At 38.9% G+C, this 70,354-nt stretch overlaps 6 protein-coding genes across 7 annotated transcripts in view; 3 read left to right on the top strand and 3 right to left on the bottom strand.

The window, feature by feature from the left end:
• arg2 (arginase 2) overlaps positions 1-4,428 on the top strand; it is a 5,371-nt gene extending 943 nt beyond the window's left edge. The window contains exons 3-8 of the mRNA XM_084914968.1: positions 2,162-2,336; positions 2,461-2,620; positions 2,758-2,852; positions 2,945-3,049; positions 3,194-3,330; positions 3,413-4,428. Of these exons, the coding sequence (XP_084771094.1) occupies positions 2,162-2,336; positions 2,461-2,620; positions 2,758-2,852; positions 2,945-3,049; positions 3,194-3,330; positions 3,413-3,600 (860 nt within the window). The 3' untranslated portion in view covers positions 3,601-4,428. The remainder of the gene's footprint in view (positions 1-2,161; positions 2,337-2,460; positions 2,621-2,757; positions 2,853-2,944; positions 3,050-3,193; positions 3,331-3,412) is intronic.
• A 982-nt stretch (positions 4,429-5,410) lies between these two features.
• vti1b (vesicle transport through interaction with t-SNAREs 1B) lies at positions 5,411-9,133 on the bottom strand. Its single transcript, XM_084914969.1, has 6 exons — positions 8,887-9,133; positions 8,731-8,789; positions 7,645-7,839; positions 7,032-7,205; positions 6,387-6,448; positions 5,411-6,209 (listed from the first exon to the last, which is right to left on the bottom strand). The coding sequence occupies exons 1-6, from the start codon at positions 8,981-8,983 to the stop codon at positions 6,116-6,118; spliced, it is 681 nt and encodes a 226-aa protein (XP_084771095.1). The 5' UTR covers positions 8,984-9,133; the 3' UTR covers positions 5,411-6,115.
• Positions 9,134-11,413: 2,280 nt separating this feature from the next.
• On the top strand, positions 11,414-18,896 carry rdh12 (retinol dehydrogenase 12). The gene is made up of 7 exons (XM_084915021.1): positions 11,414-11,568; positions 12,157-12,275; positions 13,350-13,505; positions 13,603-13,707; positions 13,832-14,041; positions 14,336-14,525; positions 17,869-18,896. The coding sequence occupies exons 1-7, from the start codon at positions 11,492-11,494 to the stop codon at positions 17,969-17,971; spliced, it is 960 nt and encodes a 319-aa protein (XP_084771147.1). The 5' UTR covers positions 11,414-11,491; the 3' UTR covers positions 17,972-18,896.
• A 2,114-nt stretch (positions 18,897-21,010) lies between these two features.
• Positions 21,011-43,676, bottom strand: zfyve26 (zinc finger, FYVE domain containing 26). Of its 2 annotated transcripts, none has more exons than XM_084914788.1 (43): positions 43,557-43,676; positions 41,967-42,253; positions 41,793-41,868; positions 41,480-41,566; positions 41,233-41,382; positions 40,793-41,114; positions 39,200-39,324; positions 38,841-39,005; positions 38,630-38,718; positions 38,386-38,537; positions 38,057-38,263; positions 37,169-37,765; positions 36,840-37,004; positions 36,538-36,689; positions 35,951-36,194; positions 35,489-35,752; positions 35,270-35,389; positions 35,010-35,180; positions 34,643-34,876; positions 34,356-34,461; positions 33,228-34,072; positions 32,741-32,940; positions 32,362-32,466; positions 32,091-32,213; positions 31,506-31,682; positions 30,445-30,694; positions 30,064-30,159; positions 29,788-29,975; positions 29,384-29,520; positions 29,240-29,268; positions 28,924-29,066; positions 28,460-28,680; positions 27,557-27,704; positions 27,244-27,453; positions 26,035-26,250; positions 25,326-25,523; positions 24,745-24,825; positions 24,510-24,637; positions 24,189-24,348; positions 23,845-23,904; positions 23,337-23,519; positions 23,169-23,219; positions 21,011-22,916 (listed from the first exon to the last, which is right to left on the bottom strand). In XM_084914788.1, the coding sequence occupies exons 2-43, from the start codon at positions 42,155-42,157 to the stop codon at positions 22,716-22,718; spliced, it is 7,767 nt and encodes a 2,588-aa protein (XP_084770914.1). In that variant the 5' UTR covers positions 42,158-42,253; positions 43,557-43,676; the 3' UTR covers positions 21,011-22,715. The 2 variants fall into 2 exon arrangements, with proteins under 2 accessions (XP_084770914.1, XP_084770915.1); XM_084914789.1 differs by having other exon boundaries at positions 35,010-35,177.
• A 1,115-nt stretch (positions 43,677-44,791) lies between these two features.
• On the top strand, positions 44,792-50,236 carry LOC146365679 (galectin-related protein B). Its single transcript, XM_084915372.1, has 4 exons — positions 44,792-44,911; positions 45,272-45,357; positions 46,582-46,762; positions 49,316-50,236. The coding sequence occupies exons 1-4, from the start codon at positions 44,885-44,887 to the stop codon at positions 49,457-49,459; spliced, it is 438 nt and encodes a 145-aa protein (XP_084771498.1). The 5' UTR covers positions 44,792-44,884; the 3' UTR covers positions 49,460-50,236.
• A 2,034-nt stretch (positions 50,237-52,270) lies between these two features.
• On the bottom strand, positions 52,271-55,997 carry plek2 (pleckstrin 2). Its single transcript, XM_084913876.1, has 9 exons — positions 55,888-55,997; positions 55,641-55,805; positions 54,563-54,747; positions 54,379-54,470; positions 54,071-54,258; positions 53,821-53,922; positions 53,342-53,425; positions 53,039-53,117; positions 52,271-52,654 (listed from the first exon to the last, which is right to left on the bottom strand). The coding sequence occupies exons 1-9, from the start codon at positions 55,939-55,941 to the stop codon at positions 52,527-52,529; spliced, it is 1,077 nt and encodes a 358-aa protein (XP_084770002.1). The 5' UTR covers positions 55,942-55,997; the 3' UTR covers positions 52,271-52,526.
• Positions 55,998-70,354: the final 14,357 nt, after the last annotated feature.

Below are 70,354 nucleotides of genomic sequence, written 5' to 3'. Positions count from 1 at the left end.
CCTCGAACATCCTCTCCGATGTTTGATGTTAATCCTCGTCGAAATGTTATTGTATAATGGCTACAAACTCGTGCATAGGACTGAAAGACGAGACAATACAGGAGGGCATTGTGATAACTGTCAACATGGCACGCCGGCTTCTCGCTCTTCTCGTGAGAAATTACACGTATTGCTCATTCATTCTTGCCCCCAACCCCCCACCGCCGTTCTTGCACATGCTCGTAAGAGCCCAGAATGAAGATGACGGTGTTATTTCCATTATGTCGTCACTGCAGTGACAGACACTTTTACTTTTTATGTGGTCCAAATGAAAACTCCCACGCAGTCCGGTGTGAAAAGAAGTGGTACCTTTAACGTGAAAAGCACAGCAGGTGAAAAGAACCCCCTCTGTGCTCATGTCAGCGAGGTGCCATTGTAATTGAAATTCCACTAAGGATTCATGAATAAAGAGAGGAGGGCCTGCCAGTTCTTAACAGGCCATGATAAGGTCACAGCTATCCCAGGGTACTTAAATTCTATCTGTGATCCAGACATAGTTAAGTACCTTTGGAGTGATAAGGTTAATGTAGATTAATATTGTGCATGGAACAAACACAATGGAAATCACGATGGCCTCCATTAATTATTGTAGTAAAGGTAGTTCAAATTAATCTGTTTTATGCTTAATAAATATACTCAAAATGTCCAAAGTAATGTCTTGAAATTTCACCCAAAAAGTAACATGAAATGGAAATCTGCTGTCGTGATACTTCCTAGCTCACCAGAATCCCCATTTGTACCACAAACTGCTCCTGCCTCTATAAATATAACAGAAAAACCAATGAAGGTGTGTGACAATGGCAGCTTAATGCAGGCCTTTAGGTTGTAACTTCCTAACTTCCCTTACCTAACTACCCAGGTAATCCAGTTTGTTCTGTTCCACACATCAGCTCACGAGTCGTAAACATGTTGTGCAAAGGGAAGAGCGCTCCCTTTGTGTTACACATACATTATACAGTGCATCACTGGCTTACTTTCATTTTTCTGTATGGCCACTAAGTGGATCTGCACAATTACATATGACTATATTGTCCAAAATACCTTGAACTGTATCAAATGAGTGTATATATATACACACACACTCATCAGTTTGTTCTTACGTTGCTGAATCTCAAAGAGACTGTTGTAAGTTTTATAGTAAGTTTTTATAGTAACAACCTTGATGTTTATCACAAGTGGGTTTATAAAAAGTAAAATAAAACCTGAATATATGTAATCTAACGTAAAATGTTGGCCAGGAATCAATTCCCTGGTGGCCAAATTGGCAGCAATGAAATAAGATCTAGCTGCTATGTCACTAACAGAGGAGGACACATGAAACCAAACACTAAGAGAAGTAGCTGCCATGTACTCTTACATCTTCACACTCTCTATGTTTCCTGTCAATTTGTACAAATTGTTTAAATTAAAAATATATAGATATAATCAAACCAATAATCACTGGCATTTACAAACATTTAACATGCCTTTACATATGAATTATAGCGCTAGTAATCTTGCATTTAAAATTTAAAAGCTCATCCCTTTGACAAACTTATGAATTGTCTTGCAAGAGATGCTCACTGTTGCATCAAACAAGGGCTATTCCTGTCCTGTCTACGAATAGTCATGAACCGCATTGGTCACCCTTGGATCAGCAGAGTAATACTACACTACCATCAAGGCTCATATAGCTGGATGAACCCTAATATGGTGAAACACTTCACTTGTTTACTTCGCAGTCTATATCTAAACTTTTAAATCTTTTGCAACCACGTAGTATAAGGCAAACTACAGTCACTGAAACCTGACCCGATGTGGGAAACAAGACTAACGGAAAGTGCTCCGTCACTAGTTCCACTGGCATTGAATGACTCAAACCCATGAGAGTGCAAGGTCAGACAAACGCATGTTAAGTCACGGGAGCTACGGATTATGTAGGCTGCCTAACTGACACCTGCACATACCACGTCTGCTAATTACAAATCCCCAGGCTGTTTGAAACCATCAGGTTACCAGTTCCTTTGTTCAGATTTCCTGAAAAAATAGTGCACTTCTGTTCAATGCGTCATTGTAAACTGCAGCAAGTGTGACACAGCGCAAAGTAGTTTAAATGTATGGATGTTTGTTGTTGTGTTTTTAGACTTTTCTGTCCATGACTTTGGGGATCTGAACTTCCAACACCTGGAGGAGGATGAGCCCTACATGGATGTAAAGTTCCCTCGGACTGTGGGTGCAGCAAATAAAAAGCTGTCTGGAGCCGTGAGGAATGCTGTCAGTGCTGGCCACACTCTTCTTATGCTGGGAGGTGATCACAGGTAGGAACAGAAAATATTGGCAATACTACAAGATAGCCTACTCTGTACAACAAATCCAGTATTTGTATTAATATTATGAATCCATTGCACAGATATCTTTAAAGCTGCTCTACATCTGTTATAGCCTTGCTATTGGATCAGTGAGCGGCCATGCCCAGCATAGTCCTGACCTGTGCCTTATCTGGGTTGATGCTCATGCAGATATCAATACCCCTATGACCTCCCCTTCAGGAAACCTCCATGGCCAACCTGTAGCATTCATGCTCAAAGAGCTGCAAGACAAGGTGAGGAAAAACATTCAGCTTCACTAAAGATATATTAAAAAAATACTTACAAAAGGGATTCTGTTAATTAAAAAAAAGTATTATTGCTTTTTTAGTATCCTGTATGACATATTAAACAACCTCTTTTCACTCACCAGATGCCAGATATCCCTGGGTTCTCCTGGACTAAGCCATTTCTCAGCTCAAGAGACCTGGTGTACATTGGACTGCGGGATGTTGACCCTGGGGAGTAGTAAGTAATTACATTTAAAACGTTTTAGTACACGAAACTGGGGTGCACTCTGAAACATAGGTCTTGATGTATTTTAAAATTGTGCATTGCAGCCAATTCCTCAAGAGCTTCGGTATCCAGTATTTCACCATGAGAGATATCGACAGACTAGGCATCCAAAGGGTCATGGAAGTCACTTTCGACCATCTTCTGGCAAGGTATTATTATTAATAGATTTTGATTATAATAGATTTTAAAATGATAACACTAAAAATGTTCTTAATTTTTCAATTTTTAATTTATACAAAAAACAGTTATAGATGTTTGAACTGAGATGTTGAATTTTATTACCATCCTGACAGAAAACAACGACCAATACACTTGAGCTTTGACATCGATGCATTCGACCCGTCTCTGGCTCCCGCCACAGGAACACCAGTAAATGGAGGTCTGACCTACAGAGAGGGAATCTACATCGCAGAGGAAATTCATAACACAGGTACAGATCACTACATTTATGGCTTTCATTTCCTTTGACTGTCTGGCTTTCGAATCTAACTTGTCATCATCTTGGTGTGCAGGTCTGCTGTCAGTCATGGACATGGTAGAAGTAAATCCTGACCTTGGGGCAAGTCCTGAAGCTGTGGAGGCTACTGCCACGTTAGCAGTTGATGTCATTGCATCATCACTGGGACAGACGAGAGAAGGCGCTCACACATCCATGGACGAAATTCCCCCTGGGAAAAACGACACAGAGCTTCGCCTCTAAGGGCATGAAGCAAAGCTATGGACTTCAACACTGTCATCCCTGACCATTCCACAGATTTAAATACAAGACTGCAAAGACTATATCTATTTGAAAGGTGACAGTTTAAAGCTTTTTTTTCTATTTTTCTGCTGCTTGGTCTTTCACTTTGAAAGCTAAAATATGTCGAGATTCATGAAACTACGAAAGGGCTTTGCATAATCTTTCTTCATATTGATAATGCTGAGAAACGTCTTTGACAGAATTTAGACACCAATACAGCTATTGGGGATACAGCAATACTAACTTATTTTATTATTATTATTATGTGTAATAACTTGTCTGGCTATCTCTGATAGCGCCCTGCAAATCTCCAATAAGTGGCTAAGAAATGATGGGTGGGTGGTTAATCTTAGGTGTGCTTTGCCACAGCTGCCAAGTATCTATCATGTTTGGTTTATGAGAGAATTAGCTTGCATCAGCGGTACAAAAAGTATTGAGTATGGACGACTGAAGTTCACAGTCTACTTTGGACTGTTTTGTGGCTGTGCCAGTTAGTTAAAACTAGAAGTATGCTATCACTTCTGTGATAGTTGTAGTTACTGTATTTTCTTTAGAGTTTACTTTTGTATTTTTACTGTGAATCAATACATGGACTATAGTGATTTGTGCACCACTATTTCAGCATCCCTGGAAAAAGTAATAACTATTTGAATCATTATGCGTGAACTAAAGTATGGCTTGTTATCTATGTTTAGTTTAATGTGGCTACTGAATGACTATTGTCCTTGTAACAAAGAGCTTCTATTTTGGTCTTCCTTTATTATGATTAAAAATTTTTGTTTGTTTCTACGTGTGTCTTATCTCCTCATTATTTTGTGATCAAAGTAATATATTGCTTTAATTGATGAATGCACTAAATGAAGAACCAAAGAATAACCTTGAGGATGAACATGAATGCCTACCACATTTCACGTTAATTAACCTAAACCTGAACCTCATGGTTACTCTTCTATGGTGTACATTGGACTGGAAGAGCAGTCAACACGCCCCAGTGTGTGAAATAGAATGATTAAATAGAAATCATTACATTTCCCCACCAAGCTGGGGATTTACCAAAGATATTACTCATATTAATTCTTTAAAAAATAGCACAGGAACAATCAAAACACAGTATTTTTCGGGTAAGACCTTTTGTATTTCAGCAAGACCATACCCAAACACACCCTGTATGTATGACAGTAACATATGTATCCGTACCTACTCGAAAGTGCTAAACCAGCCAGCCTGCAATCCAAACATGTCACACTGAAAATATTTGCCAGCAGCATGTTTCGTTGTTGGACACATGTGAGCATGGAAAAAAATGGAAAAGTTATCTGAGTATTATTTTTTAACTAAATCACTGCATTCTGTTTGCATTTGTACTTTATACAGTGTCCTGGCTTTTTATTGAAAGAGATTTATTTTAAATTAGGTTATAAACCCTAGAATGTTCCCTTTGTGCTTAAGAAGATGGGAAGAAATTCGAAGGTAATATTTTAACACATTAAAATTATATTTCCTTCTTTCTACAATGTCCCTGTCATACATAACCAGGTCACCAAATTTGTTTGTATACTAGAACACACCAGGTGGGCATGATGGAATAGAAAAACATTGCAGCAGGTGTACCGTTTCCCTTAACACCACTGGAAATCACCATATGGTCAGTTATTTGAGAATCAACTCTATGGTAACAGGTGCTGTTTACCCTTTATTACCTGATCAGGGCTTCCACAGAGTATCTTTCTTAACTGTTTGGCTTCCTTCCTTAAAAATATCAGATGCAAACTGAGGTTAAAGATCAACTTTAATGTTGCGAAAGACATCAAATCGGAAACCAAAAACCTATTTATAACAGTGACTTTTGAATCGTACAGTAATTTTGCATGAACTGTATTAAGACATTGCATTAATTTATTTCACTGATATCTGATTTAAAACTTAAGTCTTTTTTTAAGCACACAACCACTTAAACACAGAAAAGAAATTATTTTGTTAGGTGCTTTTTCATCATATTGTAAAAGATATTCATACATCAGCAGTTGAATTTGAGCAGTTTTGTAACCCAATCTGAGACTTATAGCTTTCTAGAACTGTCAGTCACATTTCACAAGTGCTTTCACCCAGAGAGACATGTGGGCTCAATTAGCTTGTTTTCTGACTCAGCTATGATGCTACAAAGAATCATCCATGGGATCTGTAACAGCCAGCAGACAAGTCCAGATCATCATCCTGCAGGACATCAACGGCATCAAGTGACAGTGCAAATCTTAGTTCAAAGAGCTTCTGTAGGTTTGGTCCATTAGCAAGTTGGCAAATTGCCATTCACATCAAATAATGGACAGAATCCCCTGTCAGAGTTCAGGCCTTCATTGCCATCACAGACACAGATAGCTGAAAACAGCAGGACAGTGTTATTATTGCTACTGGATAGCCAGTAGAGACAGATAGAGTCTGAGTTTGCCCTGGATCCACAACTTAAACGTAAGTCTGCTCATTTTCGGAAAAACTTCAGGTAAATCACAGCACCCAGAATGGCCAGTTCCATTAAAATGATGATGCCCAGTAGCAACTTGTTTGTCACCAGCCTGTAAGACAGAAAAGAAGCAACAATAAGATGCTTACACTGTGCTCAAATGTTCCAAGAACATTTAAAAGAGACCCCAATCATCAGAATCATGAGACACACACAAAAAATATTGAATTTGCATTAAAAAAAACAAAGGAACTACTGTGGTGCAAGACGTCTTGTAGGGTGCACTTACCGCCTTGACATGGCACGAAGAATTTTTCTACTACGACTCAGGTTCTCTCCAGTATTCGCAAGCTACAAAAACAACAAAACAGAAGAGTTTTAACAAACCTACTAATCTCAGATCATATCGTCATCATACAGTCCTGTGCCAAAGTCTTGAGCCACTATTCGTTTCTTTATAGTTTGGTAGGAAGGAAGGAAATATATGCATCGATTTATTGAAACGTGCAAACATGCATGAAAATACAGCACACAAGGTAAAAACAGAGTTTTTAAAATGCTAATGAGCTTGGAAGTTAATATTTAAAGTTTTAGTTACGTTAAAATTTTTAAGGACTGCACAGGATAGTGAGATATGTCAAGCTGACAGGTAGTAGCTCTTTGGAAATCACATTTTTAGTGCAAAAATATTATTTTATGCCTGTTATATTTGGCATTTTTCATATTTAACTAAAAAATTAGAAACTAATAATGTGTTTTTGTGATAAGTTGTCTGTCACGTGTAGACACATCAACACTGGTTCATCATTTGATTTAGGTGCCTTTTTAAGCTTAAACGATTCATAGGTCAGTGACATATAGACATCACAGGTGGCTAAAGACTTTTGCACAGCACAGTACAACAATACAAGCGTAATAATGATTCTCAGCTCACTCTGTTTCTGGTTCGATCCAGCTGTTCCCTTTGTTCTCCCAACTCCTCGATGATATCTGTGCCAATTTGCTCCGTCTCAGCAGCGATGCGCTGGCTGCGCTCAATACTCTGGCTGGCGTTATTTAGAGCATCCGTACCTTGAAGAAGCAATGCTCTCTGGGACTGCAGGTGTGTCTGCAAAGATGGGGAAAAGGGACAAATGAAACCAAGTTTAAGCAGATTTATTCTGGAAATACACTTACATAGACATCCACAACGATCACTAGGAACCAGGGTTGACATTTTTCTCAGTCTAATACAGTCTGGATCTGTAAGTGCTGCTGAAAAATAAGCCCTAATAAGTTCAGAGGATTTCGTGTCAAATTGATGAAGATGTTTTCTTGATTTGTGTGTCTCCTATTTGCATTTTTTCTTATGTTACAGCGCACTGATATTCTTCAGCAAAAAGAGGAAGAAAAAAAACACACACCCAGAAAAAATCTTACCCTAGAAATGCAGTTTGACATAACAGCAGCATCATAAAATAATGTTTTGTGCATCGAAACAGACGCGTGACAGGGCCTGTCACACGTCTGCAACAGCAAACCCAAGCACCCCAAAGCCCCTAACTCACACTGTGCTGATTTTGTGAAGAGTAGATGCCATGATTTCCTGGCACTGTGTTGTACGAGGAGCCAAAGCCAGGTGCTGAGTTTTTCATGTCTCTCTGAAGCTTGCCGAGGTCTCGCCGGTACATACGCAGTTTTGTGCTCATTGAATTTCGATAGGACGGAGGGGCAACGCGCAGCTCCTCTTCCATTCCTTGTAACTGAAGAAAGACAAGAAAATGTTATTGTTTGAGAAAAAGACAAAAAAGGATCTTACTCTATAGAAACAAGCATATATTATCAATTTATTTACTAGTTTAGGCTTAACCTTCGTAAGCCAGAACATTTCAGTGCCATTTGAATTCATGCACAGTTAAAAATGGGGCATACTTAGAATACTAAAGAGAGCTGTAAACTAAATTTAATTAGAGGTTCTTCTATTTCGGTTTTATTCTTATACACTTGATGGCCAACATATTAGAAACACCCCTCAGATTTTAATAATATAGGTAATAAGGTCAGAATCTTGGAGGAAAAAAAACAAAATATGTATAAGTAAATATCCAACGCTGGTGCTAGCACAAGACTCAATCATGAAACCGCATCATTGCCATGTCATTCATTGTCTCGTCCTTTTCCAGGTTAAACAGGTGTTGGTAACGGATTTGCACATATGTTGTGGGACATAATTTGCAGTGCATAATTCTTAAATAACTACTTAAAATATGTTGATGCTAAAAGATGGAATAACAATTAGAAAAGGTTTGTGTCAATAAACAAAACACAAATAATAATAATAAAATAAAAATTGATTTTTAACTTCACTGTTTTACTTGAAATGCACTGTGGTTACCAAAAAGACTGGACAAGGGAAAAATTCCTTTTGGGGGGTAAAACGTACACTAGGTTTCCACTTTGTATTGACCAAGTGTTATTTGCACAACAAACGCGTGTATTATTTTGATAATTCACTATTTCTCTGGTGGTAAATTTCTTTAAAAGTTCATTTCAACCTCAATTTAAGAAAAAAAGTGTATTTACATGAAAAAGACATAGCTAGTAGTCAAGTGAACTTTAGCTAGCTGTAATGGGGGAAAAGATAAACAGCTCACCACTTCTTCAGCCTCCCCATGTCTCTCATCGAAGGTCCTCACCAGCCTCTTCCTCTCCTCTGCAGGAGTGACAGTACAAGTGTTACTTAGAAAGCACAGAACTTATATTCTAAGGCGTAGTTATTTTTGATCTCGGCTTTATGAGCAAGTATTTACCTCCGTGAGATTTCTGAGCCTTATCTGGCATCAGCTTCAGCTCCTCGTACAACGATCGGTACATTTCGTGCAACTTCTCGAATTCCTCCGACGACATTTTGCGTGTCGTTTAAATGTCCTTTCTTGTGAAATTATTTTTGTCTTTTATTGTAAAATACAACACTTTTTATGATCACAAGTTTAGGTATGTAGTTTTGCTATGACGATAATCAGATCCTCGGGATTCTTCCGGATGGCTTTCGACCGACCGTCGTAACTCCGGAACAAAACGCAAACGTACTAAAATGTAATTATTTTTACTAGATATGAAATTGAAAAAATATTTTAAAAAAACACAATTATGTAGGAATTTAAAACAAAATAGCGAAATGTTGTGAAAAGCGTGTTTTAAAATCACCTGGATAATTATTTAATGATTATTTCATTCCGGCGCTACAGAGACAACGTTAATAAGGCTTTCTGGGAAATGTAGTTTTTAAACCGAGCTACTTGGGAAATGTTTGTGTTTATTCTGTTAATGAAACTACATGGATTCAGAGTTCCTCTTGTTGAAGCTGGAGGAATTTCCTCATAGTAAGCGTCTATAACAAATTTTTAAGTACAGATCTATTTTGAATGTATAAATAGCCTGTCTAGCTAAATAAATGGGTGATTAATCATTGATTAATGTTTCAGAGAGCAGGGGGAGTATTATTTCGGGTTTATTGTTTTGTTTTGTTTTGTTCTTACCTAAGCCATCAAAACATCACTGTCAAAATTATTAAAATGTATCTTATTGAAAGTTAAAATGGCACATTATGAACCTCGGGATTTATTATATATATATTAGTGTATAACAAATACAACTGTTTAACACTGCCCTCACTACTATGTCATAAAAACATCCTCATAAAGGTTTACAAGATGGTAGAGGCAACCCGCTATGGGGAATGGTTTGGAGACAGTCCTGCGAGGTCTGCGAGGCAGGAGGAAAAAAGAATGACCACAGAACAGGTGTTCCCCACATTTGCTGAAATGGCAGCCTAGGTGCCTTTACAGCCTTATGACCCGACCAACCCCTGTGTTGATTTGCGTTTTAATCTCAGTTAGGTAAGAATAACACTACACACTTCAAGTGGTATCTCACATAGCCAGTTTAGAATTACTTGTTAACCTGAAACCCAATTCTTTAGGAGGAGGCCAGGATACCTTTAAAACACACAGTTTCAAGTTCCTAGGCGTGCACATAGACACAGACTCCCAATGAAGCTCAAAAACCTCGGCGGTTGAAAAGAAAGCCCAACCGTGTGTCCATTTTCTAAGAATCCTCAGAAAATTGGACCTGAAGGGGGAACTGCTGATTGTCTTCTACTGTTGCTACATTGAAAGTGTGCTGACATACTGTATCTCTGTATGGTTCTCCAACTGCACCATAGCACACAAAAAGGCACCTCAGAGGTTCATTATATAAATAAACTTGACCTTGACCTGTGTTTTGTTGTGTTTAGTATCGAGGTGGGACAGTTTCCAAATTCCTTGTACTATTGCACTATTTATGACTGTGCAATGACAATAAAGAGTTATTTTATCTCTTATCCTAACTTATCTTATATTACCTTGGTGCATTCGCTTTGATCACTTTCACTTTTACTATTTAATTGTTTAAAAGACCAGCAGATCGCTGTCTCTGCAGAAAAATAGACAGTTCTTGCAACAATGTGCGAGAACTGTCCCCTTTGAAGTCCATCACCACTTTCCCACAAAAAAATACACAAAGATGGCATCTACAGTTACATAAAACCACAATTTTCCTTGATTTGACCCAGAGTGGTGCAGCTAAAATCAATTTGAATAGATGAGGGTCTAATCGGGCTACCGTGGCTCAGGGGGTTGGGAAGCGCATCTGTAACCGGAAGGTCGCCGGTTAGATCCCCGGGCTCTCTGTCCTGGTCGTTGTGTCCTTGGGCAAGACACTTTACACTACTGCCTACCGATGTTGGCCAGAGGGGCCGATATGGCAGCCTTGCTTCTGTCAGTCTGCCCCAGGGAAGCTGTGGCTACAACTGTAGCCAGTGTGTGAATGTGAGAGTGTAAAGCGCTTTGGGTGCCTTGAAAAGCGCTATATAAATCCAATCCATTATTATTAATTTGACCCACAGCAGCCTCGATTTTTCTTTATTTTAGCAAAATGAATGAAGTTTCCGGCTTAAAATGACATTTAGGGGATTTTTACTGCTATCAAATGGCTAAAAAAATCATTAAATTGACTTTCTGTGCGTGCTTAAGAGGGGGCAGATTACATTTAACAAAAAAATTAGAAACATTTGAAACAAGTGACTCCGTCTTTGTCTTTTTGTTGTTAATAATTTATTAACTAAATGAGCTTAATTTCCTTTTATGACATTTCACTTTAAAATCACTGCCCCCAGCTGCAAACTCAGTGGACCCTGTTAAGCAGTAGCCATCTTGTCACGCATCGAACTACAATCCCATGATCCTGCGCGTGGTTCAACCTTCACCCCATCCGTTTGCAGCTCGCACCCCCATTCCCGCTTTGACATCAGCTGTTCCGCCTACACTTCGGTAGCATCCTGCTGGAAGAGGCAGAGGAGCGCACATCCATAGCATGATGTTCCTTTTATTAATTATCGCGGGCCTCGGAGTGGTGACGCTGCTGGTGATTTTATTTGCGCCACAAATAAGGTAAGCGCCCACTTCACGCGCTCAGTCATTAGAATTTAAACGCAGAGTTTAACACTGGATGTCAGGGCAGGTTATTACTTGGTTAACAAGACATTTAGGTGGTGTGGTGTAGTTATTACGATGAGGATCAGTTTGATTAATGAAGCCACATGATCGTTAATTGTGAATGCTTTACGTTAACGGTGATTTCACTCGAGGCTGCTGATCAATGAAATAGAAAAATTGAGCTGTGGGAGGGTGTTTTTTTTCTTGCACAGATGAACCGGGTGTCTTCCGTCTGAGCTGCTCGGGCCTATCAGCAGCCGGAGCGTGGGAGGAGTTATATATGCATACAACACTCCAAGAGAGCTATTGGTTATGTGGCGGCCCTGCTCACTGGCGTGTGTTTCGCACCACTTGCACACTTCACTATGCAAGTTTTTGTGTGAATAATTAACCCGGTTTCACCACAATGCCAGCTTTAACGGGGGCATAGCATTTAGAGACTGCAGAAGGGGCTGCTAGTCATTTAAATGGAGCTGTCTGCTGCATTTGATGATGCAGAATTTGTGTGGCATAAATCAGCCTTGTTTGTGTGTGTATGTGCAGAAAATATGCAGCAGGAAGAATGTGCAAGTCCACAACTCGTCTTGATGGGAAGACGGTCCTCATCACTGGAGCCAACACAGGAATTGGGAAGGAGACTGCCCTGGATCTGGCAATTCGAGGTGCCTCTTTAAACCCATAACCTGCTGCTGAGAGAAAGCAGCAGTCTCTTAAAGCAATAAGACTGAAATCAGCGTCCTTGTCCCATTTAAAATATTCATAATAAAATGGACCATGGTGTGACACAATTAGCTGTTGTGGTCTCAAGGAAATCCTCGCTTTAAATGTAGTCACATAAATACTTGACTTGTTTTATGATTATAATATGGTCAATATGCCATCACTCTGGGTTTGGAACAGGTATAAAGTTTTATTTTGGTTTAATTAAGAAAAAAACAACAACAATTCAATCCTATGAGTTGATCATGACCTCCAACCGTAGCTTCAACCCTAACTTCATGTATTAGGTGCGAGTGAAAGCGATTGATGCATGTCAGTTAGAATGATTCATTTTTTCTCACCTCAGTCCAAATACTCAGGGGCGTTAACAAAATGTTAAAGAAATATGTAAAAAACACTTAAATATTCTGAAAGCACAGGATTAGGACTGGGTTTGTCGCTGATGATGACTCACATGCCATTAAAATCTTAAGAATTTGAGATAGAAGGCAACTGGATTTCTTTAAAGTTTGTGAAGAGGCTTCTTTAGTTCTGAACTGAACAATTATTTTTTTCACTTCCAGCCAGGTCAGTTTAGATTGCTTCCCCCCCATTAATAAATTATATAATAATTTAAAAGCTTTTTTATTATATTTAAGCATGACAAATGTGCAGAAAAAATCTGAGGAATCAGGAAGGGGAATATGCTTTTTCCATGGCACTTTATACCTTACAGCATTAAGTTACTCTTTAATGCTTTTTAGTGGATGACATTGTAACAGATTAAATCTTTCAACAGTCTCAAATATTTCCTGCGTGTGGGACTTAGTAATTACTTGGCCTTTAAAAATAAAGTGCATTCTCTACAAAGTTTTCTGAGTCATCAGTGAAAATGCTTTTCTACATCACTGACTAACAGGTCAGCTACATAATTTCCCTACGGAGTAAATCTGATTCTTCCAAACCACACACCAAACCTCTATTTGGCTTCATCTCTTTGTTAATAGTTTAGTTGCTGCTTCTTTGTCACCTGGTAGGAGCTCGGGTGATCATGGCGTGTCGAGATGTGGAAAAGGGTGAGGAGGCTGCGGCCAGTATACGAGCCAGTTACCCCGAAGCACGAGTGGAGGTCCGGGAGCTCGATTTGGCAGATACGTGCTCTATACGAGCCTTCGCACAGAAATTCCTAAGAGGTGAGCACAGGTTAGCGTTTTAATACTCACATCTACAGAGCCCAAGTGTGTGGTTATTAAATAGGTTTTTTTTGTGTGATGCTCTCTTCTTTTTCAGAAGTCAACCAGCTACATATCCTTATAAACAACGCTGGGGTGATGATGTGCCCCTACACGAAAACTGTCGATGGCTTTGAGATGCATATCGGAGTCAATCATTTGGGTAGGGCTTTTATCGAACCTGTTGGAATCAGTGAATCGTTGCAATTAAATCAATTCGTCTCCAATGTGGGGATGGTTATTTCCAAAATAAAATACACTGAAAGGATGATTCTTACATGTTGCAGGCCACTTCCTTTTGACATCCCTTCTAATCGGGCTTTTAAAGCGCAGCGCTCCGGCTCGGATTGTGGTGGTCTCCTCTCTGGCACACAACTTTGGCTGGATCCGCTTCCATGACCTTCACAGCCAGGGCAGCTACAACAGCGGATTAGCATACTGCCAGAGCAAACTGGCAAACGTACTGTTCACCAGAGAGCTGGCTTCCAGACTCAAAGGTACACAAATACAAAACACTGTAACCAGCAACACAAAGTGTGGGAGAAACTATGTGACATTCATATCCGAGAAAGGAATGACGAGCATTTGTGCCAAGGGTGATCACGAGGTGTTCTGAGGCTTCTTAAATGGAAGACTCAACTATTAAATGTGACAACACAGTCTTTCATAAACACGCTTTTGAAATGGAAGTATGTCGCCAAAGCCAACATGAAAATTTACAGAAGAAATGTTTTTACCTAAAATTTAAGCTGATAAAATTGTGACAAAAAGTTGGTGCATTTCTTTCACAGGAACTAATGTCACAGTGAACTCTGTTCATCCGGGGACGGTAAACTCTGACCTGACCAGACATTCAACTCTGATGACGATATTGTTCACCGTCTTCTCCGTGTTCCTGAAAACTCCACGGGAAGGAGCACAGACTAGCATCTACTGTGCCATTGCAGAGGAACTGCACTCTATCTCTGGGAAACACTTCAGGTAGGACCAAAGAAAGACAAAGGAAGTGAAAAATCTGTATAAGCACCAACCTATAATTTGTTCGTGCTACCAAACTTTCCATCCTGACCACAGAGCATTTGACACCTTAATCTACACGAGTGACTCCAACATGGTTTTGCCATGAAAGACTTTGTCATTGTTATTAATTTATCAGCCTGGTTTTACACTTAAAGGAAATTTATTTTTCACTGCTGGGACCTTTTAGATGAATATTATATCACAACTTTTGTCAAAGGACCTTAGAAAAATCCTAAAACGTAGGCAGGAAGCTGGAAAAGGCTACAGTAGCATTTCTGGGTAACTAGTTTGTCCACACCACAATGACACACACTGTGTGTAAGAGTGAGATGTTTTTTATATTGTCATTTGTGCTTAGAAACATATAATCATTTGTATGCTGATAAAAATCATATCCTTATTAGGTCTGATAAGATTCTGTGTGCACTTGTGTACCATGAGATGATAGGAAGCAGTCTCGACATCATAAAAACCAGACTGTCCTGTTGTTTTCTTAAAAGTGCAAGAGTCACACCTTTAAATGTGCATTTGAGATATGGCCTATTGCAAGTCCCTGGTTTTATAGTTTAGCAAGACGCTTACATCTGCTTTTCTGCATACAGTTTAAGTTCATTGAAAGGCCGTATGTCTATGTATAGTATGGCTGGAAACACACACGCATGCACCTACACACACCCACACACACAGAATACAGACACTGATGTTGTTCAGATATGCCTGCTTAAGAACGCCACGTGTATTTGTAATTGCATATCCATGAATGATTGCTTGCTGACAATAAAAAGGGCTGTAGCGAAGGAATCAGTTGGAGTTGCTTGGACAGGCGAGTCGCAGCACTGCTCTCCAACGCTCCCCTTGCAAGTAAAATGTACACTGGTGTCTGTGTGCTTTCAGTAACAGGTTCTGTTTACCAGCAGGGTTGACTTAAACCCAACACTGTGTGCAAGTGGAGGATATTTAGGACCTTTGCTACTTATCCTTAGTGTGGTGGTCTGCATACACCAAGATGACAGTGTGTAATACCAGGTTGGAGCCCCTTTTGCCTTCAGAGCTGCCTTTATTTTTCATGGCATAGATTCAATAAGGTGCTGGAAACATTTGGTCCATATTCACATGAGAGTGCAGTGAACATACTGTCAGTCATAAAGGGATGGACATGGTCCGCAGTACTCAGGTAGGCTTTGATATTTAAACTCTCAGCTGGTACTAAGAAGTCCAAAATCTGCCAAGAAAATATTCCCCACCCCACATTATTGGTTGGTATAAGGCAGAATGGAGCCATAGACTTATGTTATTTATACCAGATATTGTCTCTACCATTTGAATCTCACGTCAGAAATCAAGATTAGATTGGAACAATCTTCTATTGTCCAATTTTGGTTAGCCTGTGTAAACTGTAGTCTCAGTTTCCTGTTCTTAGCTGATAGCCGTGGTATCAGGTATGGTATTCTGCTGCTGTAGGTTCAGCATGTTCTGTGCTCAGAGGTGCTTTTCTGCATACCTTGCGTGTAATAAGTGTAATTTGAGTTACTGTTGTCTTCCTATCAGCTCAGAGCAATTTGGCAGTTCTCCTCTGAGCTTAGTTTGTGACACTTTCACTCGGTGAACCGCTTCTCACTGGATATTCTTTAGTTTTTGGACCATTTTCTTTAAACTACAGAGATAGAAAATCCCAGTAGACACCAGTGGTTTCTGAAATATCAACCAGAAACTTTCAGAGTGACTTAAATCACCTTTCTTCCTCATTCTGATGTTCAGTTTAAAATTTATTTCATGTCTGCATCTTTAAATGCATTGAGTTGCTGCTATGTGATTGGACAGCTGTACCTAACAAATTAGCTGATACTCAAGTTTGCATAAGTCCGCCCGGATATTCCACAACAGTTATAAATTGTTTTGTTGCCTTAGAAAAAATATGTAGAAATGCAAAAATGTTAAGTTTGGAGTAAAAAAGACAGCAACACCAGAACCTTGCCCGCGCTGTTAAACTGGTTAACATGGCAGACTGGTTTGAAACCTGTACGCCTTGCAACACTTTTTACAAAACTGTAACAAATTTTACAGGGTAGTAGTCTATGATGGGAAGTTTAGAAGACGTCTGATACACAAAACAAGCATGCAAATAAAAGAACAATACATGGAAGCTAAAAAGGGAAGAAATGGTCAAGTCAAACCATGTACCTTAAACCAACTCGGGTGCTGTGGAATGAAATGAAGAAGAAAACAATGAACTGAAACAATTTTCCAGAATGTAATATTCACAGTTTCACTTTTAGCAGCCACACAAAACATCTGATGGAAGGCGTTACCTCTATAAGAACATTCCAGAAATTACTTGAGTCGTCTGTTAGTTTTGCCAGCCTGCTTTGCAAGTTCACTGAACACATGAGAAGTACAAATGCTTGTCTGCTATTAGTTTTGTCAGATTGTTTTCAGCTATAATTGTAACATTGATGAGCAGCTGAATGTTTTTTTATGTAAACTAATGCCAAAACTCTAGTGAACCTAAAGGTTTTCTTTTTTCCCTTTGCAGCTTGACTTTTTTTTTACTTTTTGAATTTTGATCAAAAATAAGGACGCATGTACCGATTGGATTTAATATTTGTTTTTGTAGTAGAGACTTTGCAATCTTAACCACTAATGTCCACTACCTGATGACACCTGAAGAAAAAAAATTCACAAGTCACACAGAATTTCAGCACATGGAGAAACTAACCTGTCGAATCAAATCCAGAAAAAGTAGGAGAAGCACAGTTTCAGCTCTAGTGGATGTAGTTGTGGTTTTTTTTTTTTTTCCATCTTTCCATTCCTCCTTTCTCTTGCACTTACCCGATTCAGGGTTGGGGGCCTATTCCGGCTGTCATAAGGCAAGAGTCGGGGTATACCCCTGCCAGGCTGTTGCAGGGTTAACACAGAAAGCCAAACAACCACTCACATTCATACCTAGAGGCAATTTAGAATCACCAATTAGCCTAACTGAACCCTGAAGGCCCCAGTCTGGTGGATTTGAACCCACTACCTTCTTGCTGTAAGGCACCATTGCGTTGGTTGTGCTTCTTTGCTTTTATTTTTACAACTTTGCACATAAAGATGTTCGGTGTCTTTGTAGGCAGACAGAGCACTGGATCCAATGTTTGGATCTGAGTAACTGATACTTCTTATGACTTAAAAAAAAGCTTCTTGGGGAAAAAAAAGATAATGCTTATACGATTACACAAGCTAAAAGAGATCCTTGTATCCAGGGTGATGACTCACAGCATCATAAGTTCTTATGTAATAACCACTCCTCCTCCTTTCATTTCAGTGACTGCACCCCTGCCTTTGTGGCCCCACAGGGAAGAAGTGCGGAGACGGCGAGGAGACTGTGGGACGTCAGCTGCGAGCTTCTTGGAATCGAGTGGGACTAATTAGGCTTTCGACCGTCATCTATCTCAGCTCTCCAAGGAGTCCTTAACATTAAAGTTTTTCATTGATTTAATTAATTCCATTATTGTTTTGATGTTCTGTACTTTCCTACCTAATAAGCAGTCAGGTAATTTAAGTAAGAGGTACTACAATGTGAAGTTGCTTTTTTGTGTAATAATATATTAATTACATTATAATAACTTGAGTATTTTGGTGCTCTGCAACAGTTTCTCAAACCAAAACCACTCAACCATATTATGATGTAAACACAAATACCTTTTCGACTTTATATTTTTTGTGACACAATGTGAATAGTGTAGGCAAAAAAGCAACTTGATGTGTTGTAATGCTGTAGGATACAGTAAGGAGTCAACACAGGGTAAAAGACCAGCATCTTTATCAAGTATTATGTTTTTTCCAAATGATTTTTTCCTGAATTCGCAGTTAAATTGCTTGACTTTAGTGCCAGCATTTCTTAACAACTGCAGGGGTTCTTACAGCGTTTCCAGGTTGATTAAAATTTATTAAAGTATTAAACATGCGCGACAGTCTGAGCCAAAATCACTGCTTAAATAGCATAAATGTATTTTGTCATAACTCTAATAGTCGATGTACAAGATAAGATTTTTTTTCTATTATAGACAACGAATAGTTGAGATTACATTCATATTTCCAAAGATTGTTTTTGTTTTGTTTGGTTTTTTTACCCCCTACTCAGTGCGATCTGCACATTCCTGTAAGAACTAGTTTGAAATTTATAAGGATCTCTTTAATCATGTTTTCTTTGCAGCATTCACATGCAGGTTTGCCAGGAGTTTACATTCTGTGTTTTATACAAGTCAAAACATGCCTTTTACTACATTTACATTCATGTTACCAGTTGAATGTTTACATTTTATGTAAATAAAACTGAAATATTACTAAAAAGTTTGTCATCTTCTTTAGGCTGCTCCCTTTAGGGGTCACCTGCCTCCATCTCACCCTATCCCTAGCATTCCTCATCTGTCGCACCAAGCTTCTCTTCCTTCCATCCAGAAACCATCTCTGTGGTTTTCTTCCAAACTGGGAGGCCCAAGTTCAACATTTGTTGTCCAATCTCCGCAGCCTTGTCTCTCCAGCTTTGTCTTTCATTTTTAATCCTGCGTCTCCTGGTCACTCGCAATGAAAATCTTCAACTCTGCCACTTCCTTGAACTCTTTTAGATCCAAAATTGAGAGAATGAAATGCACGAGTACCTAAGATTAGGTGGACAAAGATGATTTACACAGCACATGCTGTTACTGTTAATAAATAAACTAAAAGGGAAAATATTACAGGACTTAATGAAAATGTGGCAGCTTTTTTTTTAACAAGGCAACTATCCGGGGGCCTCAAAGGTCAGAAATTTTGCAAAACTCCATTCCCCATGTCAGTACATTCAAATCATCAAAATCTTAAAGCTATTTAAAAATAACGGCAAAGGCAACACATCCAGTTTTGAAACAGAAATGCTCGTTCTTTTTTTTTTTAAAATAGGCATGCTCATTTTTTATTTTATGTCAGTGTAACCGGTGTGATTCTGCGTTGTGTCTGATAAAAAAGTAAAAGAAAGAAAGACCTCCAAGTAAATAATTTGCCCACTCCAGCTTCTACGACCAAATACAAACAGTGGGGAAGAGGGTTAGCTCAACCCACCACAACTTCCAAGCTAGCAAGGAGTATATATTCATGCTAGCATTTATGGCGCCTAAAACACATTTATGATACACACATACTACACACTTATAACATCTAACAAAAAACAGGCTTAATAATGACAATAATTGAACTAAAATCGCAATCAGAAACATCAGGGTGGCTAAATCTGAATTATATGTGTGTTTTAAGGTGTTGGAAAGAAATGACACCCACCTCTCCCACAGGGGAATTGTAGAAAAGGGGAGAGGCAAAAGGGGTACACTGTATTTATAGGATTGCACCAAAGAAGAAGAAGAAAAGAATGAGGAGGGGCTCTAACTGATAATGAACATAACTACAGGCTTGGAGGTCCTAAAAGTCAGGTATAAAAGGAACGGTTTGAGGGTTTAGAACACATTTTGTGTAATTATAACAAGATGTGATTTATGACCCTGTTACATCAGCATAACATATAAAAAAAAAAAAAAAATTAAAGATAGTGGAAAAGTTGTGTAACACTCAAACAAAAACACCATTTAAAAACATCCCATAAGTGATTTGTTGCAACATGTCATAACACAACTGTGTTTAAAAAGAGGATCTAAGAGCCTCAGTCCTTTACCACAGTTTAACAAATTTAGAATAAAGTTTCTCAGTATTAAACTATGAATAAATAAACAGCGATTTTATCATATATTGGGCATAATATCACTAGAATTTAAGCGAATTGTGACTTATCTCACAATTTTATTTAAGAAATATGTTGCACAAACATGGGTAGGTTGCACATCTGTGGAGGCACTGTTAATGTTGCTATATGCACACACTCCACAGTTGGAGCAACAGTTGCTGGATGTACAGATGGCCTGTTTTTAATGCAAAGTATTGCAAGATAATGCCAAATTACAAGTATAACGCTCTGGAGTGAGAGGGTCAGCGTGGGTGGCAAACTGGCATGCCTGCAGCCAAACCCTGTCAATAAACAAATGCAACAAAGGAAGCACCAAACCATGGGACACTAAAAAAGCTACAGCATATGATCTCCTCCATTTTCTTACATAAGGCGCTAGTTTTTTGTATTTTGAGACAGAGTTGCTTTGTTTTTTCTATATTTACATATCCTAATAATGGAAAACTTTTACATTTAAATTACTGAATGTTGTTCTAAATCATCTATTGAATTTATATTTGTTAAACGTTTGTTTTTACATGATTTTTAACAAATTTTGATGTTTGCCTCAGGAAACAGTGCATAATTCCAGTAAGGCTAAAACTAACAGTGGCTTTCATTATTTATTTATCTCACAATCTTCTTCTTTAATAATAGATTGATTGTTCAGTGAATAACCCAAACTCTAAAATGATGAAAATAGAAAAAGGCACAGCAGTGTTACATATTTTATTTTATTTGATAAGGGATGGCAAAACAACTTACATTTTACATTTTTGAACCATTAGTCCCTGCATCATTAAAGCAGTTACCATATTACATACCTTCAAATTATTCAAAATATTTGATATTATTATTTATAAAGTGCGGCAGTGATGAGACAACAGTCAGAATTAGGGAGAATGAGAGTGGATCTCAAGTCTAAATTGGCTTGACACACTCACAATAACAGGAAGCTGGTTTTAGTCTTCTGACTAGTGCAGCAGAGCGAAGCAAGGCAAACAGACACCACAGTGTCAGATCTAAATGAAGACACACTTCACCACATCACCATGTAATCAGAACAGTTTCAAAGAACACATGAAAGGCAGCTTGAGCAATTTGGGTGATTGTCACATTATCCAGAAATTGCATTTGTGGTGCTATAAGAACATCACAGTTGCTCTTTTTCTTTCTCCAGGTTCCAGATTTGTGAAATCAAAAGGGAAAAAATGCATATCAAAAGAAAATATCTGGCAACAGTACAATCCCTTTTTCAAACATTGTTCAACTCATCTGTATATGTCAGTCTTTAGGAATTTAAATTGTTGAGACATCTGTCGTTCACATCTACCGTGAGAACGAAGCAAAAAGCATAATTTACAATCTGCCGCCCTCGGGATAATTATTACCAAAACACACATTAACAAACAAGAGACCTGAATTCTTGGAAACAAAGCAAACAAAATGCCCTCCAATATTTCAAAGTAATGTTATTATTATTATTATTCAATCAAAAAGAAACTTACACTGAAAGCTGGCCACAAAATGTGCTTCACATGTACAACACGTAAACATCTTCATTATGGTTACAAAAACAAGACAGTTTTGAAACATGTAACTTCTTGGCAGACAACACCTCATAAGTAAAAAGCTCACCTACACACAGAAACCTACAGGTAATAAATTTGTCAGTGGCCTTCTAGTCAATATATTTTCCCTTTAGGCTGAGGTAGGAAACAAATATTAAACATATACAGATTTACTATGAATACGTTTATATTTCAAGGGTGTAACTGTACCTATTAGCAACAGTTAGCAGTTCTGTTGTGTAACACCGGTTGCCGCTCAAATGCAGTAACTTTTTCCCTCACAAATACTGTGCAGATGAACAAAAAAAGCCAGCAAAAATATTTCCAGAATGGAAATAAAGCACAGTGGTGATCCGTTTGTTTTGCAATGGCATAAAGGTCACTCAACCAAAGAGTGAAGCTGATATCAGGGTTTTAAAAGAACCCAGTTCTTACACATATTTCAGATCTGTTCCAGGTTTAACTTGCATTTCCTCCACATTGAGACTCCACTGTGCCATGCCAACTCAACAGCAACACACAGAGTGATAGTAAGGGTCTAGTACAATATTAATTGATAATATAAATAATGTCCAACTAAATATGTAGTTTTAGTGTGAAGTACTGGTACATTTACACAAAATGCAATGCATCATCTAAAAGTGTATGCTGAAGTGTTAGCAGGGCAAATCTGGAGCCAAAAATCTAATAAGAGGATTCTTTAGTAAAATGGCAAATGTGATAAGCTTTGTATATCAGTTACATAAGTTAATCTTTCACCTTCCCAAAAAGTTGAATGCTCTCATTTGTCCTTAATGGGGGCTTATCTGTGTGCTCGCTGTGCAATCCCTTGTTATGCCCACTGTGCCTTTACCTGGTGCGCCCCTGACGCGGTTGAGATGACTTGTGTTCAGCCAGCCACTGGCGGCAGATATTCTGCATTACTGAGTCCTGTGCTTCTTCAGCGGCCTGAAGGACATCCTGGACCAACGGGCCCGCCCGGCTTGTCTCCAGCTTCACTGCCAGCAGGTACGCCGGCCTTAGCTTACTGCACATCAGGAAGGCTTTGATCTGAGGAAAAACCAGCGATGAAATTAGAAGGGAGCTTCCCCAAAAATGATACTCACTGAGGTCCAAAGATGCTAATAAGGGAGGGGAAAAAGCCAAATAACGACAGGCTTCAGAGGAAAAAATAAAGCAATATCGATTGTAAGGAAATACAGAGGAATACAGTGAGGGTAGTTTTTTTAAAGCAGCCTCTGGCCAGAAATGTAATCCCAGTGGAAGGCAAAGAAGGGTAAAACAAGGCAATTATTACTCTACCTTGCTTTCTGTGCTTTTTATCTCCAGAATGAGACTTTCCAGCTCCTTGGCCTAAACCATATCAAAGAGAATAGTCTTTAGGATGAGCGTACAACACTGTGCCTGAAGTATAGTTAGTATAATGAATATCCCTATCACATGCATCTCCATAGCAATTCTGTCACTCACATCAGCTGGTCCTTTCTCTGCACAGGAGATGTAGTTGAGGATGAGGGCGTCACAGTCGTTTTTAGTGGCAGTCCCTGATTCGCCCACACATTTGAGCAGCTGCCGCACGGACGCGTACTGCTTGCGTCGGATGAGCCACTGTCCAGCTCGCACATAGACAGCCTGAGCCTCCAACTGGAAGTCCTGAAGGAGAGGGAGACAACATCTATATTTTCATCTTTTAACTGAGAAAAAGATCACATCAGTAATTTGATTCTTCATTTTGCTCAGTTTTTGCTCCTGCTGTACTGTATTTTGTAAGTTACATTGGAAATCTCACTTCCATCATTTTTGGCTGTCTACACCAAGATAATTAAATTAATTACTGTGCTATCTCAGCTCGACTGGTGCTTACTTCCAATACTTATGTTGGCAAAATATTTCAAAGACTTCTGCACACAAAAAAACTGCTGTGTTTGCAGTCTTGAATTTTGGCCAAAAGCAGTTCTGATCTCAAACATGAACATACCTGTATGACTCTGTAAGCAATGCCAAACCCTTCTTCTATGTTTTTTCCTCCAAGCATCACCTGCAAAAACACATCATAAAACACTGTCCTGATTTTATGTAACAACAATGTACAAATATATAACATACAAAACCAGTTCTAGCAAAATATTTTGCATTATTTTTAACTACATACATATTCATACACACACATTAAGCGCCCTGCGGCAACTGTTGTACACATTTTTTTAAATTAAATATATAGTGCTTAATGAGTAACTTAAATATGCTAAATTGTGTTTTTTAGATTATCGATATCAGAAGATTATCACTTTATACAATTCCAAAAAAAACCCGCAGCCTAACCTTGCAGGCAACTTCTACTTTCATAGGGCTTCCTCCAAAAAGCGTAGGCAGTGAACTGGGTGCAGAGGGATTGGTCTGTGGGGCCTTGGAGGATGCTGCATTCTCACAGCGATGGAGAAAACGGGTTACCTCCAGCTGGAGCTCAATCGTATTCATGTGCCTAAAAGAAAAAAAAGAGAGGCGAAGATCAAAAGCTTGAAGTAAACATAGTAATAATGAGGCATTTTAAATAAAGTTTTCAGAGTTGTTTTTTTTTTTCAAATCATTGGTAGTCAAAAGTAGATTTCTATTTCATCAATTGCCATAAAGCTCTTAAATAACCTGGACACATCACTGGATGACATCATCTTCCTGAAAGAGTTGGGGTGTGACCGTCTCCTCCCAGAACCCCGACCTTGCTGCTCCTGCAAGTACGTCCTCAGGTGCTCTTTGGCTCTGACCAACCAACGCTGTGCAAAATAAAGTTCAAGTTCATCTTTCCCGTGTAAGAAGAGGAAATCAATTTTTAAAAAATATTTCCTTATTGCATAACTGTAGAGGAAAAAATAACAGATACCTGTTTTTCTCCCAGCTGTAGGTATGAACTGGCTCGATGTGTGAAGAATCGAATACAGGTCATGGCTGCACGCACGTGATCCTGTCCAGACAAACACAATTTTGAATCTTCCCCACCAAGAATCATGAGGACCTCAATTTGCAATCCTAAAGAATAAAATGCATTTCGGCTTGTGGCCTTCATCAAGGTCATGACCATGATGAAGGTCACAAGCCGAAACGCATTGGTAAATCAATAAAACTGTTCCTTTATTGATTGACCAACGCGTTTCGGCTTGTGACCTTCATCAGGGTCCTGATTAAGCCGAAAGAGAGATGGGCACGTAAACTGTTACTGGAACTGCAGGTCCATCAGTAAAAAACAGGAAACTTGACAATTATATAGTACTCAGCCTAATTACTGACCTGTTAGGATGACATTTTGAAACATTCACGTGGGAATATAAAGGTTTTTTCCCCCCCCGCTTGGAATAATAAGTTAGTCAAGTCTCAGACCATCCACCTATCATTTCAGTCTAATTATTATTTTAGTAGTTTGTAAGAAATCCTAAAAATGAGCATGAAGAAAAAAAGTCCTCAAACCGTCATGAACTGCTGAAACTGGTAGAGAGAGTGATAGTATCCCCGTCGCTGAAGAAACTGGCAGGAAGCAATGAGGTACCGGCTGCATGTCTCCAGGCTGGGGTCCTGCTTTTCCAGTATTCCCTGGAGCTTGCTCAGATGGCCCCGTTCCAGACTGGGCTGCAACACACCCTCTAGAAATACTTCCTCTGGACACTCCTGATCCACAATACAGCAAAAAAAGAAAAAAAAGAAAAAAAAAAAAGAAGACAAACTTGGATACAACTGATGCAATGACACATCCAGCAATAATTTCAGGCAAGTGAAGTCATGTACTACATGTGATGCTGCTTACTCAAGAAACAATCTTATGATACTAAGTACTATTACTCAATGTAATTTGTTGACTGTAGGCCAAATTGAAAACGAACCATCGCTAATAAATCAGTGTCACATAGACCTCATTGCCCACACATTATAGGTAACCTAACATCTCACAGGATCTGAGATCTTGGCAACAGATGGGTATCAAAGAATACCCGAAGGCGAGTTAGATAATCTCCTGACCACACAAAAGCTGCATCACAAAAGAGGACTGAGATTTCTGTTTTTGGCTTGTACCTTGTGCTGTTCACTCCTTTGACTTCTCCAGTTAAATGAAAGTAAAAATAATTTAATATTGATCCAAACATGCAAAGGATATGGACACCTTTAATAATTTAGGCCTCACCCTTTTAAGAAGGTATGCCAGAGCCTCTGTTACATAATCATGACGCATATAGAAGCTGATCAGTCCCAGGTGAGTGCCGTATGTATTCAGGTAGTAGAGACATTCCTGGTGGAGAACACTGTTCTGCATCAGCCCCTCCGGTCGCTCCACAGGACTGACCTCACACAGAGAGTCCTCTAGCTCCCGCAGGGATGCCAACACGTCTTCACCATAAGACTGATATATAGAAGAATACAAACAACAACACAAAGGTTTATGCATTTATTGTGTATAAAAGCAGGTACAAAAAAACCCCCAAAAAACTTCTGTGTATTTGTAGTTTGTCCTGATTTAACAAAGATTTTTGTTGTGCTTTTGCTTGAAAAGGAAAGGAAAGGTGTTCCCGAACTGAGAAAACAGTTTCTTAGGATTACTCAACATTAACATAGGTCTGTCTTTACTTTCTTTTAGTCTGGATTCTAGATGCAGTAGAATCCCAACACATGTAGTGTTGAATTCTACTGCTAACATGCACTAGAATCTGACACGTGTAGTTCTTCACATGCCAGAACTTACTAGGTTCGTCTAGCATGCAAGAAATGTTCTAGATGCCTAAGGTGTTAGGTAGCACAGCTGGTCTAGTCTTTCTGTCTGAGGATAAACTCTGCCTGACACTGCTGTATGCTCTTAAAAATACATGTTGGTAAAATTATAGTTTATTGCATTATTTTAAAAAGTGAAAAAACTGGAAATTATCAGAAAATGTTTATGGCTATATTTTTTTTAATGTTTTCAATTATTCTATTGCTACGTCAGACAGGCATTTGGTGTATCCTAATACATTTGTGCGTGTGACAGTGATCTTTTCAAATTCATTTAACAGGCAGGCACACATAGTAGTGTTTATCTTTGTGTGCAATACTGATTGCAAGAATGTAGCTGCTACTGTATACTTTCTTAACCATGACAGCTTCACAAAATGCCAGCACAAATTTTTTCTTGTACTTCAGCATTTGCATTCGTGTACAGTTTGATGTTTTAGATGCATGCAAAGCAATGCACTTATGTTAAAAATGTTCATATGGTTATATATCAAACTTTGAGAAGGAAGTGTTGTGCGATAACCTACTCTATTTGCAGACGGGAAGCATGTTACACATCTGCCCATTTCTTCCGTTTTTAATATGTTGTGGGCTGGAGGCTAGTGCCACCATGAAAGTAGCTACCTACCATAGCCAGAGAGGGCTGCACCATGGTTTCCAGGTGCTGGACAATCTCCTGTAATAATAAGGGACCTGAGTTGAGCTGGTTGCGGTCCACTGGGGGCTTCAGGCAGCGAGCAAATTTCTCCCGTGCCCCGGAAAGATTTCCTGCCTTCAGAGATGCCATTCCCCATGCCTGCCACACACCACCAGGGTCAAGACCACTCTTGGTTGACACCTAGCAACCAAACAAGAAGAGATGACAAATGCTTTGTGATTTAATTCTCTGCAACTTGTCATTTCCTTGAAATTAAACTTTAATTTAAAGAACAGCCTCTAACCTCCACAGCTAGCTGGTAGTGTTCTGCTTCTAGGAGCTGATTGCGGAGCCGTGTGACAGCGGAGGTCTCCAAAATTTCATCCAGAGAGGGAACATATTTGTAATTGGCTGTCACCAGAATTTTAAGCACATCCACTTTACTGATGTAACTGTTGAAAAAGAGAATAAGAAGCACAGTCAGACACCTGCTTTCATAATATCTTGTATTAGTCTGGTGAAATAAAGGGCTATTCACTGAGTGCTGGTAACCGTAAACTACTTCAGCATACTTCCTGTGACCTCATCTGTCCTCATTTAATGACAGCGAATCATCTTAAATCCAAACAAATGTGCCTGTATTACTCAATATTTTCAGAGCAAACACAAGTCATTGGCCAGGTGTCTTTTATGATGCCAACAATAGCGCTATGGCAACTTATCTCACTGTTTTGGAATGGGTGATTAAAAGTATAAAAAAAAAAGAAGAAAAACAAAAGAAAAAAAAAAAGAAAAATGCACAGAGCACATGGACACATGTATACATGTGGTGTACATATATAAATCACTTACTATGCTGTTATGTATCTGTGTGTTAATATGTTGCTCTGCATTAGCTGGTTGGTTTGTTAGCTGTATCAGCTTCATAGGTTTTATCATTTTCTCTGCATGTCTCTGGTTGAGCTGTGGTTATTCTGCCCACACACGCTCTAACCACTAGTCATGGGTTCTTTGTTTTCTGATTTTGCTGCATCTACTTTCGGTTTCTTATTAATGTGAAAGCTAACCTACATACATACATATACTCATCTACATTTTGCACAATATCTCACGCTCTTTCTCATCACCCTAATGATTGCACAGTGTGCATAATAACATGCAATTCTCAACTGCTGGTTAATCTAACTTACACAGGGTTTCATCTTACCTGTCACATAAGGCGAGGTCATGGCTGCGGCCTACTTTAACAAACATCAACTTGGCACTGAACAATAGCCGCCGCATGATGTCAGTGAGCAGGCAGGCATCCACCTCTGGATTGGTCAGTTTACGAGACAAGGAGCGGCAGTGGCTGATGAGCTGATGACCACAGGCGGTTTGGTCACTATGCAGAGATAAAATGGCCACGCAGAGGTATGCACTGGGAGCCTACGTGTTTTAGGGAAAGAGCATTATTACTTTTAAAATACTGACTTGGTTAATTCCACTAACTGAAAGCTATTAAAGTAGGCAGAGACAGAAATCACACAAAATTGTCAGCTAAATTTAGGCACTAGCTCAATATAAAGCTTTTGCTCTTTAAAAACAAAGTTACCCTCAATAAGCTGCTAATGACTAACATGTAAAGGTAACCTGCACACTGGGATGGATGGTGACTACACAAATCCAAACCTGTTCATAGTAGAACTCGTTCCGCAGATGCTGGTCCTGTGCAGGGTTTGTGCTGAGGAGAAACTGTCGATGGACCACTTCAGGCAGATGCAGCATCCCATCGAGGGGAAACTGCTCCGTGACCACAGGGCTACCATCCAATGCTAAAAAAGAAGAGAATACGTCATCATTATAGTCTACATTAATTGCGTATTTAAAAATGGCTGCATGTAAGTGGCTCTCCACCGTTTTAGCAAATTCAACATGTTGTAAAACTCTAATATTGCAAAAACCCAAAAGAAAGCACCAAAACACAACATAAAATTATTTAATTTACCTTCAGCAGGTTCCCACTCATCATCAGTACTGCAAATAGAGACAAATAAATTTTTTAGTTATATTCAAACCCTTCTTTTCCCTTATTACTCGGTTTCCGTAATTCATATGCATTTGGAACTAGTAGCTCTGATAAATGTCTTACTCTGGGTGAAAGTAGGTGTAACACTGATCACAGACTCTGACTTCCTCTCCTGGACAACCGTCAACAGGCATCTTCTTTTCTGAACACGCATTACAAACAAGACGGCCACATCTCCGACAATGATGACGTCTGTTGAACTAAAACCAGAAAAGCAAAGGAAAAATCCCAGCTGAGCATACATGAAAACTGTATTTCTGTAATCTGTCGAGGAGATCCAACATTAACAGTCATGTTTTCTCCATAAAAATGTCATACAGAGGCCAATTATTCTTCACATCAAAGAAATGGAGTGTGAAATGGAAAGGGCAGGATGACAAAAAAAAAAAAAAAAAAAAAGAATAAATAAAATAATACACTTGAACTTGAGCAGGTAACTCTCTTTCATTGGTAACTACATCACTCACCATGGTGAACCTCTCACGCTTGCAAACCATGCACACATGCTGCTGGGTGTCTGGGACCCAATCTTTGCGGGCTGGGGGTTGATCTGGAGGCTGGAACTTTGCAGGTGAGTGACGTTTTTTCCCTGCTGAACCACGATCCTTCTCTCTGTCTGTGCTGCTTCCCGAGGCTGTGTGTGTAGGGGTACTGCCTGTAATTAAAATAAACACTCACAATGATTAAAAAACAAAAAACTACACTACAGCAATATCATCATTAAACATATCCAAATATCTCACATCTGGAGGGTGCTGGCGATTCAACTCGACTGGAAGAGAGCGAGCTGTCTTGAGCAGGACACTGTATTAGCGCTTCCTGAAGACTGATTACAGAATCTGGAAAATAAAGTGTTATATGTTTAAACACAACCAGTTGGTAAGGTGGATGGTTCTTTACCCATCTAACAAGTGAAATATTTATTACAGGAGTACATAACCAAGACAAGAATACATAAACTAGAACTGTATTTCTCCATCAATTCCACCGAGTCTCACAACAATTCAGTTTCGTTTTCAGGAGTTTACTAAAACCTTTGCATTACAAACATTTAACTCAAGTGGCTGCCCATCTCTGATATGTTCGTCTACTTGGCAACCGTATGCTGTAAGATTAGCACTGACCAGATCGAGCCCTCTCTCTGGGGGCGCAGGAGAAGTCGAGAGCCTTGCCGGCGTAGTCTGCTAGAAGCGTATCAATGTCCTCAGCGCTGAAGCCAGCCTCCTGGCCAACCAACAAGCTCCGCAGGGTCCGCACCGCCACATCAGCCCAGTCTACCTTCAGATTCATCAACAGCTGCTCGAGCATGAGCAGTGGATCTGACAGCAAGGGGAAGTAGTCCTGCCTGGCAGCTGGGGGCAGAGTCAGCAACACCTGGAGGAGGATGCACATTTAATAAACCCAAAGATAGGAAGCAGCTCAATTGGAGAACAATGCAGAACAACTTAAAAAGTGTAAAACTAAAATTTGGGGCCAGATTCATTCAAACCTGGCAATAGTAACATTACTATGATTATTAATAAACAGGTTTAAAACATTTTCAGTGTTACGCAAAAAAAATAATTATTTATTTATTTATTTAAAAAACACACACAAACAAAAAAACAAACACCCTGACACAGAACACCAATCACATGCAGACATCATCTGGTCATTTACAGAAAAAATTCAGATTTGGAAAACAGGATCACATGTTTAACTGGATTACTTTGTATTAGAGGAATATTCTCTACATATTAAGATATTTTTCTCATTAATTGAAAGAGCTTATGGTTTCCTGTGAATCTATTACAATTTTAGAATTGAAAAGTTGCAAAAGTATTTTCAACAAACCAAGGTTTACAGAATTACGCAGACTTGTGGAAGTCTCTATTGTAAGAAGGGAAATTTACAAACAGCTGAGGGGAAATTGCAATTGACACAAAAACAATGTGCAGTATTACAATCATTATTATTATTGTTTTCTGATTATGAATTGAATCACACTATGTGGATACAATATTACTTAAAAGATATTTTTGAAATTAAACAACACATCCAAAAGATGTTTTTTTAGAAGATTTTACCCAAGTTATGATTGTTCAATGGTCATTATGCACCTCAAGTCTACTAATTACTAATGCTGTTTATCATTTATTTATCATCTTTATGTTAACATACTAGTGCAAACTTCCCAATCACAAACCTTAGAGCCAAGATGAAGTGCGTGGATGTATCGGCGACGTGCAGGAGACACCTGCCTCTGGAAATGAAGGGTGAGGTAGTCTGCCAGGAAGTGACATGCATCCAGTCCAGGGCGACGATCGAGGGCACGCTCACAAACATCTAGACCAGCTGCAAAATCTGAGAGCCCGTCGAGTAACTAAACAAACCAAGGGAGGGACAAAGGATATTAACTAGGAGAGAAGAACACATAGTAATAGAGGAAAAAGGTTTGAGAGGGTAAATGAGTTCTGAAAATGTTCTGAAATGTTAAAAAAAAAAAAAGTCTTCTAAGATCTTAGAAGACCTTAAAAAAAATCATATGCTTTCTCTACTTTATGTTACGTAGAAAAAAAATGCAAAGCTAATTAGTTGCAAAAGAAGAGACACAAGCATATGATGCTGATTTTAAGTTAGTATTACATAAAGAGTTTTCTGTGTTTGAACAGAGCTGAGTTATACCAGTTCAAGGATAGATTTAATGATACATGACCACACTCTAACAAATGTTTATACATCTCAAAATGGACTTCAATCTAAATCTCCAAAGAAGTTGAACAATCTGGACCTGAAAAGCCTCATTTGTCTGTTCCTTTTCCAGTAGATGAAGCAAATGCTCAGTTTGCAGCTGCAGTCTCAGCTGATCTGATACAGGATACAGCTCTGTCCACTGTGCACAAAGATGAAATTCCTGCAAAAACATAAAAACCAATTATAATGATAAGAATATACATAAACAACTGCATACTATGGAGAATAAGGTCTGTGTTAAGTTTTGGTGATAGTAATTTCCTGTCTAATGTCCTGTCAATAAATTGTTATAACTAAGCTGCACCTACCTTTGCCTCGAGTATCATAGATGACACCGACTCAGAGTTTGTCATGGATTCATTTCTCAGCTCCTGCCAAGTGCCCCAGGGCAACGAAGGCTGTAAATTCAACATCTGTGACAAGGAAGAAGACCACAAACAGTTGGCAGGATAGAATGGAAAGTCAAATAAAGTGTCTGAGTGGTATATTATATAATACATGTACACCATGCTGAACTCCATTAAGAATTGGAGTCACTAAACTACCAAATACTGATTTTCAAAGTTGCAGAAGCCTTTTATAAGAAAGTCTACAAGCACATGTCTGAACTGTATTTCTGCAACTACTTTGTTAGAATATAGATTTTTTTTCCCAATAACAAAAAAAAGTAACTAAATTCTGCACTACCTGGTGGTAAAGGTCCAGTTCTTTCTTCTTGAGCTCTAGATCTGTTTTGAATGAGGTCTCTGTGCTCGGGTCATTAAGGCAAAACTCGAGCAGCTCCAGGCAGGCCAACAGTGGCCACCGCTCCAGAGCCTGGAGGGCAACTCGGGCTCGCAGATTAGGATCCTGTACTCTGAACAGATGACCTATACCTTCATCTCCATCTGAGCAAAAACAACAAGCACTTTAGTTAAAGTTGAAACAAATGGTACATTAAATAAGTATATTTTTAATTTTAAGATTTTTATGCTACATGGTTGCGATGACTAAATTTGACCTCAAGTATTTAATAAAATGTTTTATTCTCTTCGTATTCTGTTGATGCATAAAAATCTAACTTTCCAAGAGGCATCACTGGTAACTTAAAATGTTTAGTTTTGTGTGAGCAATAGTTACAAACTTTCTCTACAAATATATAAAAAAAAAAAAATAGAGAAAATTAGTTCCTTACCTTCTAAAGCAGCACATGCAAGCAAGCGGTCTCTTAGCGCCCCCTCCTGGCTGCAACTCTGCCCATAGAGCTCCAGCAGACTGAGGGCTCGGCTCAGATCTCTGGAGGCAAGAGCCTTCTGGAAGGCGTCAGCAGCAACACCCTGAGCAGCAAGTTCTTGCGGCCCAGACAGCAGGAGACTGATGAGTGGTTTCCCGCAGACAACTGCCCCAAATCCAACGGAGCTTTCCTCATTCTCGCTTAATGACATGCCCAGCACTGGTTCAGCCATGGTGTGAAGGTAAGCCTGGAGAATAGGGAACTCCCTCAGGAGGTTATCAGCTTCACGAGAAATCTGCTCACCATCTAAGACAACTTCTTTACGTCCGCTGCGGAAATATCCAGACCATCCAGAAGATTGTGTCCGGGCAGTTTCTCCTTTACAGGCGCTTAAACATGTCAGTGTGGCCAGTAAAGGGGAGCGAGACTTAAGGAAAGACAGAGCCGATGGTGTGAGAAGAAAAGAATTCAAGGAGGAAGAAGAAGAGGATGATGAAGACGAGGGTGGAGATGTGGAGAGGTGTGTGGGTGTAGAAGAATGATCCTCCACTGAGGCGTCAGACTCGGAGCTCACATCAGACTCAGACTCGGCAAGTCCCAGGATTGTCATGTGATCCTGAGCATGGCATTGGAGTAGGTTAGACAATGCAGCAACACCAAACACACCATCTTCTTTCTTGCCCTCATCTGACTCTTTTCCATCATCTGGACAGAAGATCCACAGAGGAAGAGCCTCACAGCATCGCTGAACAATCACTTTTTGGATGCTCAGTCGCAGCCCTTCCTGTTCCAGCAAAGAAAGTACTCTGGAAACATAACAGGGTATAAAAAGTCAGCATGTTGCTCCTAAAAAAAATATTTCTGTAGTTTTAAACCAAGATTTTCTTACAGGACAATCATGAGATTTCTTTTTTGGAAAATTTGAAGATGCTTAACTGAAATCTTTATTGTGAGGTAAATAGTTTAGCTGCTCTGTTTACATTTGTTTATTCTCAAGAAAAAGATACCGTACAAACTACACACACACACACACACACACACACACACACACACGTGTATATAGTGATGGGGAATAACCACTATACATACTTGTCAGGAGATACTTGTCGGTCAAACAGCAGGTGAGAGAGAAGTTGAAATGGGGCTTGAAGCAACACTAGCAGTGGGTTCCCAAGCTTCACTTCAGTGTTCTGGTCTATTAGAAACAGCAAGAGATGCAAATCAGAGCAAGACCAGGGAGTTGAAGAGAAACACTCTACATTCACAATTTAGACAGGACTTAAAAGCTGTAAACATCACTCTAAGAATCAGAGATAACAGGTGGTGGAAGTAGGTATCAAGTAGTTATGACTGAAATGTAAAAGTCTTCATTTTACCTTCTGAACTGAGGCTACGCACTAACACAGATGCTAGTGTGTTGATGTAGTCAAAGAAACTGCGCACATAATCTGGTCTGCTAAGGTCTCTATCTGGCTCGAAGGGACAGAGGCTGTCAAGAGAACGAAGTAGCTGCTTCATGCTGGAGCGCACCGGATGAACATCTAGTTCTGACTGCTTCAGACTGGCCTGCTCCACCAGAAGTGCCAGTAGAGCGCTCCCCACACTGCCCTCTATTATAAGTTAAAATGAGAAAACAAAAAACAGGAGAATACTTGTTTAGCTTTTTAAAAATAGAGGGGGTTTTAAGTTAAATATTTAAATTAAACTGTTTGATCAAATGTAGCATATGTTAACTGTGCCAACCTGTGCCATCTGTAGCAGCACTCAGATTGTGCAAAGTGTTTTCCAAACGCTGCACCAGACTAAGCCGAGCAGAAATAAATTCTTCACTCAGTGTTGGATAGCAACAGAGCAGTACTTCCTGGATGCAGCAACCAAATGGGCTGGCAAACACCTGGTCTTCCCCAACAGCTTCTACGAAGAAGAGTGAATCAGTAACAAAGACACTATTCTGCAAACTCAATTCATTCAGTTAACTCAAGTGTTTAAAACTGTGCATTCACCTGTTTTTATAGAACTTTTACTGGCGGTTGAATGATTTAGGATTTTGTTGATCTGTTGTAATACCATGGGAAATCCACAGATCCCCTCAGAATGAGGCACTTTAAGGTCAACTATTACTCCTGGGGAAGCAGACAGGGATAAACACAAGACACCATTTGTTCTCATTCCCATCACCATGTCAAAATTAATTCTTCCAGATAGAAATTTGGGCTTCATACCTCGACCCTCCAGGCTGCTGTTGAGTCTGCGTTCAGCTGTGTCCAGCAGCTGTCGAGACGTCTTCCAGAGCTGACAGTGGCAACATGCCAGGTCAAAAGCAGCCATGGCTGCTGGACTGAGCTCCTCCAGCAATGTGTAAAGAAGGCCAGAGGCATCTGATGAGCACTGACTTAGCCAGTAGCCTTCCTCCAGTGAGGGCAGTTTGTGAGCATGGGTGCTGAGGAGACGGTCTGCTATGTCTGAGATGGAGTAGAAAGCCACTCCTGAAGAAAAACATATGCATGTGTCAGTTGTCATGGTGCACAGATGCCTGTGAGTCTTTGCTGTGCTTTGCTATACTAATCTCTTCTAAAACCAATATAAAAAGAGGCCAGACTACTGCAAACAGGTATACCAAGTTAAAACGCACACTTGAACTGAAAAGCAAAATGGGGAGAAAACTTTAGAACAAAAAGTCAAACCTGCAGCAGCAGCACTTCCAATGGCCTGCAGTGTCGATCGGCCACTACTGCCCAGCCGACTCCTCCCTGTCCCTGACCCAGCTGCTGTCCCCAAGCCCTCTGATGAGGATGAGGATGAAGACATGGATTGACTCTCCATCTTTTGCTCCACCTGTGCCAACTCCACCAGGACTTCTTTGTAGCGCTCCATGAACACCAGCTCGCCACAACAGGCAGACGCTTCCAGATCAAAAACCACAGACACCTGTCAAGAAGCAAATGTTGTTAACTGAATGGAAAAAACTCTGACAATACTTACAAACGTCGCCAGTGATCAAAAATCAGGTTAATCAAAAAAGTTATTAACTGTAGTTCTGGTAAAGTGTAAACATGGCTAATGACCAACACAAAAGTGAACTTCTAATGTGTTATAAATGATGCTTGTAATCATATAATTAGTATGAGTGAGGTTGGATTTAATAATAATAATAATATAATGTCAATAATTTGAAGTGAGATAACTGCTCTAACAATAAAGAGGAAAATGATTTTTTTTAGCTTTGTTCAAACAAATAAGCAGAAAGTTGCATTCAAATTTTATTAGAGACCTGATGAGCTTCCATGAAGTTTCCTCGTCGGATGCAGGACATTAGCAGAGACTCTGGAGGAGACAGCATGGCAGGAACCAGCCAACTGTGGGGACCTCCACATGGACAAAACTCCACTTCCACAGAGCCTGTTGTCATTCCTCCTCCACCATCTCACAAAGTATTAATAAATGATAATAAATCAACAACAACAGAAAAATGACTTTGAAGACAGAGGCAGACAAAAATACATTTCTCCTACAGCTTTAAGACTTTAAGGAGTATTTACATATGTAAAGAAGAGCCAGATGTTTTTCCCTTACCTGATGTGCTTGTGCTGACCTCTCCATTGTGTTTTTCTGTGGAGGAGTGTCTCTCTATGGTATGCCTTCCTGGTTTCCTTCGCCTCCTCAGGCTCGAGCTCTTGCGGGGTCCCAGAGGAGTGACAGTGCAGCCTACTGTTGACGTTGTAAGAGGACTTTCTGAACCTGCGGTTAAAACAACGTAACATCAAAGCTCCAAGAATTTATGATGAATAATTACCTAAGTATTAACATAGTCATACGTACTGGGTACAGTACATATGTCAGTTCCCAGTCAAATATGTTATTTAAACATACAGAAGAATAAAGAAAATAAATTGCTAGCTCACCATTTCCAGTGCTCTGGTTGCTGGTAATAATCTGCAGCCTCCACTGAGCCTCTGCAGTGCGTTTGGTCAACCTCTGCAAGCGTGACCCAAATGACTCAGCAGTCACTGAGCAGCCCAAAGTTGCTGCTGCCTCTGCTTCTCGAGGCAATGCTCTTCCTTCCTCCTGTCCATCCTGCTGACCCACCACACACATTCCCTCCAGTCCTTCCTTCAACAGCTTTAAAAAACCCTCCATGCCAGTCACATCAACCAGAAACCCCTTGCAGCTCTGGATAAAGTGTCCGAGGTCCAGGTGACTAGAGTCTGCTGTTGGACTTGAACATAGCTTTTGATTCCCCTTTTTTCTCTCCTCAGTGTTATCCATCTGTCCTTTGTTTTCTGAATCTGTATTTTTGTTTCCTGTATTTGGAAAGCAAGTGTCATTCCCTACATTCTGATTTGAGTTTGCATCTTTTTGACTCTGCTGAGCAAAGTCACTGGTGGACAGAAAGAGAAGAGAAAAGATATTTTCCAGGAGCTCCAAGCGGAACATGGCCGGCACTGCCTCCAGATAGAGCTGACACTCAGACAGGTAGTGTTGAAACACCAAATGGCAATCTGAAAAACAACACAACCAAAAAAAGTGAAAACATTAGTAAACGGTAAACAACCTTGATGGCTTTAATACGTAGGAGTGGAAGTCCTTGTTCTGGGTCCCAGCTTGACCTTTAATGCAATTTCCTGGCTTCTAGAAGAAATTTGCCATTAAAACTTGGTTTGTAAACTGTAATGTGACTGATGCAGAAAAAATGTGTACGTTTTTGCCAAAAGACTGTAATGAGAAAACATCTATTATCATCTATTATCAAAGTAAAGCTTCATTTTATAAAAGAAAGACGGCCTTGTTACCTTCTGAGGAAGCTGAGGTTTTATTTTGGTCCTTTTCTGCATCAGAGGACTGGTACTGCTGCATGGGATCACACTTGGTGCAGTTTGAGTATTTATGTGCATTTACACAGAGTGCATAGATGGCATACTTCATGGCACAGAACCCCTGGAACAAAACTATGTTTCTTTGTACAACAGGGCTGAGAGTGCCAACTGCCCCAGCACCCTCTGCAAGAAACACACATACACACAAATAAAAGAACCACAGACACCTTTAAATGTAAATACTATGCAGCATCAAATTCATTATTTTTTTACTCATTTGAACAAACAAAATGCATAACGCAAACCTGCTTCTGGTAAATTTGGCAGTTGCTGTAATAGATCTAATATCCTGCGTTCTTCAAACTGAGCCAAAGGAGTCAGAGAATGCAGGATATAGAGGGCTGAGTGGTTGTCCAGAGTGTGAAGCTTTGCCAACAATGCCTCCATGGAAATCCCTCTAGAGACACAAAACACAAATATATTAAAAGCTAAAAAGTAACTAGTTAAAAATGACAGCAAGACTTAAATCTAGAGAAAGCCAGTGCTTACGGATTGTTATTTTTACACCATTCAAGTATTCCAAGCTGAGTTGACAAAAGATTAGAAAACTCTTGTAGAACTGAGTCATTGGCTGCTGCCTGAAAAGGTGAAAACAGAGTATCAGTAAAGCACTACCGCCAAATATTAAAAAGATGGAAAATGTCTTTAGAGGTTGAGGTGCATGTAGATGTGTGGAGAGCTAAATGATTCTGGCTGTGACCTGTTCTTTGTGAAGGATGCTGAGCAGCTTTTGAGCCGAGCTCAGACTGCGACACTGAGTCCATCCCAGCAGCAGCAGCAGACGGGACAAGGGCTGGAACTCCAGCTGCAGCAAGTTTTTCAGCTGACTGAATTCCTCGTGTTTAATCAGGTCAAGTGCAGTAACCTACAGGAAGAACCCAGCTTTATTACATTACTCTATTTTATCTCATGCTGTTGGTTTACTAGACCATCAAGATACAGTATGCATTATAAAAATAATACCACCGAAGCAATACTCTGTGCACTTTTTATTACATCTTGGAGGAATTTATATCTGGTTACTAAACTAGTATTACCAGTTTCCAGTTATTTACGTACCAAGACTTGCTCCAGGAAGTGCTTTCCACTACTAAGGCACTCAAAGTAGATGGTCTTCCAAATGGATGGACGATCTTTGTGGCAACATAAACTGATGGTAAGTTGCTCTGCTTCAGGCAGCTCAACTAACAGGGGAAGATAAAAATAGCAACTGAATTCATAACAGAATGAAAATGAATTTTTTTAAGCAAAACATAAAAAATAAAAATAAAAGAAATCCACACAACCCTGACTTTTATAGACTTTAGTAAAATGTTTTTGATTAGATTTAGTGGGTTAAAATACAGCCAATGCAAAAGACAAAAACGATTAAAAACAAAACACCAACCCTATTTTAAGTAATAATAAAATCTAAATCACAATAGTCAAAACAGAAACCAACAAAAACAAAACAAAAAGAAAAGAGGAAATCTTCTTCAGAGCCAGTTAAATCTGCCACAGCTTTACACCCACAGATGCAGAAGTGTGACTGAAAGAGGAAAGAGGTGATGCTAGCATTTCTCTTTGAGCACAATAAAGCAGAGGATGTCTGGTTTTTAAACTATAAATATATCATCAGTATAAAACTATAAAACAAAATGTCAAAGTACCACAAAAACAGCTCATGGGGGAATTGACTTATAGGAACATGTGCTTGTACTTCAAAGCAATTTGTCAAACTAACCAACAAGGAAACTGCTTAAAGTCTAATCACATATTCGAGCTAAAAACAAGTAGTTTTTTTGGATTGCATTGGCATCATACTGATCCTAAGGATCAAGCTAGAATACGTTTTGATGCATGCTCAATATCAACCCTTAGTGATCCTCTATGTACCAGGAGTATGGAAACAGTTGAGATGCATTTTTTCTAAACACTGCGTCTCCATGGCTTTTAAACCCCCAAAACATGCTGCGCCAAAAAATGGTCCACCCCAAGGATCGGGTCCCCCGACACAGTAATACAGTGCCCGCTGTTAAGTGCCAGAAGGATTGCTGTGATTTATACAGTGGGGAAACCAAACAACCTCTGGCGAAGCAGATGGCACAACACAGAAGAGTTAACTCATCAGGCCAGGACTCCACGGTCTATTTACACCTAGAGGCCAGTGGTTTCTTTTTCAATGATGAAGATGTTCACATCCTGGACAGGGAGGAACGCTGGTTTGAGCGGGGAGTCAAGGAGGCCATTTACATGAAAAGGGAAAGGCCACCTCTGAATCAAGGAGGAAGCCTAAGGGTACATATTTTGCCATCTTACAATGCTGTGATTGCAGCATTCCCCAACTCTCTGTGAATGGTACTCATGGCCATTGATCAGTGGTTGTTGATCAATGGTCATGACAATTTGCATATTAATGATTAAGGAACTGACCTCACAGCCCACTGTTCTTTCAGTGGGCTAGTTTCAGTTATTGTGCAAATGTACAGTTTGTAAGATTGGGGAAAGCTGGAGTCAGCTGAGACTGAAGAAGTCACTTGGATGCGTGACGAACTGTTTCTTCCACTTAGAATGCTACATCCAGATGAACAGAATCAACCTTTTAAGCTAGAATAAGGTTTATAGGACATGGAATGGTTGGCAGAATAATGTAAATTTCCTTAAACGGACTACCTTGTATGTGAGGTGAGCTTCTCAGCAGATGATCTCTCTGCAGCCTGAGAGCAGTAGAGCAGTATGTCGAGACAAGTGCGTCACATTGAGGGCGAAGCAAGGAGCTGAGGATCCTCTCCTCTTTCAGGGGGCCCACTCTGGCTGCCCACAGTGCTTCACAAAGTGCCTCCAACTGCCCATCGCTTTTACGGGAGCTCCATGGCATCACAGCCAACACAGCGTATATCTCCTCCACCCACTCCTCCACATTCTCTGGCCTTCTCAGTTTCCTTATCAAGTGCTGGATGAATGCATTCTGTAAAGTATGGTCCTCTGTGCATGCCTGGTCAATGGATGAAATTAGGAAAACCGAAATTATTTTTTTTAAGATATGATAATTACACTGATACATTTTTTCAAGTACTTTTAGTCATACATGGTAACAATATATTTGACTTTACCTGTAAGAAATGTGCTAAAGATTGAGCGAGTCTTTGCTTTTTTTTCTCCAACAGAGTTAACAAACAAGACTCAACAGTAGCAGCAGTTGTTCTTGAACTCTCCACCACCTTTTGCTCAGACTGCTTATCCAAGAAAGCATGTTGCAATTCCTACAGAAACATTGTGGTCATATAATTACAGAATAGCAAAAAGGTTTTATTGTCAAATGTAAGCTCGACTCTAGTTGGCAATAAAAAGCAAATTAACCTTGAGAACAGTCTCGGGTATGCCCTCTGACCCCAGTTCCTCCAGAAGTAACAAAAACTCCAGCTCTCTTCTGACATTAGGAGAAACCTAAAGTTAAAGAAAAAGTTTTATATAGGTGTTTTTTCTGCTCTCATACTGTTCAGCTGTGATGTTTTAAATGCCTTTTCACATTATTTACACAACAAAATATTATCTCTTTTTTTTCAAGAGCAAAAAATTTATTTTTTAATGTTCAATATTAGTTTTAAAAATATGTCAATAATAAAATAATAACACAACAGAAAATCATTTTTATTATATCTGTGACAGTTACCTGTTCTTCTGTCCATTTCTCCAAGACCTGCAGCCAAATCCAAGCCAGTCTATGTGGACTCCCTACTGACTCCCATCTACAAAAAACATTATTGGCACTCAATCATTTAAAGAAGCTCAAATACAAAATGTCTTCATAGCCTTTATTTCTTATTATAATTTACTTCTGACTCACTTTAAGCTGTAAGGATGGCTGACAATAGCCTTGATTATGTCCCGTAAATTTTCGGAAAGTCCTCCCTCAGAGTTAACCAGCTGTGGCACACAGGCCCTTGCCAGCTCCCACTCTCCATGCTGCAGGCACCTCTTGAAGTACTCAAACAGATCCTGAAGCGATGTCTCGGCTTCACAGCCAAAGGGATGCATGGTCACTTTCCCAGTGACGCTTTCTGCTCAGCAGTCACACCTGAAGACACAACCTCACTACCAGGTAGCCAAGTAGCACCCTTGAGCTTTCTTTACCTGAAACACACGATGATATTTATTTAGGTTTTTCATAAATATTAATACTAACAGACTATTTGTTACATTAGTCCAAAAACCCACATCGACTGTTTTCTTTTAAAACAGCTGCAAAAGCATTGGGACAACACTTCTGTATTTCTTCATATTTTGCTCCCAAGGAGGCAGAATTTCTTGTCATTTTTAACGTGGTCTTGAGGAATAGTTCTCCACATTTTTGAAGGTTTTCTAGTGGTTTTTTCTTTGGCTGCCTTTTCACTCTTTTTCAGTCCAGTCTTTGTACCTGAATATTTTTACAAGAATGTTTCAGTGTTTGTTTGGTTATAAAGCCACTTCACAAAAGTGGCCGTCAAGAAGCCTTAAGGAAGTGAAACAGAGAGAAAAGGCTGAGGTATGCCAAATTACACATGGACTGGACTGAAAGTGAGTGGCATCAGGTCTGGTGGAGTGATGAATCCAAATGTGATATTTCTGTTTTAAAATGTGTAATACTACAGAGAAGGCCTGGGGGGAGTTACAAAAGTGAGTAGCTACAGCCATCTGTAAAACACGCTGCAGCTGCTAGAAAGCCAGTGGTTAATTCAGTTAATGCAAAGCCATTATTAATGCAGAAAAGTATCATTAGATTTTGAGCCACCATACCATCTGATAAGCAGCAGCTTCATTTTTCAGCATCACAATGATCCCAAACACACTGATAACGCACTCGAATGCAGAAAAAGCACACCAGAAAAAACAGACCTTGGAAGACCTGCCCTAAGCCCGGAATTTATACATTTCACATACATTTTAAACGGTATGAAAGAAGAAGTTAAAACTGTACCGACCCTTTTACATAGCAGATCGTGAATGGCAGAACACAAGCAAGAGATAAAAAGAAAGTTTGTTGTGGGTCTCGAAATTAGTCTTAAACATTTATGGGGCGCTTACACATTTATTTTCAATAGCAGTCTACTTATCACATTATTACCTAAAGTGAATTTATATGTTCTTCACTGACTCAACCCAAAAGCAGAATTTATACCAAATGTCTGAAAAGCTACAAACTGTAATTGAATAAGCTGTACATCTTAATCGCTGTAGAGAGTGAAATGCTTCCCGTCCAAAGTGAAAACGATAACTTCACTTTACAAAACGGTTTCCTTCTTTGACAGTTATCTCACTAGTTAGCATTAGCTTTTGTTAGACATCAATGTGATTGGATGTAGCTTAAAAATGTCGGATAACTTCCGTAACAGTTGGCAGGGCCGTATCGTTGCACTCACATTAATTATTGAGAAATAAATTCAGAAAAGTTACTTACTCATTTCGTTGAGCCGTTTTTTGTTCAAGCTGGGTGCAAATTACTCCTACCTACGACTTTCTCTCGGCCTGTTATGCTGGCTGCATACAGGCTGCATAACGAGAGTCATGTGATCAAATCAGCTGACTCTCCTACTCCGATTGGGCAAAGGTTGGTACGAAGAGGGCGTTACGGATGTTTTGTTTTTTTAATTGATGCCTTAAAGTGCAGTCGGAAATACTGGTACTTAAAAAAAGGCAACTTAAAAAAGGGCGGGGGTTGTCATAGGGGAGGTATTTGACTTTTTTTTAATAATATGATGCTGTGATTTGGGCTATAAAACACTGCAGTCAAGCAAAAGCCTCAGTGACTGGAAAAACTTTGTGATTATTTCTTCTTTCAGTTAATCCCTTTAGCGGTCACCACAGCGGATCATCTGCCTTCATCTCACTCTTATCCACAGCATCCTCCTTTGTCACACCAAAGGATTTTGTCCTCCCACCCAAAATCCATGATTTTTTTTCTCCATTTCTATTAATTAGCCTTCTAACGTTCAAATTTCACAATCAGGATGGTATGATTATTATTCTAAATGAAGTGCTTGATTATTGTATCCAATATAGATGTACTTATCAAAAAGACACAGCAGAGATGATGACAAAGATTTCCTCACACCCTGGACAAAAACTGTTTCAGTGCCTTCTCTCTGGTACCAACCACTGCAAATCAAAACATCTGTACAGGTTCTTCCCACAGACCGTCACTCTGATCGAAATTCACATAGTGTCTATACCTAAACATCATACCTGCTGCTCATGTATATACTGTATATATAGTAACAGGCTATATATGCTGAGATTGTCACTTTTGTCTGTTGTTTAGTCTGCTACTGACACTGAGAGGAAAGAAATAACCGGAGTCCAACTACATGTATGTGTACACATACTTGCTCAATAAAGCAGATTCTGATTCTAAGATCTGTGGTAAACCATGGCCAGTAAACACATCGTCCTGAGGTTGATCAAGCTGAATACTTTGTCATTAAAAATGTTGATAGGGACCTCAGACATCAAAGAGGAAGAAAATTTGTGAGATAACAGTCAACAGATACAAGAAAAGCTGACTGACCTTTAACCAGATTCCTTCACTATTAAAAAGAATGAATGTATGAGTGTGCATTCGGCCGCTCCATCCCTTACTCTCTGTCTGCCTCTCCCACTATCATCACTGGGAGCCAGTCTCTATGACAACGTAGTGCAGGCGGGGTTTGCCAGCTGGAGGCAGAGTCAGTCCGTCCTCAGTGTGTATCGCCGCTCCAAACCTCCACACTGCATCACGCCCTGAGTGGAATGGAAGAAAAGGACAATAAAGAAAATGTACGTAGCTTTCGTTTTGCTTTCGGTTTTATTCCCCGTTCTTTTAAGCAGCTCGTGCATTGTGACATATCTGCATGCAACAGTATTATTTGAATCGGGGCACGCGGTAGATATACAAATATAGTTTGTGCAGCTGAGTCACTGACTGTTTAAATCCGGGATCAATAAAGCTATTGTTCCGGCCGGTGCAACAGACTGCAACTGACCGCAGATTAAGACATCAGCACGGAGCAGGGATTAGGAGACAGCTTTTATACACATGTATCCTCAGAATAATAAACTCAAGGAGACTCAGGAGAAAAAAGAGCTGTCTTTTGTATCGCTATAGGCCTCATCTGGCTCATCTCTATTGTTTCACAGGGGGAGTATATCGGAGAGATAAAAGGTGGGCTGCGGCCTTCAATGAAACTGGTTGTGATGGGAATTGTTGACAAAAAAGCCAAGAGGTTAGTGCACACCTGTTTTCATTTTAAGCGTCTAAATGTAGGGGGGGAGTGATTACATTACTATTAAGCTACTGTTGCGCACATTTCAGGATTGCCAATGAAATTTTAGAGGGAAAGATGCTCATTTAAAGCAGCTGATGTCTGCAAGTGCTTATGCCAGTCAGCTAGTTCCTGTTTTGGGAATGTCTTGGCAGTGCCAATGCATTTCCTAATTAGGGTTAGTCTGTGAAATGTGCGTGGGAGAGGAGCAAATCCCATGAAATCTAAAGAGTCACTGGAATTTCTTTTGGTTGATAACATCGGCTAGCTATTTTTCCTTAGTAATTTAATAGCCTGAGTGCAATAAGAATTAAAATAAATAGATAGGACAGATTTTACAGTAAGATTAAGCACAAAATAAACTGTGACAGACTTTATTTTAAATAAGATTTTTCAAAAACTTTATTTTTGGTCGAAGTATCTTTAAAGAGTTTGAGGCCAAATGCTGTTAAGTTACATCTTTGTTGTCCATTTAAGGCTATAGATTTTCTAAGCTTCCCTTGTGGATTTATCCAAACAAAGTGCTAATACACTGCATCCTGATAATAAATACCTCATCATCATCATCATAAAAAAAAAAAAAAACTGATGCCACACACACACTTACTTAATTATGCTGGTTCCGAGAGAGTATGGAAATAGATTTAAAATGCTGAAGGCAAAATTTAAATTGTCACTGACGCAAAGTTTTGTTGTTTTTTCCACACGAAAAAACTGATTTGACTCAAATCTATAATTTAGAAAACATACAGTCTCCTGCAGGGATTAACTAGCATGCCTTTTGCCTGTTGTCTAGATAGTCACTATGTTCTGAAATGGTCTAACACTAATCAATACACTATGTAATTCAGGAGTGGGGACTTAATTTTCCCAATGGGTCACATGAAATTGTGACTAGCTAATACAATTTTTTCTGTTTATGAGCTAGTGGTGCCAGTCTCTGCAACAATCTCAGTTTCTTATGTGGCCCCTTGGGAAAATGAATTGCCCACTCCAGATGTAATTTGCTATTCAGTTATCTCCTTCTTACCTCGTTGACTAATACAACTAATTGTAACAGAGACCAGAGGATGTCACTGTTCTGCTGATGACTGAACTACTTCCTTTAGAAGAATGATGACAGAAAATCTGTCACTCCTATCTTTAAACTTTGTCTTTGTTTATGTCTGATTTGGCTTTCTGCAGCATTGAGGTGACTCTTTCCACTAAGCCACAGGAAGAGGAAACCGAGGGTGATGTGGGTCTACAGTTAAAAGTCAACTTTAGAGATAAGGCCGTCCAAAGAAATGCGCGTTTGGATGGAAAATGGGGCTCTTCTGAAAATACCCTCTCCTTCTTTCCCTTTGCACCTGGAGAATCCTTCAAGGTAAAGATCAAAGAAAAAAATTTTGGGACAAAATTAAGGAAGGTGCTGGAGAAGCACAATACTATTGATAACTTTCAATCTGATTTTAGAAAGTTAAACTCAATGGAAACAGCTTTCCTGAAAGTCTTTTGATGGCTACAGATGAAGTGATTGCTCGGTCGTTGTTTTGCTGGACTTTAGCTCAATTGCCTTTGAAACAACTGATACTAATTCATCAGTTAAGCCACATGGTGGGGAACTCCAGCCCTGTCTTGGAGTGGTTCACATCACTTTGGCTCACAGCTGGAAATTTTGGTCTGATGTGGCTGCATTTTCATATGGCGTTCCACAAGGATCCTGTTTAAGTTCCTTGTTATTTTCTATTTTTATTAGTTGTTTTAACCCCATTTTTTTCATCATCTGTATGAAGATGACATTCAACTGTACCTCTCCTTTAAAGCTTGGATAAGCTATCCATTTTAACTGACCGTCCTAATGCTATGAATAGTTTGATAGCAAGTAATCTTTAGCGAGTTAGCACAGGAAAGAGACAGAGTGTCTAATTCTTGCTTTGGAGAGCGTTTTCCCCAAATTAGAGAATGTCTGGGTTCTATCCACTGCAAAGCTAATCAACAAAATCTTGGGTTTGTTTTTGAAAAATTGCTAAACTCAGGACCATTGGCTAAAAATGTGAACTGGAAAATCTTGTTCATGACCTCACCTCCTCCCACTTGGATTATTGTAATGCTCTATTTTCTTGTGTGTCTAAAGCATCTATTAATCACCTCCAATCTGTCCAAGATGCTGCCGCTCACACTCATAAATTCTCTAATATTTCCCTATTCCTAAAGTGTCTACAATGACTTCCGATTAGGTTTAGATATCAGTTTAAAATCTTGATTCTTACTATTATGACTTTACAAAGTGAGACCCCCCCACTCACATCAATCTACTCCATCCATATTCTCCAAACTGGAGACCCACAGATGAGGTCTTCCCGTCATCTGAAAACTAAGGGAGATTGTGCATTCCAAACCTTAGCACCAAAACTGTGGAAAAGCCTATCTTTCTCTGCCCCCGCTACCTTGTGGCACCTTTTTTTATAAAAAGAAAAAGAAAAAGAAAAGAAAAGCTGAAAATACATCCATTCAGACAAGCAGAGTAATGTTTCTTTTTTTTGTATTGTTTCACTTGATTCAGGTGTCTTTATTTGACCTTGTTTTTGATACCCTTATAAAGTACTCCGTGGCAGCTTCTTGTCTTAAAAACTGCTATATAAATTAACTTTACTTACTAGGTACCTTTATAATCTCTGGATTAAGATTTCAAGAGTTCAATAAGCTTCAACGCTACAATGTTAAATGTTGTCTAAGTTTAGTCTGTAAAACAGCATCCATGTATTTCTTACTGCTGCACCCAAAGGTGAGAGTGAAACATGGTTCACATGTTTACACAGTTTTATCTTTCTTTTTTTTAACTTGTTGCCATAACAACACTGAATCTTGTAGTAGTGTGTATGATCTGGCAGTTACTTTTACCTTCATTTTGCATAGTCAGCATTTAAAGCTGTATTATAGCTGTTTGTTTTGCTGCCTCAGTAACAAGTTACTGTTTGCCACTGTTTCCCCAGCATGAGAGAGTGCAAGAGGGGATATGACTGATAGAAAGAAATGCCAGTTATGCTTCTGCTCTGAATTTTCTGCATCATAAAACATTTACAAAAGATGTTTGTGCAAGACTTTGAGTCATGATGCATGGTTGTAAAAATGAATGGGAACTGGACGCTAAAGCCAAAAATGGCAACTGTTCACTTGAATAATAATAGTAAAAAAAATTTCTAGCTTCCAGGTTTGCTCATGTTGGTGACTTATAAAAAAATACTCTGTGGGCCACAGGGCATTTTTCCATTGCGATATTGGATATAGGCTGAATAGGATGGATATTTTTAGAATAATTGGATTCTGGATGGCCTCTAATCTGGTCATGGAGAGGTGTTATATATTTGTAAAAAGCTATATATCTGTAAAAGCTTAAAAACCAAACACGTTTGCAGTTGAAGGTATTGTAACAACAGTTTCCCACACAGTGTCTAATGGGATTCCCCCCCCCCCTGTAATATAATGAATGGCAGCTGGAAAAAAATGTCTGCAACTGATCCAGCTTCCTAATCCATCAGCGGTTGTTACATCCAGGGGTCTTCCTCAGTCCTGCCTTTGCTTACTGTTTCTTGGCACATTACTGCTACCAGCTGTCAGTACAAAAAGAAGTAACCATCATGTGGCTGCATGCTTGTGCATACAAGATGTACAAGGCAAAATAGGCCCTACTAACAAAAAGAATTCTCTGCCTTGCAGATAAAGGCTGATAGCGCTAGTGAGTTTAAGTTATAATAAATAGATTTAAATGTATTAATCATCTTAGAGTCATATTAGCAGATGTCATTTTCTGTGAATGGTATTTCTCTTATTATTTTCTCTGATGCAGCATTAGTTTGTGGTTCAGGCTCTAGCAGTTTGTTTTTTCACATAAACCTACATGTAAAAACTAACTTTGACTGAATCTATATTTTCTTAGATGGAGATCGTTTGTGAACACCAGCAGTTTCGTATTTTGGTGGATGGGCAGCCTCTGTGCGGCTTCACTCACCGCCTCTCCCAGCTCGCCTCCCTCACAGCCTTAAGAGTTTTTGGCGATCTACAGCTTACCAAGGTGGCCTAACTCCAGCGCCTCATACGCAGATACCTAACATGAGGATGCCCTGGGACAGAATACTATACAATAAATAAGATTAGAATAGACTACTACTTTCTGAGTGCATAAATTTCCCCATGAGGGGAATGTTGTGTTTCCAATTTCAGACAAAGTTACACCTGCCTCGTAATCACATGTTAAGACAAAGTGCCTTCACTAAGATTACCTGTCTGGAGACTTGAAGATCTTGACTGAATGTACCAGTCATTGATCTCTCAAGTCAAATGAGGAATGTGATTTTAACTAAAGTGAATTAAGTTATAAAAAATGCGATCTGAGCTCTACTATTTTTCCTGAATGAACATTTGTACAAACATGATGTGTTACATCAAAAATGAAGTTTTTGTGATCTAAGAAAAAGAGATTTCAGGCATTTTGTCTTTGATTTCTCTGGGGTTAACCTTTGAAAGCACTTATGTTTACGAGCGCCCGCATCAAGGTGAATGTTTCTGAAACTGAATACCTAACAAAGATTGTCATTCTGTGCCAACGAAGTACTGTAACAGGAATAATAATGTAAAACAAAAAAAGTTACCCGCCATTACTGCATGCTAGTGTGACAGTGTGCTTGTGTCCTGATTAAACACAATGGTGGATGGATGTGAGTCTGTCAAACCTTCAGTTTTTACCAACTTTGGCTTTGAAAACACCCGACAGTTTGTGTGCTTCATTTACAACTAGCACTTTTTATGTGAATGTCTCATAATGACTTTAATTCATTGCAATAAATCAAATTTGTTGTTATGTTTTTGATGTCTGGATTTTTTCCAAAACACAGCATCATCTATACAGCTTCATATATAGTATTCCTGTGGAAACTGCATCATGATTGCTGTGAAAACAAGCATTAAAACACCGCCACCTCAGCTTGAGTCATTCAAATAAAGGCCCGAGTCAGCTTGCTGAGTGGGAGTGTCTGTCTATGATTCCTGGGAGTGTCTCATGCATGCACCTCTTGAGGCTTTTCTAGTCTGTACTTGTATTAAACTTCCCCTTGATGTCATACCCTTTACTTAAGAAAAAGCACCATTGAAAAATAGGCTCACTATTTAGGGATTGCCAGATTAGATTTATGACTTTTAAGAAAATTTGGCACAACATAGAATGTAATTTAACGCCAATTACACGCTCATGTGGGCCTAAGCATGAAGCTATAGCTAAAACCAGTTATAATCTATAACTGTTTCTGAGCAGTATGCGACTATTAAGTTGTGCACCTGGACAAACTGTAAGAATAAAGGACAGGGTTTCCAACGAAAAGGACTGATTAGTCACCTTTTTGATAAAATACACACCTTTGGTACAATAAACCTCCACTACACCGGCAGTAACTGTGATTCATACAGGTTTTAAGGTGCTGATAGAAAATGATTAAACAGGCTCTGTAAGCACCATGCACTTGCACGTGCTTTTAGTTTCTTGTATGTATATAACTCCCTCCAACAGTATGCAATAGGATACATGTGCTTTTTATATGTAGTTTAGTTTATTTCATTAAACACTGTTTAATAATGTCTAAAGAATTTCTTGAAGGCATCAAAGTCCAAACTTCTTGTTCGGGCAAAAATATGTTTGTTTTTGACTGATATGTTATCATGTGATGCTTGAATAGGTTGTTTTTCATTGTTGCATCAGGTCTTTTGAAGCTATTCCAGGTGGAGTAAGCGTAATGATCTATTACACAGGTAGTTTAATCCAGTGATTCACAAAGTGTGGGGGTTAGGCCTTATTTACTTTAGTCACAAAGTAAAGCCGAGGCAAACCTGAAACTGTTCAAGCAGTTTGTTTTCCTCTTAAGGCCTTGGCTGTTATTCAAATTAAATAATCTGAGATGTTTGTGACAGCAAAATGTCTCTCAAAGACCTCTATCAACCTCAAAGTCGACTTTTGTAACTGATTAAATGTGAAAATGTTCAAAACCACTCTTTTCATAGTAATTTTTTTTTATTGTAACTTGTATTTGAATGTTTTTAAGAAAGAATCTTCACTTGAAAACCAGTCAAATGTAAAAGGACAAAATACAACCCCAGTTTAAAAAAAAAAAAAAAAAAAAAGTAGTGGCACTGTGTAAAATGTAAATAATAAACAAATGTAAAAATGAGCAAATCTCATAAACCCATTTTATTCACAAAAGAACGGAGAAAACAAATCGAGTCGAATCAAATCAAAATGTACCAATTCAATAAAAATGTTGGCTTATTTTCAATTTCATTGCAGGAACAAGTCTCAAAAAACTTTGGACAGGGCCATGTTTACATCCGTGTAGCATCCATTCTTCAGTTAACAACACTTCATAAATGTCTGGTAACTGAGGAGACCAGTTTTTGTTTTCCAGTTTTTCCTCAGTCATTTTAAATGAGCTTTGGCAAGGAAAAGACGACGGGATTTCTGGATCATGTTCACATATGGCTTCTTCTTTACTTGATTTTTGCTGATTAGTTGCCGCTTCTTTTTAGTACCACTTACTTTTCCAGCCTTTTGTCGCTCCTGTCCAAACTTTTTTGAGACACAATGCTGCCATTTAACACAAAATAAGCTAATATTTGTCATGAAATTGCAGAATGCCTCAGTTTCAACATCTGATATGGTTTCATTTATTGTGACTAAAATGTGGTTTATTAGAAACACAATGCAAAATATTGCATTCTGTTTTTATTTATGTGGCAGAAAATGGAACTGAGAAAAAAAGTAAAGGAAATGTACAGTAACATTTTTTGTAAATGTACTTTTCACTACTATGTTGTATAAAATTCAGCAAGAGACACAATGTTCATATAATTATGTTTAATCATGTGCATTTTATTAACACGTAAAAAAAGGTTTAACTTAAACTGTTTACAAGATACACTGCTACAACTTTCAAAACATTCATATCCATTCGTATACTCACAAAGAAAACAATCAAACCAAAAATTGTATTATAGGCACAAATGTACAGAAATGTTATGGAACCAGTAGCTCTGACACTGCTACACATTCTCTGAATATTTAACTTGAATCGTCTTCACCTGCTGAAACATGTTTTTAACATGAATCAGCACTGTGATCTTATTGCATCTAACCAGTGCATTTTCTCCTGGTGAGTTGGCGCCTGGATGAAGTAATGTGTGTCTGTCTGAGTTATAATTTTAAACAAGTTGCCTTGAACGTTGCCTTTAACACCTGCATGGGAAGAGAAAATAAGGTTGGTGAAGTGCATCTGCATGGATATATCAAACCTGATTTGGATGGAGAGACTGGCAAATAAAACAGACAAAAGCTTAAAATGCTTTTTTATTTCGCTGAGCTTTTTGATCTTAAATAATATAAAAGATAAGATAAATTTTATTAGGAGAACAGGTCTGTAATTGGATTACACAGAAACTTAGCATTGATACACAGATAGTGGCTAGTAGGAGCATGTTAGCACACTCACCTTTTTAGTCTTCATCTCAAAAAATGACAAAAACTTAAACATAGTCTTATTTAAACTGCATTTCTGATAGTTGTTGGTCCTATTTTGTAATTGTTTGACAAAATGAAACTAGATATTAGAGGGTAACTCACCTGAGGGAACGCCGTTATCCTCTAAAGATGACACAAGGCACCCTCGGAGTGAGAAACCACCAACAGGGCTGATGTCATCCTGCCAAATGACATAAGACAGGAAGTAGATCAGACTGAGTCACTCATGTAGAAGAATTATTGCTAATTATGAGTAGTTACGTAGTTTCCAACACATGAAAACACAACAGTTTGGGCAGTTCAGTTTTTCTTATCAAACATATTAGAATTGTATGTCTTTCGTTGGTTAGCTGGTTTAAATTTTCTAACAGGTATTTTACTCATTAGCATTGACTTTGCACTCACCTTGGTCGGATCATAATAGTGAAGGAAAGCAGGTTCTGATCGCAAAACAAACAGTCTCACTTTCCAGTTCTTTCTTCTGTGTCCCTGCGTTTAAAGATGAATAAAGTTTGACTAATTCGTTCAAACACAGTGCAAACAAATGACCACCTTTAAGTCAAAGTACATGCACATGGTGCAATGCTAATTTTTGAGCTGCTACGACAGTGTTAATAATATTTTGAATGGTTGATATATTTAGTTTCTTCAGCATATTCTGTGCCCTCTTTCTTAGGAATTATTAAAAGGTCCAGTCACCCAGTAGTGTTTTCACAACCTGACAACTCAAAGTTGTTATTAATGGCTATTAAGTGACCAATGAAGTCACATCAAATTATTTAATAACCATTAAAACTACTATTCATAACTTAGTTTTCTTGTATAAAATTCATAAATATTATTATTTATAGCATCTTAACACATCTTCAATACAGTAGTTTTACCTGTTTAAGCAGATATCCTCTTTTTATCACCTTCCCACTTAGCTCCACTGCAGACAACGATGTCTCTGCTTTCACACTGCCTCTCTTCTTTAAGCTGTCAGACTGTAATAAATCACAAAATATATTCTAAACCAAGAAAACGCCAAGTTTTCATTTACTCTCTCAGATCAATGTGATTAATTAATTAACACTAAAAAGCCACACTCAGTGTTCAGAGCCTGCTAGTTTGCCATTATCCAGTGCTACATACAAAGCTGTACAGAGCAGTGGAGTCATCCATGAATTGCTCGCTGAGGCCGGCAGTGCGAAGTGCCTCCACACTCTTCTGACCAACAGTTCGCAGGAAACCCTCCTCCAACAGGGCCGAGGCCAGCGTCACAGCCTCCACACGGGTAAGAACCAGCTGCATGAACACCAGCCAGTCCACCACCGCTGAACCTGTGGGAGGATCACACATGATAGCGCATCCATAGTATAAGATCAAAACAGCTTTGCAATTAGTATGAGGCTGAAAAACATTGCAGAAGGTCAAAGGTGCGCCTTATTTCAAATGCTCACCTGAGAAGCAGTTACTATAAGTGCTGCCCTGCTCCACATGGTTGCTCAGCTTGATGCCACTGTGCACGTCATACATTGAGTCCAACACCTTGCTTTTTGAAAGAAGACAAAACAAGATTGAGACATTTGGAACAAAATATACTAAATAAATTCAATCAGGAGACAGTGAAAACTTGTTTTTTACCTCAAGCTAATGTTGTTCAACTGGGATTCAGCCAGGTCTGGCTTGTCTGTCTTGGACTTGCCATTAGTTGTTTGCAGATTGTTGACTGCAGCAGTGATATCAGCTGCCCACTCATCTCTCTCCTCCCTGGAACAAGCCTCCAAATAGTGATCCACCCCATGCTTTGTCTGGAGCTTCATCACCAACTATTACAACAACAAAAAGAGACAGATGTTTGCTTTAATTGGTGCCAAAAAAAGAAACGAAAACAAACTGTTCTCGGCAGAGGATGGAAATCAAGTCCAGGCAAAAAAGAAACCTGGAGCAATAAATTATCTCTCTGAGTAGGGTATAAGCCTCACCTGGAGAAACACACCTTCAAAGTGGCTTCTAGCTATAAGGAAATGAACAAAGGACTGACTAGAAAATTAAAGAAACAGTACTGGGAACTATGATTTAAAACAGCGGTCCCCAACCTTTTTTGCGCCACGGACCGGTTTATGCCCGACAATATTTTCACGGACCGGCCTTTAAGGTGTCGCGGATAAATACAACAAAATAAAACTAGTACCGGTACCGAAAAAAAGAAGATTTATTCATAACACACATGAAAAGACCCAGGAAAACCGAGTTAACGATAACAAAATAACGCTGAAAACCGATAAAAACCCTGAAAACCATACATTTCACACCTGAGCCTCAACTCTCGCTGCCCGGTACCAAACGACTCACGGACCGGTACCGGTCCGAGGCCCAGGGGTTGGGGACCGCTGATTTAAAAAGTACAATATTATATGAATGAACAATAAACTCTTTGTGCATACTAGAGTAGAAAAAAGCTTTGCTCTATCTGCACTTAAAGCAGACTTAAATTTACTAGTTAACTCCTATGTTTTTAATAATTCTTATGGCAATTTTATTATTACGTTAAAGTTTGGAACTTTATTTGATCAATCCACACACATATTATGTCATATTTTTTCAATCTTTAAATGAAATGTTCCCTTTAAATCTATTTTTATTTTATCTATTTTGTAATCTTTTGAATTTTTTGCAACTCTCTCTTTTTATTTGCAGAACCCAGTCTACAGTAACCTACCGGCCGATTTTCATACTCCAGGAAAGGACATGTTATCACACAGTCCTTCAGCAGGATTTCCCCTCGCTGGCATGAGTCCCTTTTACTTCCTTCATATTTGTAATACAACAACTTGTCTGGGGTCAGCACAAACCAGCGTGCCTTCCAGTTTTGTACAACATGACCCTGTGAAGAGATCCAAAGTTGGAGTTAAAGTTATTAATCATGTCTTATGTGCCAGAGAGCAACTCAATGAAATCTGTCTTACCCTTTTCACCAGAAATCCTTCTCGAAGAATATTGAGTTGCTTGTCTGTATCCATGCTCCTCAGTGGGATCTCGACAACTGAGCTTGCCTGTACATGTAAGCTCAGGCTTTTAATGCAGATGGTAAATGTGTCACCCGGTCTACACCCACATTCACACCCACACACTGAGCTTGCTAAACAGTGTGAATAATCATATATTCTGCAATTTCTACTCATTACCACATGAGGGTACTCTGACTCACTTAGAAACTGAGAGACATTGTTTTCTAATGGTATCCACAGATTTAGTTTTCCATCAGTTATAGTATGTGAAAAATTCAGATTTAAGGCATGTGACTGTAGGGAACATCCTCCCGACAGACCAGAAAATTTTATCCTATTATGATTTTAAAAACACCAGCTGGTGGTCCACCACAGCCCTTAGGAGCAGCTGTGCCCAATAGGAATAGAGTTTCATTCACGTCTCCTACAGATGTTTATTACTGCACAGAGCACATCTGCCCAGTTAATGAGACTCCAAGAAACAAGCATTTTACTCAGACCCCTGCTTTCACAACCATCTGTGGCACTGTCTGCTTCATTTTCCTTTTCTGATTCCTGGTTCTAACAAAACTGATAACTTTTGTGGCGCTTTGGAATACATACATTAAAATAATAATATAGTTTGTGTTTATTTATTTAGACTTCGATGTATTATGGCTGTTGTAGTTCTCTAATGAATCAAAATGCTATATATACACACAATATAATAGACATGAAATTCCAGAAAATTACTTTTCAAAAATGATTTATTTAATATTGTATTAATAAGTGAACAAAGTGCCCTTTTCACATTAAACTGGTGAAGATGTTTTAGGAAAGATTTAAGCTAAATATAGACCTGTTTTTTTCATTGTGACTACTCAAGCTTGTTCTACACAAGTGGGGACTTTATGAACAGAACATTGGTTTTGAATTGTATTTGTTGTAATATTGCATTTTGTATTAGATGCATTGATGTGCAATATTAAACATTTGGTTGAACTTCTGATCATTCTTTGAAAATGTTTTGTTATATTTTACTATTTAACTCAAGCAGTATGAAACCTGTAAAATGCAAACATTTATAACACTTACAGTATTTTAAAGGAATTAAAAGTTAAATAATCGCCATCCATTCACACCAATGGGCAATTTAGAATGACCAGTTAACCTGACCCCATGCCTGAGGACTGAGGGAGGAAGCCAGAGTACCTGGAGAGAAGATGCAAACTCCACACAGAAAGACCCTGGCGTAGTGGAATTGAGCTCACAAACTTCTCGAGCCAACAGTGCTAACTACTATGCCACCATGTCACCACATAAACTCAAAGGACTAATAGAAAACTGCCCTAGATCTCTTGTGGCTTGGATAAAGCTTTTTGTAACCCTTTCAGCTGCTCACTTTAGGGTTCATCATCATCTGCATTCATCTTTTCCTACCCCTGCCATTCATCTCTGTCACGTTGACTCTCTGCATCTCGTCCTTCACCCCATCAATGAATCTTCTCTGTGCTTCTCCTTCTGCCTGGCAGCAACATATTCAACATCTTTGTCCAGTGTATTCACTATCCACTAACCATCTCAGCCTTGACTCGCTAACTTTGTTATCAAAATGCTCAACCTGAGCTATCCCACTGATGTTCTCGTGTCTAACCTTGTCCATTTCGTTTGTCCAATTTTCACATCTTCAACTCTACCTCCCTTCTTTTTGTCAGTGCAGCCATCTCCACCCACTCCGTCGCGCTTTAACTATCTTCTGTACCTCTCTTACGCACTGTCTGTTGCTTTTGAAAGTTAGAACCCAGGTTTTAAGTCAACCTTTACTACCTTGTATCTTCCTAATATTTATTACAACGTTTTTGTAATAAAATAATAAAACTCATAAAAAACAACAACATAAATTACGTAATCTACTGTCTTTCTTGCTCAAATCGGTCAATAGAAGAAAACTTCAGATACCAGAAATCATGATCCTTGCCTACAGATTTTGCACATTTGTATCACATCCATAGTGCGTGTCCAGGGCTTTTATTATGAAAGGTAGGGGCAGGAAACATGTTCTCTTATCGACGGACCGTCATGTTTCCGGTATAGATGCAGGCTCTAGCATCCAGATGTGTTGTTGACGCTGTGTGATGGCTCCAGGTGAGTCTTTTAAAGATGTTGGAATAGCTGACTACTAATTACCTAGTTGGTGCGTGTGTTGTTAATAAAAATCCCACCATACGCTTCGTAATAATTACGTCGGGCAGCATTGACCGGTTGTGCTATGCTAATATATAATCAGCTACACGAAATTGGCTGCAAAGGGAGGCGACTTCAGCAGAGATGCAGCTCGGAGAAGCACAACTTTGGTTGAAGCATAATTCTTTTATTGTGAAAAAGATCAGGTTTCTACCTAGAACAAATTGAAAAACAACAACAACAAGGATGAATCCAAAGTTTAAGATAAGTGTGCATAGCATTTGGAATGACTTTCATATTTATCATAATGCTGATGAGTATTTTCAGATTTGGCTCTAACCCCAAAAACTCTAGTGCAGAAAGTGTTGCAGGGTTTTATATACAAAACTTGAAATTTCCCTCCAGTATAATTCTTGGAATTCACCATGAATCATTAATGGCTCTGCCACGTTGCAGTAAGAGTGGACAATGATGATTGCATTATTATTATTATTATTTAATCACATTCATGGTGGTCGACCAATTTCAATTGGAAAGTGTTTGGCTTATTGTCTCAGACTTTTTGCAATTCCTCCCAGAGAGATTAATGAAGGTCTGCCCATGAATTGCCATCTAATCTGTAACCACAGAAACATTAGCAACATGTTGCAATCAGTCTGAGTCACTCTACAGTGAAGAGTACGACTCTGTGTGTGGAGGAATTTTATGAATTTCTGTGTCAGATCTATGATATCTAGCTTTACTCTGAATACAGATAGTTATCGTTAATTTCTGTGTATATAGACTGCTACAGATTTGCAATTTATGCTTATTTATCACAGCTAATTTTCATATTTTCACAAACAGACTGACCTCATTCGATAGTAAACTGAGTCCATCAAACTGTCTTTTTTATCAGGGCTGCAGTTATTGTTTGAGTGATCAAGCAGATTATTGCATCAAATAAATGTGACATATTAAAATCAAAACCAGAAAACATTTTCTTAATTGCAAAAGTAAATAACTAATAATATCAGTTATAGTTATGTCAGTATAACAGAAATTTTAAAAACGTAAGACATACATACAGCCTAAATTAACTAATAAATTAAAGTAGTTTTTACTCTGTCTTGTTGGAAGGCTTCCTTATATTATTAGGGGGCAAAACTTATAATATATGTTTTTCTGTTTAGATGTGCTAATAAATGAGCCTGTATGTGTCTGTAAACCTTTAAAGGGTCATGTAGTGGCTGCAGTAAAGAAAAGTGAGCATATTAACTTTCTCAGAACTGAGGTTTCCCCTGTGCAATGTTCTGATGGTGTACATGTTAATAATTAATATTAATAATAACTTAGAGTCCAGCATCACAGCCCCAGGTCAGTAGCTCACAGTTTTACTGCAGCAGAGATGTCATATTTTGAAATAAAAATATGCTTTAATCAATATAATTTATTGATATTTTATTTTTGATATTTTATATGTTCATATCATATCATATTATATTATATTTTGTTGGGCTGTCTTGGTTGACACGCCTCTACAATGTTGCGGTGCTATGGTCCTCAGCTGGAAAAAGGGTGGAGTGCCCACTCCGGGTCAGGGATGAGTTCTTGCCCCAAGTGGAAGAGTGACTGGAGAAGGGTGCGGGAGAACAACAGACGGATTGGTGCTGCGGCTGCAGTGATGCGGACGCTGTACTGGTCTGTTGTGGTGAAGAGAGAGTTGAGCGTGAAAGCGAAGCTCTCAATTTACCGGTTGATCTACGTCCCTACCCTCACCTATGGTCACGAGCTGTGGGTAGTGACCGAAAGAACGAGATCGCGGATAAAAGCGGCAGAAAAGGGCTTCCTCTGAAGGGTGGCTGGCCTCTCCCTTAGAGATAGGGTGATAAGTTCGGCCATACGGGAGGGGCTCAGAGTTGCTGTTCCTTCACATCAAAAGGAGCCAGTTCGGCATGTGACAAGGGAACGCCTTAGTGTTCCCCCGGATAAGCGGAAGAAGATGGATGGATATTTTATATTAATCTTAATCTGCAAAATAATGTTATTAAAGCCTTAAAATAAATATGTTAGCAGAATGTGATGCCCCCACTTTAAACTCACCCCTGCTTGCTTCAGGTGTCACTGCGATAGAAAGTTAAATAAATCCTCTTTTTAAAAACACAACAATTTGTAAACTTTTTATTTATTTATTTTTTTTTTTTTTACACGTCTGCGGCATTACTGTTGATTTCTGTCATGTAAAACAAACAGCAGCTGTTGTAGTTTGTTGAACAGGTGGTTTAAATTAAGGTTGCAAATTACAGCATCAAGTCCACCTGAGCTCAGAGTCTCGTTAAAGGCTCCTCTCTTTGCACTGCATCACGTCGTTGTAGACGGCCTCTGGCTCCACGTTAAACTATGACAGGTTACTACTGCTATTGTGTTATACTTTTACACACACACACACACACACACACACACACCTCGGTTTCTATAGCAGGTTGATATTTAGTTGTAAATGTGGGTGAAATACTTGACAGCTGTGCGATGCAGAGTCGTGGATTTTTAAAAAAGCATCGAAGCAAAGAATTTGCATTGAGGATTTTTTTGCAGTTTTTGAATGAGTAGAATGGTTACAGACTCGCATTTCATCGGCACTTTGCACCAAAGTCTCTGTGAACACAGCACCTGATTGTGAGTGGTCGTGGACCTGAAGCAACCATTTCAAAGACAACAAGATCACAAGTTCACTGCACACGCCACAATAATTTTGGTGTCGCCAACCTCTGCTTTCCCTAATCTGACTGTAGTGTAACCAAGCTACAGTCAGTGTTCATGAAAATTTAACTGTGTCCACTAGAATGTTTATTAACTTCTTTAGCTCAGAACAGTATCTTCAACAGAAATCTGCATTGTTTGCTGTTAGTTCAGGTTACTTTTTGATCATTTAGCAAGAAGAAGAAGAGTGCATATATCGCTGAGTAAATTAAACATCAGGTACATCATAACATTTTATTTCATATTGGCTAGGGGTGAATTTTTATTTCTAGAGATCAAGTCCAGCTGTATTTGTGCACTTTTCTGTAGTTGAGATGAAAATACAGTTCTTTGAAATTAAATTGTTTAGTGATTTTGAACTAAGGAAATATATAAAAGGCAGCCAGTACGGCCCAGATATTTTCTACTGTGGGTGAGAGTGTAGGCCAGAGGGAGTTAGATGGCATCAAATGAAAGGCAACAACTATGTTGTGTTCATTCTTAGGCTAATACGCCTGTATATCACAACATACCAAACAGCAAGTTAATTTTTAGCAATAATACTACTACTATTTTAGTTTGAATATTAGGGTAATCATATTATTAAGAAAGCTTCTGGCATCTCACAGAATTAACTGTAACACTTAATTTCCTCCTTCAGTCCAACACTGAATCCACCTTAATCCACCTTGTAAGTGAGCAGGATTACTATTGCATAAAAACTCCATCAGTAGGGTAAAATTAACCTGTGTCACAACATTTATAAGGCCTGTGCTAATCTTATAATTCACTGGTGGAAAACCTTAAGTGGTCAAGTTGCCTTCAAATCATAGTTACTTAGGAAACATTGCTACGTTATTGGTGGATTTCATATTGGCGTTTTAATAGTTTTTTGTTTTATTGGTTTCTACAAGCAGTTTTGTTTAATTTGATCAAATTAAACAGTACTGTGTGTTTGCAGTAATCATTGAACTCCATAACATAAAGTAATAACACCAGCATGATTACAAAGTTGCCATTGTTCATTATGAGTGTGTGTGTTTCAGTGTTTCCTGCAGATATCCAGCAGCTGTTGGTGATAAAAGAAGAGATTCCCTATGAATGCAGCCCTAATCTGGACCATCATGACTCAGAGCTTCTTCACATAAAGGAGGAACAGGAGGAATTCTGGAAAAGTCAAGAGGGAGAACAGCTCAGTGGGCTGGAGGACAATATCGCTGGGTTCCCATTCACTGCCGTTCATGTGAAGAGTGAAGATGATGATGAGAAACCTCAGTTCTCAACGCTTCATCAAAGCCAAACTGAAAACAGCAGAGAGACAGAGCCTCCAGCTAGCAGCTCAGCTGAACAGATAAAAACAGAAATCAGTGAAGAAGACAGTGGACCATCAGAATCAGAACCACATGCAAACTGTCATTTACAATCTAATACTGATGGAGAGACTTCAGAGTCTTCTGAGACGGAAGTCAGTGAGGACGATGATTGGCAGGAACCTTTGTCAGATTTTGGACCAGAAACTGATGACAACGACAGTGGGTTAAACAACAGCAGAGCACCTGGGTCAAGTGTAAATAAGGATGTGGGATTTAAGATTGCAAAACAGTCTTTAGGTTGCTCTGAGTGTGGTAAACAGTTTGTCTGCAAGCAGTCTCTTCGGAAGCATGTGACATGTCACTCAGAAAAAAGGTCTTCCAACAGTTTGGTTAATGAGAAACATTGTAGAGTGGATCAAAACTGTGATTCTCATATGACAGTCCACACAGGAGAGAAATCAGTTAGCTGTGACGATTGTGGTAAAAGATTTAATCAAATGAGAGATCTTAAAATACACACACGAGTCCACACAGGAGAAAGACCATTTGATTGCAGTGAGTGTGGCAAAAGATTTAGATATCAAGGAAGTTTGTATGTACACATGAGACTCCATGGTGGAGAGAAACCATTTTCTTGTAATAAATGCGGTAAAAGGTTTAACCTCAAGACAAATCTTAACAGACATTTAAGATCCCACACTGAAGAGAAACCGTTTAGCTGTCACATTTGTGGACAAAGATTTAACTATAAAAGAAATCTTAACATGCACATAAGAGTGCACACAGGAGAGAAACCTTTTAGTTGTGACGATTGTGGACAAAAATTCAACCAAAACAGAGATCTTAGGAGACACATGAGAGTTCACACAGAAGAGAAACCGTATGTCTGTGGCGATTGTGGTAAAAAATTTAGTTATCAGTGTAATCTGAAGAGACACATGGCACTTCACAAAGGAGAGAAACATTTTGCTTGTGGGGTTTGTGGTAACAGCTTTAACAGAGAGGGGAATCTAAAGATACACATGAGAGTCCACACAGGAGAGAAACCATTTGGCTGTGACACTTGTGGTAAAAAGTTTAACCAAAAGATACATCTTGAGACGCACATCAGAGTTCACACAGGTGAGAAACCTTTTGACTGTGAGTTTTGTGGCAAAAGATTTAGACACCAGTGTAATCTAAAGATACACATGAAAGGTCACACAGAATAGTTTAGTAATAGATACAAATTGAATTTCAGCTGTTCCTTTATTTGCAAGGGGTTGCCACAGTTTTTACACATACCCTTGCTTACGCAGTTGTTCCACATTTTATTCATGTTACGGTTTTACTTCAAAATGTATTACATTTATTTTTCACCTCAAAATTCTACAAACAATCATTTAAAATCAAAAAGCAAAATATAAAATGTACAAAAATATTCACACCCTGTGCCGTGACAATCAAAAGGAAGCTCGGGCAGCTGAGAGATTATGGCAAAAAGGCTTTAGTCAGGGAGGTGACCAAGACCCCAATGGTCACTCTGACAGAGCTCTAGTATCGTTCTGTAGAGAGAGAGAAGAACCTTCCAGAAGGACAACCATTTCTGCAGTACTCCACCAATCAGGCCTTTATGGTATAGTGACCAGTCAGAAGCCACTCCTTAGTAAAAAGCAAGTGACTGTCCACCTGGAATTTGTCAAAAGGGACCTGAAGGACTCTCAGACCATGAGAAACAAAATTCTCTGGTCTGATGGAACAAAGATTGAACTCTTTAGCCTGAAGTTCATGTGTGGAGGAAACCAGCCACCAATCATCAACTGGCCCATACCATCCCTACATTAAAGCTGCTGGTGGGGGCAACATCATGATGTGGGGATGTTTTCAGTGGCAGGAACTGAAACTAGTCACGGTCAAGGGAAATATAAATGCAGCAGTGTTTAGAGATACCTTGAACTGAGGTGAAGACTGATCTTCCAACTGGACAGCAATCCAAAAAGACTTGAGGCTGTAATTGTTGCCAGAAGTGCTTCAAAGTATTGAAGAAAAAAAGGTACATAAGTATTCACAGCCTATGTTTTTCATTTTTTATTTGCAAGAATTTTGAGCAAATATTTTCCACTTTGTCATTATGCGGCAGTGTTTGTCGAGTTTAGAGGTGAAAAATGAAGTTGTAACATAACAACAAGGAGCAAGAAAACCACTGTGAATGCTTTTCAGGTGCTCTGTGTCTCTCTTCCCAGGATCAAATCTGAAAACCACTACACTATGGAGACATTCATAAATTATATAGAGTAATATATATATGAAGCCATTTGGTTCTGTAGCATATTTTGAGAAACTCCTTCAACATTTTTAACCTTATGTTTTTATGAGTGTGTGTGACACCAGATTATTAAAGCAACTTCAGATGATAAAGTTCTCTCCAATCTGTATAGGATTGAGGGTCTAGAGGGTATCAATACTTTTTGTAACAGCCTTTTATCTTAATGGAATGATTTCAAGTATCTTTCAGTCATAATTTCTAGGTATTTTGTTGTTTGTAGCGCATAAATAACTCATATGTTCATATGTATATACAGCATGTCACTATTTTGTACATTTGTGAGACATTTTGCTTGAATTGGGTTGTATTCATTTTACATGAAGTAAAGTTAAATGCTGATAATAAAAGGAGAGATGTGGTAGTAGGTGAAGTGTCAATAATGAGATCAGTGGCGATGTTACACTGAACAGTAAATAATGTGTTCGTTTCAAACCACAGTGTTGCCATTTTAACGTGTCCTGTGTAATATTTAGAGTATTTTTTTAACTGAATTTGAAATGTGTATTTTTAAAGTTAATATTTGTATATTATGTTTTGAGAGTCAACCTCGAAATTGCACACCAGCAAACTGCATGTGCATCACCTGGGAGACCTGCTCTTCTCCGATTGGTTATCATGTCCATAGCCATCTGAAAAAAAAAACTCCACTGTTTAAGATTAAGACAGAGGCAAATGAGGTGACGAGTGTAAAAAATAGTCAGTGCTCCAAATCCATTAAAATATTTATATTTCACTGTGAGATGTTGATACTTACAGATATTACTCACCAGATTTTGGAGTGAAATAATGCGCTCTTTACCTCACTACACTTACCCAACAGCTGGGATATTAGGAAAAAGTTATGGCACATTACTATTACTCATTTATTTCTCATACCTAACATATAGGTATGAGAAATATATCATATATTATTCATATAATAAGGTATGAATGATGAAATAATATTTATTAATTATTCATATGGTAGAGTTATATGAATATATATGGTGTATGTTCTTTTTGTTTGCGTCAGCAATCTTTCTTTAGTGTTCTGTGGGTGTGCATTTGCACATGTGTTTTGTTAAGTCTTTGATTAAAATGACAACATGTCTTTAATACATGTTGAGGAAATCTGCTCATTATAATTTCTCAGTTTAAATCATTTTAGGTGGGAAGCCATTAGATATAACTTAATATTGATTACAGTTTTCATAATAGAAGAATTTTTTTTTTCATTTTTTTTTTAAACAAAACATAAATAAATGGCTCTGTTGTACCTCATGCTGGATGATGTTCACAACGTAAAAAAAACTGTAGTTTTTTCACAGGAATATTTGTTATTATTTTTTTAATCCCAGAAATATCTGTAAATTGCTTTAACAAACTTCTTCTTCATGAGAGTGTCGCTTTGGTAAGCAATCAGTCTGGTACTCTATTACTTCAGCTTAAGTACAAACATGAAACTGCAGAGACAAAGCTTTAATCCTTTTGGTCTAGCCTGTATCTTCAGATAATGGATAATACATCCAGATTGTTTCAAATACAGATAATTTAATAGTCATCTATTTCAAGCTTGCATTTTGACCTAATTCATCTCCTTTGCTTCACACAGACTTTTTTTTTGTTTTTTGTTTTTTTTAATGTATGCAGCAAAAACCTACTTAAACGTAACTGGTTGAGAAAATTATAAGCCAACTACAAGAAAGCTTATGGTACAAAAAGTGATGGCATTTTCCCTTAGACTATTTTTCTGCTCATTGTACAGAGGGCGATGGTCTTTGTCATACAGATTCACTAATACAGTTTGAGGATAGTAAAGAATGTATCTAGGGCTTTTATTATGAAAAATAGACCGGAAGTAGGTGCATTATTGCGCAGGGGAAGAACAAGTTGTGTTTCCGGTGCGGGTGCGCATCATCAGGCAGGAGCATCCAGAGGTAGAGTAGAAGGTGTATAATGGCTGCGGGTGAGTGTTTTGAACTTGTTGAACTAATTAGCGGTGATCTGTGAGGTCAGCGGGTTTTTTGTGAATGAAAATCTCCGCATATGGCTCCAATCAGTGCGCAGCTTGCCACGTTTGCGTCAGTCTGAACAAGCGTCCCCCTAACATGTAGTCAGCTACATGAACTGATACCTTCCAATAGAAGGAGCTAAGGGAGGCAGCTAAGCGACACACGGACATTAAGCATGGTCGTATGGGAGCAGTGAAGGCAGATACTCGTCTGATAGATACAACCCCATTTCCAAACAAAGTTGTGTAAAATTTAAACAAAGACTGAATGCAGTGGTTTGCAAATCTCATAAACCCATATTTAATTCACAATAGAACACAGAAAGCATACCACATCTATAAACTGGAAAAATGTACCGTTTTAAGAAAAGAAATGAGATCATGTTGAATTTGATGGCAAGTTGGGACAGGGTCATGGACACGAGAGCATAGGCACAAGAGCAACCAACTTTGACTGAGGGGCATTTGGCTCAAGTAAATTTACTATTCCATTTAAAAAAAATAAATGCTCTCACACACAGCCTGCATAACTGCAGCCATGCATGTACACTCAGAGAGCTGTAGCCACAGTTATAAAAGTGCATACATGTCTTTGATTGCAGAGGCGACAAACAAGAGAGACATTATCTGTGCAAACAGCTGACTATGAGCAAAAAGTAATCTCAAAACATTAGCATTTGATTTGCAGAATTTTAGTAGACTGATACTTTAAAACTAGCAGCACAAGCTGATGTGTGACCTCTTTTTAGAATCAAAGACAAGTCTTCCCAAAGTCTGACCTGCACGGGTCCATCAGCTCAGTGTCCCCCTCGGTCATGCTCGTTAGCACTATTGCTGTACAACCATTAAACCACCTTTAACCAGATAAATAATCTAAGCTTGCGAAACATTTAGCTGTGACATTTGACAGGTTTTCTGTGTTCTATTGTGAATAAAAAAATGTGGATTTATGAGACTTGCAAATCTGTTTTATTCACATTCAGTGTCACAACATTTTTACAATTGTGATGGCATATGCAATTCCTCTAATTTTGGATCATTAGCATACAGATTAAAAAAAAAAAATTGTACACAAACTTCATAAAATGCAGAAAGTTGAAGTATTAAAAACAAGAAATCCAGCTGTGCAAAGAAGTCAATGTCCATCATTAGCTTGTCCCAGAGGAATGAAAATACTCAGTGAATGTTACCTGCATTTAAAAATATGGAGAAAATGACCACTTCAAATGATTGATTTTGTATTTCCTGGTCTAAAATGTTTGCCAGTGGATGATAGTTCTTTGTGTAATGGTTAAATATTAGCTAAGCAATCAAATAGTTCACCCTGACAGAGAAAAAAAAATACATTTATAAGTATTCCCTGTTAACTGAAACAGTTCAGTAAAAGCAAATCTATCCTGCTGATTTTTATGTTATAGGTTAGTAGTAGGTAGCAGTAGTGGGTGTAATATTCAGCAATAGGAAATGGTGGGGTGAGAATAAATTTGGAGCATCGTAAAGGTGTATGATACCCATAGCTGTACATATATCAGAAGAGGAGCTGCATGGCTAGTGTTGAGTTGTGTATTTTTGGCAGAAATTAAAACTGAATACTCAGTCGGACACTCAAAATTGAAATGATTTGTTGAACTGGGAGAATATTTATTTATATATATTTGTACAGGGAGTGCAGAATTATTAGGCAAGTTGTATTTTTGAGGAATAATTTTATTATTGAACAACAACCATGTTCTCAATGAACCCAAAAAACTCATTAATATCAAAGCTGAATGTTTTTGGAAGTAGTTTTTAGTTTGTTTTTAGTTTTAGCTATTTTAGGGGGATATCTGTGTGTGCAGGTGACTATTACTGTGCATAATTATTAGGCAACTTAACAAAAAACAAATATATACCCATTTCAATTATTTATTTTTACCAGTGAAACCAATATAACATCTCCACATTCACAAGTATACATTTCTGACATTCAAAAACAAAACAAAAACAAATCAGCGACCAATATAGCCACCTTTCTTTGCAAGGACACTCAAAAGCCTGCCATCCATGGATTCTGTCAGTGTTTTGATCTGTTCACCATCAACATTGCGTGCAGCAGCAACCACAGCCTCCCAGACACTGTTCAGAGAGGTGTACTGTTTTCCCTCCTTGTAAATCTCACATTTGATGATGGACCACAGGTTCTCAATGGGGTTCAGATCAGGTGAACAAGGTGGCCATGTCATTAGTTTTTCTTCTTTTATACCCTTTCTTGCCAGCCACGCTGTGGAGTACTTGGACGCGTGTGATGGAGCATTGTCCTGCATGAAAATCATGTTTTTCTTGAAGGATGCAGACTTCTTCCTGTACCACTGCTTGAAGAAGGTGTCTTCCAGAAACTGGCAGTAGGACTGGGAGTTGAGCTTGACTCCATCCTCAACCCGAAAAGGCCCCACAAGCTCATCTTTGATGATACCAGCCCAAACCAGTACTCCACCTCCACCTTGCTGGCGTCTGAGTCGGACTGGAGCTCTCTGCCCTTTACCAATCCAGCCACGGGCCCATCCATCTGGCCCATCAAGACTCACTCTCATTTCATCAGTCCATAAAACCTTAGAAAAACCAGTCTTGAGATATTTCTTGGCCCAGTCTTGACGTTTCAGCTTGTGTGTCTTGTTCAGTGGTGGTCGTCTTTCAGCCTTTCTTACCTTGGCCATGTCTCTGAGTATTGCACAGCTTGTGCTTTTGGGCACTCCAGTGATGTTGCAGCTCTGAAATATGGCCAAACTGGTGGCAAGTGGCATCTTGGCAGCTGCACGCTTGACTTTTCTCAGTTCATGGGCAGTTATTTTGCGCCTTGGTTTTTCCACACGCTTCTTGCGACCCTGTTGACTATTTTGAATGAAACGCTTGATTGTTCGATGATCACGCTTCAGAAGCTTTGCAATTTTGAGACTGCTGCATCCCTCTGCAAGATATCTCACTATTTTTGACTTTTCTGAGCCTGTCAAGTCCTTCTTTTGACCCATTTTGCCAAAGGAAAGGACGTTGCCTAATAATTATGCACACCTGATATAGGGTGTTGATGTCATTAGACCACACCCCTTCTCATTACAGAGATGCACATCACCTAATATGCTTACTTGGTAGTAGGCTTTCAAGCCTATACAGCTTGGAGTAAGACAACATGCATGAAGAGGATGATGTGGACAAAATACTCATTTGCCTAATAATTCTGCACTCCCTGTATACCCTTCAGCCGTAAAAGCCTGATAGGGTATTGTCGACACCCCACCTGGTAGGTGGACGATATGGACACCCAGGTTTGTGCATGTGATAAATCGTCATAGAGGTGATGTATTGTTTTTGAAATTCACAACGTCAGCACATCAACTGAAAGATTACCCTAACTTCAAGGTCAAGATGAGAAGTCAACTTTTCTGAAAACTACCCATGATTTTCAAATTTATAACATAGGCTCATCTGCTAAGAGGCTGACGGGTAGCACTGCTGGCTGGATGGTATTGGATGGGAATGTCATTTTCTATTAGGTGGTCAGTTTAGATTAATTTAGATTATATTTAATAGCACTGTGTATCCACAGTCATCTCAGATCTCACTAACATGGAGTATTAATACCAGTGATAAGTTATCTGATTAGAGACTTTTTGCTCTTAATTATGAGTGTGTGTGTTTCAGTCTTCCCTGTAGATGTCCAGCAGCTACTGGTGATAAAAGAAGAGGTTTCCCATGAATGTGAATGGAGCCCCAGTGTGAACCATCCCAACTCAGAGCTGTGGAAAAATCAAGAGCGAGTTCACTGTAATAGGCTGGAGGAGGATATCAAGAGGTTTCCATTTACTGTTGTTCACGTGAAGAGTGAAGATGAAGAAGAGAAGCCTCAGTCCTTAAAGGTTCATCAAAACCAAAATAAAAACAAGATAGAGACAGAGACTCAAG

This window comes from Perissodus microlepis, chromosome 19 (assembly GCF_051167445.1).
Source record: "Perissodus microlepis isolate ML-2025 ecotype Zambia chromosome 19, ASM5116744v1, whole genome shotgun sequence".
Taxonomy (NCBI): Eukaryota; Metazoa; Chordata; class Actinopteri; order Cichliformes; family Cichlidae; genus Perissodus; species Perissodus microlepis.
Note: the sequence above shows the minus strand (reverse complement) of the source record. Positions and strands in the feature narration are given on the sequence as shown.

Bases quoted from the DNA above. Each gene is read 5' to 3' on its own strand.
- vti1b (XM_084914969.1), bottom strand. From the start codon at position 8,983: ATGTCGTCGGAGGAATTCGAGAAGTTGCACGAAATGTACCGATCGTTG. The intron at 7,206-7,644 runs GTGAGTTAGGGG...CCATCTTTGCAG, and splicing joins CTTCACAAAATCAGCACAGT to ACACACCTGCAGTCCCAGAG. The intron at 6,449-7,031 runs GTGAGCTGAGAA...TTGTTTTTGTAG, and splicing joins TGGATCGAACCAGAAACAGA to CTTGCGAATACTGGAGAGAA.
- plek2 (XM_084913876.1), bottom strand. From the start codon at position 55,941: ATGGATACAGACAAGCAACTCAATATTCTTCGAGAAGGATTTCTGGTG. The intron at 54,471-54,562 runs GTAAAAAACAAG...TCTTTCAAAAAG, and splicing joins TTGAACAACATTAGCTTGAG to CAAGGTGTTGGACTCAATGT. The intron at 53,426-53,820 runs GTAAAACTACTG...CTTTAAACGCAG, and splicing joins GAGGATATCTGCTTAAACAG to GGACACAGAAGAAAGAACTG.
- LOC146365679 (XM_084915372.1), top strand. From the start codon at position 44,885: ATGGAAGAAAAGGACAATAAAGAAAAT. The intron at 45,358-46,581 runs GTTAGTGCACAC...GGCTTTCTGCAG, and splicing joins GTTGACAAAAAAGCCAAGAG to CATTGAGGTGACTCTTTCCA. The intron at 46,763-49,315 runs GTAAAGATCAAA...ATATTTTCTTAG, and splicing joins CACCTGGAGAATCCTTCAAG to ATGGAGATCGTTTGTGAACA.
- rdh12 (XM_084915021.1), top strand. From the start codon at position 11,492: ATGATGTTCCTTTTATTAATTATCGCGGGCCTCGGAGTGGTGACGCTG. The intron at 14,042-14,335 runs GTACACAAATAC...TTTCTTTCACAG, and splicing joins GCTGGCTTCCAGACTCAAAG to GAACTAATGTCACAGTGAAC. The intron at 14,526-17,868 runs GTAGGACCAAAG...CTTTCATTTCAG, and splicing joins ATCTCTGGGAAACACTTCAG to TGACTGCACCCCTGCCTTTG.
- zfyve26 (XM_084914788.1), bottom strand. From the start codon at position 42,157: ATGCATCCCTTTGGCTGTGAAGCCGAGACATCGCTTCAGGATCTGTTT. The intron at 34,877-35,009 runs GTTGGCACAGTT...AACTTATAATAG, and splicing joins TGCTGCTACAGATGGCACAG to AGGGCAGTGTGGGGAGCGCT. The intron at 34,462-34,642 runs GTAAAATGAAGA...TGTTTCTAATAG, and splicing joins GCGTAGCCTCAGTTCAGAAG to ACCAGAACACTGAAGTGAAG.